The sequence below is a fragment of the Rhineura floridana genome, chromosome 5, assembly GCF_030035675.1.
Source record: "Rhineura floridana isolate rRhiFlo1 chromosome 5, rRhiFlo1.hap2, whole genome shotgun sequence".
Lineage (NCBI taxonomy): Eukaryota > Metazoa > Chordata > Lepidosauria > Squamata > Rhineuridae > Rhineura > Rhineura floridana.
Window position 1 is genome coordinate 111344230 of NC_084484.1, and position 72089 is coordinate 111416318.

A 72089-nucleotide genomic window follows, 5' to 3' on the forward strand; every position below is an offset into this window, starting at 1 on the left:
AATTGCTTTCTACAGTTAGTTTCCAACTACTTAGTTAGTCCTTTATATAGTAACCAGTTTTAAAGTTTCCCTTTGTAGTAGTTTCTTTCTGCCTATGTGGAACTTTTCTGTTCCTTCCTGTCAATTATTTTCCCTAAAGGGTGGTTTATTGTTTTTTGAACCTCACTGCTGACTGACAGCATACTAAGGATTTTTCTCTCTCTCTGTCTCACCTAGCCACAACTCTTTGGAAATGCTAGATTTTCTTTTATTTATTGTTTGTTTTGATTACTGAATTGGAAAACTTGACCCTTTTGTATTTGAAGGATGAGCAGTTGAATAGCAGCTTATGTTGACATACGTGACTTTAGCCACCTGTTACTGTCTTGCTTATACTCAGATTTTAGGGCTCAAGTAGTAGAGATACAGCAACTAGGAGAAAAACATAGTCAGTGAGTCTCTGGCCCTGGAACATAACAAAACCATTTACAGCAGGCATGGCTAACCTGTGGCCCTCTAGATGTCGTGGAACTACAGCCCTCATGATCCTTGATCATCAACCATAGTGGCTGAAGCTGATGGAGATTGTAGTTCACCAACAACTGGAGATTCATAGGTTAGCCACTCCTGATTTAAAATAACAGATTTATTTTTATTTCCACACTGAATGTATTCAGTGATGACCTAATTTTTCACACTGATCACAGTTTGTGAGTGGCTTATATGGTTTTATAGTAGTAGTTCCTCAAATTTGTTAGGTTGCACTTGCCTTGTTGGTTATTTCAGAGGAACTCTTTCTAATTTAGCTGCCTGTCTTTATATCCCGCAGAGACTGTTTTATTGACAACGTAGGTTTACAGTACTTGACTAGGTTAGTGATTTCAAAATTATAGAGAAGTGTCCAGATTTTGTGGCTATTATATTAATCACACCTTTCATAATCTTTAAAAATGCTTCCCGTTACCAGGTGTCAGTAACATGTCCTGTTATAGCCTACAGGTTTGTTTCATAGAACATTTGAGAAAACAAATAAGCATTCATAACTTTCTAACATGCCAGAGTGATATGCTTTGTTATACGACTGGTGTTATGTGTATGATCCAGCATGCTTGCGGCATTTCTTTGACATATAGGGAACTCAAAACTGTTGTTCAATAGAATAACTAACAGATGAATGCAGTGCTTTCTGTGAAGTTGCACTGGTGTGGCTACTGTAATGGTTTCCCTTTGTTCGCAGAAGATATATGTAATGTGGTCAGCATCATATCTAAATGAGAGGGGGGGAAATCCATGTGAAGATGCTAATGGGATGGAAACTGAAATCCTGTGGAATATTCCCATGCCTACACTATTATACCACTCTGGGTGACTTTCTCTGAGTGGGGAACATTACTGGGAATAGTTCCTACATCTGTGATAACCCTATAATATACACTGTGGCAGCCATGCTGAGAACTTGTTGATGTGGTGACCCTATCTCAGATCTTATAATAGTTGCATGGACTCTGCTATGCAGAAGCTATTTGGGATAACAATGCATGTGCCACTGACATACAAACTGGCTCTAATTCTGATATCTTCCTGTTTATGCAGCTTCATTTTATCCTATAGGCTTGTGGAGAACGTTCCTAGGCCAAATTTATCTAGCATCAGGTTCAAGACTGCTAAGTGGTAATTGTAGTTTCTCTAATCTTTTAAGTTGTGCTCCCTAACCTCTTCTTAAATGCATAGCAGGATATCTCCATGTTCTTTACTATTTGATTCTACTTGACTGTTTGCTCCCCTGACGTTAACAAAAATACTGGGCTTTGTAATAATCCTGGGAGTTTTTGCTGATTCTTGTTACATGTCTGAAACATTTAAACAAAGCATAAAAATAAATGCATAACAAGAGGGGTTTTTCATGTTTACTTCCCACATTCTGTTACACTGTAACATAGGAAGTGGGACTGATATCAAGGGCTAACATGGTTGGGAACATGCAGAGGGCCCACACCCCAACAGGGGGCTGACTGACAAGAAACTGATGGACTCCTCCTTCTTTTCACCACTTGTATGGACTCATTTGATCTGATCAAGGTGGATGCTCGTGGACATTGAATGATGCTGAATGTTGAAAGATGCATTACAGACAAAAAAATACTTCTTCACACAACACATAGTTAAACTATGAAATTGACTTCCACAAGAGGCAGCGATGGCCACAACCTTGAATGGATTTTAAAAGAGCATTAGATAAATGCATGGAGGAAAGGCTATCAATGGCTACTGGTTATGCTCTGACTCTATAGGCAGATGTGTTATACTTCCATATATCAGTTTCTGGAAACTGCAGGAGGGGAGAGTCTTTGTGCACTCAGGTCCTCTTTGTAGGTTTCCTTCGGGCAACTGGTTGGCCACAGTGATATCATGACCCTGGTCTAGATAGGACATTGGCCTGATCCAGCAAGCTGTTCTTATGTACTTATGTTGATCATGAGTTTATGACCCAGATCTGATCAATGGTCCACTTCACAACCCACAGTCTGGCAGATTACATTTGGAAGTTGCCAAAGGGTTGCATGTTGCCTCTTCCCCCTCCCATTTTTTCTGTTTTAAATTTCTAAAATATTAGAAATTTCTAAAATTTCTGAACTCACAGCCTGAGCAGGGCTAGCATGCAGGGCTCATTGCGCCCACACCTATGATGCATGTAGAGCAAATTCTTCCAGGAGTTATGGGAGCTGATGACATTCTGTTGCTCCCAGGAGGAATTGCATGGGGAAAAAAACATGGCTGCCCCCATGTAAACACTGGGTACAGCTAGAGCCATGTGTTTTTTTCCTGTCCAATTCCTCCTTGAGTTCTGTTGCCCCATTGCTCCCAGGGGGACTTTCTATCTGTGTACTGAAAGTGTGCTGCAGGAAGGAATCCCATGCATTTAAGTGCTCAGGCTGTGGGTGGTTGGAAACACTATTTTTTGACATTTTAAATGAAAAATGAGGGGGGACAGAGGCAGCACATAACCCTTGGACCACATCGTATATACATTTAAATGTATTTTTTTAAAAATGTGTGTTTCTGGGCAGAATGTTCAGGTTTTCCCATTAAAAATCCAACTGGAAAGGGGACAGGATAGATTTAGTCCCATCCCCTCTGAAAACTGTGATGGACCAAACTATAATGCAGAAAGTGGGGAGTCTTTGGCCCTCCAGATGTTGCTGGACTACAGCTGCCATCATCCCTGATGTCAGCTGGGATTGATGGGAGCTGTAGTTCAGCAACATCTACAGGGCCACAGGGCCACTACCACTGCTTTAATGATGAGACAGAAGAGCAGCAACAGTGCTCAACAATGGCTATGAGGGGGTAGAGCCACTGCAAGAGAAGTGCACATTGAGGACATCTTGTCCAAAGGGCCCCCAAAACATGGATCTAGCACTGACGGAAAAGAATAACCCTATCTCTACCTCTGAGGAAGATACAGCTATTATCATCATCATTTATAGCCTGTCCTTCACCCAAAGTTCCCAGGGCAGGTAACAATAATATTAAAATACAGCATCATTTAAAAACAATTAAAAATAGATCCCTAAAAATAGATGTCTCTGTTGCTAAAGACCAGGATAAAAAGGCGCATCTTGAGCATTTGCCTAAAGCTGTACAGCAAAGTTGTCTGTCACACCTCAGTGGGGAGGGAGTTCCACAACTTAGGGACCACCACAGAAAATGCCCTCTCTTGGGCCATCACCTCCCCAGCTTCCAAGGGTAGCAGAACTACCAAAAGGGCCTCCTCTGCTGATATCAACACCCAAGAGGGACTGAAGGTAAGAAGGCTACTGAGAGGCCCTGGCAATGGCTTGGTCATGCCCATATGTTCTTTAGAGGAAGAAATGTATCTAAATCCTTATGCTCTTTCACATAGAAGGGACATGTCAGAGCATTCTGCATCACTTAAGGATAATGCAGAATGCAGTTTCTAGACCAGTCAGTTGGAAAGGCAAGACTTGTTCTCACTAAGTATGTACATGAAGACAAACTGAGCTGTTTGACTGGCTATGCTGAAGTCATTTATATGCGGGGACACAGATTTTCTGTCTGCTATCAATGTATTCACCTTGCTAACAAGTTTCTAAACTTTCTCCTGGGGTTATAAACATTTAAGCTGGGTTGGATTTTTTATTTCATTACCGGTCAGGTTGGCAATACGAGATGAATCTTGCAATTTAAGGTTTAGAGCCACCTCATAGCTTTGTCCAAGACAAATGTTAAATATAATTTGAAGGTCAGTGAAAGTGATACAATTGTTTCTGGAAAGCATTAATATCACTTTACCCTTAAACAGTCTTCTCTCCAAGCGAAACAGAAAGCAATTTAGGAAATTGATTGCTGAGATAAAGAAAAATAAAACAGAAGAGAAGGCGTAGCATTAAAGTATTGCCAGTCCCCAAAATTGGGTGGGTAGGGGGGTTTCCAGTCAGGTTGACAGCAATAATAATGAGTCTTTTATGAACCCTGACAGGTCTTGAAATAACAACATATTGTTTGGTCTGCTTTTTGTATTTCGATCCTTTCATTTCCAATTACTGTGAGGTTTCAAGTGATAATATAACAAACTCCATTGAAATACAGCTTGATTAAATATATACAGTACGTGAACTTGTTATCCACATCCCATCAGCTAATATGGGGTGGGGATGGTATTTAATGATCTCTCCTCTTTTCGGATTGCACCACAATCTGCTTAACATTTCAAAAGATCTTTCCAGCCACTAATTAGTTACACTGCTATTGTTTTCTCTCCTCTCATTGAACTTACAGTTCATTGCATATATGGAACAAAGGCACTTCCAGACTATCACTATTTCTGATGGGATTAAATCACATACAAGCAAAATCAGGTTGTATAATTACAGTTGATTTGATGCTCTGAGGAACAAACCCACTTTCCCCCAGAATTGGAATTTTTGGGATAAGGAAAGTGACGGGAAATTGCACTGGAAAGTGTGGGATAACAATCGCTTGACACAAAGTCAAATAACCTTCCCGCGAACGAATCAGAATGAATGTCCAATAAGACAAGAATGTTTAACCTTATCACGTGCTTTGTGCAGCTAAATCAGGATCTATTGATAGGTTGTTAGACAGTGACCATTTTTCTTGCATGGCCTCTACTTCCTGGTTTTTGGATATGTTTTCTTTTTAATGGGATAGAGTGCACATTGAGCATCAGTTATGTAACACAGACAGTTTGTTATGAAACATAAAAGCAACTAAGGCCTGTTCCTAGGCCTCAGAAAGATTATCTTGGTTCATACTTATAAAAATGGTGCTGTTCCATCACTGCCATAATTACAAGGGAGAAACGATATCTGAACTAGGGCATCTATATGGATTACCTGTACCTCTTAAAGCCCTGTTCATATGATTTGTCCCCATCAAAAATTGCTGAGTTGGGGCATTGCCATGGTGTAACTTTATAGTTGACAATGAGGACATTGAACTTGTCAAGGATTATCAATACCTTGGCACAGTCATTAACCAAAATGGAGACAATATTCAAGAAATCAGAAGAAGGCTAGGACTGGGGAGGGCAGCTGTGAGAGAGAGAACTAGAAAAGGTCCTCAAATGCAAAGATGTATCACTGAACACTAAAGTCAGGATCATTCAGACCAAGGTATTTCCAATCCCTATGTATGGATGTGAAAGTTGGACAGTGAAAAAAGCGGAAAAGAGAAAAATCAGCTCATTTGAAATGTGTTAGAGGAGAGCTTTGCGGATACCATGGACTGTGAAAAAGACAAATAATTAGGTGTTAGAACAAATTAAACCAGAACTATCACTAGAAGCTAAAATGATGAAACCGAGGTTATCATACTTTGGACACATAATGAGAAGACATGATTCATTAGAAAAGATAATAATGCTGGGGAAAACAGAAGGGAGTAGAAAAAGAGGAAGGGCAAACAAGAGATGGATAGATTCCACAGACCTGAACATACAAGATCTGAACAGGGTGGTTCATGACAGATGCTCTTGGAGGTTGCTGATTCATAGGGTCACCATAAGTCATAGTCGACTTGGAGGCACATAACAACAACAAATCAGTGGTAACAAAAGGAGCCATTTCATGTGTGGATTATTTTAAATGAATAAACCAGGACATGTCCTTTAGTTAGTGTGAAGAAATGAAAGTGTTTCAGCCATTTCGTGTTTTGTTTTAAGGTTGTAAACTGTAGTTCATGTGCTGGTAACCTCATGGCTGGATTACTGCAGTATGCTCTATCTGGAGCTGCCCTTGGCCTACCATCCAGAAGCTCCAGCAGGTGAAGAATGGGGCAGCTAGATTGCTGATGGGAGAACATAGCCACCAACATGTGTGACACTATTGTTAAAACTTCTGCACTGGCTGCCCTTCTGTTACTGAGCCAGGTTCAAAGTCCTTGTATTAATTTACAAAGCCCTGAACAATTAATTAAAATAAAGTCAACAACAATTTATTTATGTATTTTATTAAATTTATTAGTCGCCCATCTGGCTGGCTGTCCAGCCACTGTGGGCAACGTACAAAGTAAAAACATATAAATACATTAAAACATTAAAAATCTCAACAATAATAATAAAACCTAACGCACCCCAAAAGCCTGCCTGAAGAGCCAGGTCTTCAAGGCCCGGCAGAAGCTCATCAAAGAGGGGGCATGGCGGAGATCATTTGGGAGGGAATTCCACAAAGTGGGGGCCACAATTGAAAAAGCCCTCTCCCTAGTTCTCACCAGTCTAGCTGTTTTAACTGGTGGGATAGAGAGAAGGCATTTTGAGGCTGATCTTGTTGAGCGGCATCCCTGATGATGCTCCTTCAGATAGACTGGGCCGAAACCGTATAGGGTTTTAAAGGTCAGAACCAACACCTTGAATTGGGCCCAGAAAACAACCGGTAACCAGTGCAACTCCTTCAGTACTGGAGTGATGTGATCTTGCTGGCGGCTGCCTTTAATCAGGTGAGCCACCACATTCTGTACCAGTTGGAGCTTCCGGACCGTTTTCAAAGGTAACCCCACGTAAAGCGCATTACAGTAGTCTAGGCGAGAGGAGACCAGGGCATGTACTACAGATGGGAGCAGATGGTTGGGAAGGTAGGGGCGCAGCCTCCGTATCAGATGGAGTTGATACAGTGCCGCCCGGCTCACAGCCAAGACCTGAGCCTCCATGGACAGCTGGGTGTCAAGAATGACCCCCAGGCTGCGGACCTGGTCTTTCAGGGGCAATTGTAACCCATTGAGCAACAGGTCAACATTCCCCAACCTTCCCTTGTCTCCCACAAACAGTACCTCGGTTTTGTCAGGGTTCAACTTCAGCTTATTCCTTCCCATCCAGCCACTCACCAACTGCAGGCACTTGGATAGGGTTCTACAGCCAAAGTCAAAATCTGAAAGATCTTGGTCAAGCTGGTATATTTCTAGACAATATCATCTCATTTTGCAGAGGCAATAACTTTATCTTCCCTGTCTGTGCTACTTATGTTAAGCTATGCCAGCCATATTTGTCCTCAGATCATTGTACAGAAAAAATGCTCTGAAAAAGCCAGTGCAATTTACAGTTACGATCAGTGAATCTGTGTTTAAATCCAACAACTGGTAGACTATGTCAGACCTGAAGTAAATAACACTCTTTGTGATGTGCTTGTCTGTCCCAATAAATGTGTTCATTTGAAACTGTCATTGGTAGATGTCATGATTTATTACACCTTGTGCTCCCTAAAAATAGCATTGCCTCAACTATGCAGCAGAACACTTAGGCAAAAGCAATGACTTCTTTCTCTGGCATATTCTTCTTTATTTGTCAAAGGATTTTTCACAATAGACCATCGCTTACTTGTAATAGGGAAGTATTTGTAAATCGCACCGTGCTTAATTCCCTAACCCCCTTCTGTATTTTACTTAATGGAGCCAACTTGATTGCACAACGAACTGCCTGAAACAGAAGGAAAAACTGGAAAGTTCAAACTGAAAATGCTGATCATATTCAATTTTAAAAAAACTGCATTTGGTTTACCTTCCCAGTCCTTCAATATTTTATTAACCCTTGTACTCTTAGCCACTTCAGCTTTTAAAAATATTTTAATTTATTAATAAAAAAAATCAGACCTGATCAAGCTCTGCAGCTGTTCCATCAGATACCTGTCAGTCCCATTACTTTAGCTGTCAACCCAGAATATCTTTCCATGACATTCCATGAATGGATAGCAGTTTCTCTTGTGTTCTTTCTTTGTTAACATCCATAATCCAGATCCAGGAATAAAACCAATTTTCTAGATCCATGTCAGTTAGGGTTTAGACCTCAACAGCCAAAATATATGAAGTTTATTAAGAATAAAAAAGGAAAGGAAGAGAGCAAATGGACAAAGCAGAATATTGAAAATAAAAGGTGCCCTTTAGCTATGAGTAACGAGTAACACAGCATAGATGGTCAGTTGCAAGTTTCTCTGATAATCGGTGTGGGACAAAGAGTGCATCACAGAAGCAGTTTTTAAAGAGTGTCTGGTCCTGGTGGGCCTTAATTGTCCAGTGGACATTGCCAGCCAATCATAAGTCATGTCTTATCCTCAGGTAGAAATTTGACACCTTTGGGGAAAGATGGTTTGTTGTTGTTGTTATGTGCCTTCAAGTCGATTACGACTTATGGCGACCCTATGAATCAGCTACCTCCAATAGCATCTGTTGTGAACCACCCTGTTCAGATCTTGTAAGTTCAGGCCTGTGGCTTCCTTTATGGAATCAATCCATCTCTTGTTTGGCCTTTCTCTTGTTCTACTCCCTTCTGTTTTTCCTAGCATTATTGTCTTTTCTAATGAATCGGGTCTTCTCATGTGTCCGAAGTATGAGATCCAAAGTATGATACATAGAGGTCGGGAATACCATGGTCTGAATGATCCTGACTTTAGTGTTCAGTGATACATCTTTGCATTTGAGGACCTTTTCTAATTCTCTCATAGCTCCCCTGGCAAGTCCTAGCCTTCTTCTGATTTCTTGACTATTGTCTCCACTTTGGTTAAGGAATGTGCCAAGGTATTGATAATCTTTGACAAGTTCAATGTCCTCATTGTCAATGTTAAAGTTACATAAATCTTCTGTTGTCGTTACTTCAGTCTTCTTGACATTCAGCTGTAGTCCTGCTTTTGTGCTTTGCTCTTTATAACTTTTATGCCATAGTTTCCACAATCTTAGGATAGCCTCACAATGCCATTAATAATGTGCCTCATTGAACAATGGGGCCTTCTTATGAATACATGCATAAGATTACACTTTAACTGAGTAAGCCCAACTGAACACAGCAAAATTACTTCTCAGCAAACATGCGTAGGCTTGCATGCATAAGCACTTTTCAAGATGGAGTTTTGTGTATATATCACTTTCTGAAAATCAGGTTAGAAATGCTATTTTAGTTATCTTTGTATTTTATACTATTTTATAGTATAAATAGTATATTTATTGTTGTGCCAGCTTACCAGCCTTACCCTGGGCTGTAGTTAAAATGGCTGAACACCAAAGCCTTGTGGGGATTTTTTCCCCTTGACATCTTTTTTTGTTAACCTGCTAGCAAGCAGTTAAACATTTGGTTCCCCCTCATCACTGTGACTGGGTGATTTTACAACACAGCTGTATCAGCTTACAGTTAGCTTCGCACCTTCTTATCAGCAGAAGGGGCCTGGTTTCGTCAAGGCCGTAAAACTCCTTGCGTTTGTTATGGGAAACCAAGAAGAGGCTCCAGGTGCTATGGGAACATAGTTTTTTCATCCCTTTGATGAAAATGTTAATTGGTTAATTGTCTGCGGCTGGGCGGAAGATTTCTTCCATAAGAAGAAGCTCAGAACTTTGGGTTAGTTGTTCCACTTCGGAGCACCACCTTGTCTGTTTGGTGATGTTCTGTTGTGGCTCCATTTTCCATCCTGACTCGCAATTCCCTGAGGGGAGAAGGCTATCCAGCTAGAGATCCTATGGTCTGTAAGTATAGCTTAGGCCAGAATGCTTTGTTATTTTGATTTGTGCCAAAAACTTACTTTACTGTTTTTCTTACCAAACCTTGCCCTGTTTAAGGGTGTACGGTAACAGGATTCAATTTGCTGCTAAAACTTACTTTTGTGCACCTCCTTGTTCTTTGCAATATTTTTTATGCTTTTCTTATTTTTTCTTTTTAATAAACTTTAATTACTTTAACCAACGTGTGTTCATTCCAGAGAGGGGTCAGTTCCTAAATTCAGTCCTTGCCATTCGACTACAACTACCGTGTGACGAAGGAACGTTTTTACCTGAGACTTTAGAAGGGGCGAGGAGTATATTTAGACTCTTGCCCTGAGAAGCTCTGGTGTTTAACTGGGCTCTGGAGTTCCCTTCGCCCCAGAGTAGGTAGCCAGTCTGAAGGGTGGTGGCAGTTACTACCTTGCAGGGTTGGTGTGAGTGTGCACAACCTTGGCAAACCAGGATTTGCTGGGATCAATTGCCCAAGGCTGGGGATTGACTCCCGGGACAGTGAGAGCAGACGGGGAAGGGTTCCCTGCTTTCACTACATTTATTATACTATAAATAGTATACTATACTACTAATAAATAGTATATGATTTTATAGTATAAATAGTATCATACTATTTTATACTGTATTTTATACTTTGTATTGTATACTATTTTAGTTACCTTGTATAGCTGTTTCCCTTTTATCTCCATTTGCTTTATGTTTGCTTCAACCTGCAAAATAGAGGAATGAGAGAACAAAACAAGGAGCAAAGGCATCAGGCGATGGAGAAAAGGGAGAAAATTATAGAATGCAAGATTGCCCCTGCTCCTCAAGAAGGAAGACACAAAACAATGAATGGGTAAAGTGTCACAGCTTTATAAACTATAACAAAACAAGGATCTGCTGCATCATCAAATGTGGAGGCTTCTGGGAGCTTCTCTTCAGCCTTCCCTGTGGGTGATCCCTCTCTGTCTCTGAGTCTGAACACTAGAGCAGTAACTGGTCTGTGCCCTTCCATGTGTCAAAGTCAACTGATAAAGAACTGCCAAAGGACAGATGTTTATTTAGAAGTAAAAGCAACACATACACTGATGACCATCAGGGAGAGAGTCATGAAAGACAAGATCTCTCTCTCTCTGGACCAGGTTACATGGGTTTATATATGGTTACATATGTCATAGTACATGTCATAGCAAAAGCATAACTCATAGCCACATATGGTCAAACACACACCTACGGGTGGTCTTATCCATGTGCCAGGCCAGGTGGTACCCTCCCACTATCAAGCAGCCGGCTCATGCCAGCTGCATGAGGCTTGACCTTTAAAACCCATAAGCATATTCAGAAATATTTATCTGTCTGACCAAAACTTCCCTTTTCCTCCTGCTAGCTGGCACAGCACAGTACGTCCTCATTTCCACTTGTCAGCACGTTATTTATCTTAAGATGTGACAGAAAGCCTCTTTAGCTCTTATAAGCAGATATAAGCATATTGATTATAGAATGCATATTGATTATCAGAAAGGCAAAAGTCAATGTCCTTTCTCACATGCCTGCTTGCTCAAAGGTAAGCTGAAGAAGCACCTGATTGCTTCCCTTCCCCACAGTCCAGAAATCAAAAGGATGAAGTCTCCAGGGTCCAAAGGATACTCCCCTTCCCAACCCTTCCACCCAGAAACACACATTTTTTAAAAAACAACATTTAAATGTTTGGGACAGTCACTGCCTCTCAGCCTCATGAAAACCCTGGCTGGAGGACATTATATTGTTGCACGCCTCCCCCAATCTCCGAGCGGTGAGATTTCAGAGGGTCCCTGCGCCCATCCAGGGTTTGGTTTCCTTTGGGAAGAAGGTCAGCGGAGACTGCGGTGTCTTTATGAAATATGGTTTATTTATTTACACACATTCCAACCTGAGCTTAGGATGGAGGGGTTCAAGGCATCAGCAGTCTAATATCCAGCTTTTCCATCTAGGTGCAGGGGCATCCTATCGCCACGATGCAGGGAGCCAGCCTCTCCACACGCCTGCAGCCATAGTTCTGTCCCGAACACACACTACCAACCCCAAACACACTTCTCCCCACCCAGGAGTGGGGGGGAGACTCTCCTCCAGTAGAGTTTAAAATGACAAAAGGATCTTCCTAGCCCTTTCACCAGTTGCCAGGGCAACTAAATAGGACCATTAACTACCTAGCCACTCTATTTGATTAACAAAGGAGATTCATCTGGCTAGCAGAGCCAGCCTCCCAGGCATAGGATTCCAAATCAGAGGCTGGAAAGGTGACCCACAGAAATCATCCATTCCACACACCCCCATGCTCATAACAATATCTTATGATGGAAGGTAGGATGTGAGCATGTCCAGCTAGTAAAAGATGCTTCTTAGAATCCATGTTAATTCTTTTTCTCGCTCATTCAGTCTTGTTGGGATGGACAACCTCCTTCTGTATCTTCCTCTCAGGCATTTCTTCTCACGCAAAAGATATCTCTCATCTCCCAGTTCCTCTACAGATATGTAGATTATGGAAACAGAGAAGGTGGAATCAAATTGTCAGATCTGCTGAATAAGCAGGAATGAGTAGTATGATGCCTTCACAGAAAAAAATGAGGAAAATAGAAGCATGAGTTAGGCCCCATCTGAAGTATCTATTTAAAGCAGAATCCTGGGGACTGTAGCCTGTTAAGGGTGCTGACAGTTTTTACGAGACCTCTAATCCTCTCACAAAGCTATTTAACAGTCCACCCCTCTTCTCAGAGAACTCTGTAGGGGAATAAGTTTTTTCATTGTGTCAAATTAAGAAATTAAGAAATGAAGACAATTAAGAAATTAAGAATTTAAGAAATAAACTAAAAAAAAGCAACCAAAGACTTCCAGATTAGAATATGAGAGGGTGAGAACAGCAACTCTAATAAACAGTGAAGAGCATCTTGGTTGGTGTTAATGAGATCTTCCACTAAAAGGACTGAGACATATGCATTTAGAGTTTTTACCAACCAAATTACCAAGTAGAATTTGCTGCTTGGAGGTGCTTGCTGTTTGGAGGCTTCTGCAATGAAACCTGTCAGAATGCATGATCCATGGCACCTGGAATTTGGGGAGGTAGATTATTGCATGGAATTATATAGGTGAATTTTGCCCAACATCTGCCCTTATGTCATATCCTGTGATGGGCTGAATACAGTTCCACTGTTTCTATATTATTCAATGGAATTACTGCAACTTTACATTTATTTATCAAAAGTGAATTTAAATTACATTGTTTTATTCTTTTTACTCTGAGCTGCCTGGGATCTTATGCTGAAGAGTAGCTTATAAAGCCTCTGAATGAATGAATAAAATCATTTTGTCAGTGTGACACTGTAAGAAGAAACTTGATATTTTAATGCCTTAAGCTTTCTCCATAGATATGGGCAATCATTCTGTTTATGACATATTATGCAGGCTGGTATTCAGGTTGCTAGAAATGGAGAAAAACATACTAGTCAAAACAAGAGGCTCTGAAATCCTCTTTTCTGAACCTGATGGTCTTATCATTGGATAGCATAAAAAAACCATTAAGATGTTTATGTTTCACTAAAAAAATCCAAAATGTATGAATTAGTTACTGGAACGAACAATTAACATTGAAATAGAACAAACCACAAAACAGAAAGTTATTCCTGACCCTAAACTAGCTTTGGTCTCAATTTATGATGATTTCACTCAGACATTTTTAGATAAAGTTTTAGGCTGCAAACCAGTACATGTCTACTCAGAGGTAAGCTCCATTAGCTTCAACAGGACTTACTCCCAGGTAAGTGTGTATTTTGGAGGTCTTTGGATGTAGATTTATTAAAGGACTGTCAGGAGCCAATATGGAAACTTGTTCTCATGAGGAAGCTGACATGGCAGTTGAGGATCGGAAGAAGTTAAAACAAATCTGACAAATTTTCAGAAACCTGGTTCGTTTTTATACAACATTCTGTTTCCCATGAATATAGCTACCACTCTCTGCAGCCACAAGAACATCTCTGAAATGACTCTTTTGGGTAATCGTTGATATGATACTTGCTCCTCCCTCCTATGTTACTGCTGTATTTGTAGTCTTTCTTGTTATCTATGGTATAAAACCAACACAAAGTTATTAAACAATAATGAATATTGAGATAAATTTATACCTGGAGCTAAGGTATAAGGACTTTTCTGGGTCAGAAAGACCATAGATTGGACTTAGTTCCCACTGAAATCAGTGCGACTTAAGTCACCATTAACATGTCTCAGTTCCAATGGGAGCTAAGTTCAACTAATTTACAGCACAATCCTAGACAGTGAGGTCCCACAACTCCCTCATACATGAGGGTGGTTGTCTGAACCCCTCTATTTTAAAGAGCATTAGCAACCATGAAACAGTGGTGTACACAGAAGACATCATCATCAAACGGAATTTTAGAACAAACATGGCATCAATGTGATTATTTGTGTTGTATATACATCAGTGAACATGAACCCTGGTTTTGTGGCAGCTGCTTTATGTTTGATAGCACTCAAGTTCCCAGCTCATTATAAGTTGTTGGTATGACATGGTTATCACACAGAGAATCCCAGTTTGCACATTGCTATGCTCACCAATTCTGTACATGATGCCTGCTTCACGTGAAATTGCTAGCTAGAAGCTGCTGCAAATCAGTAAATCACCTGTCATGACTATCCAAAGAATAAGGGCAGCTGAACGTTTCTGAACCCTGTGCTGCAACAGAAGGCAATACACAAGGAAGAAAACAGGGAATTACAAAACAAGATTATTTTTTTAGCTGAGCAAATAAACATGAAGTTGTTGGTCATAGTGTCTAGAAGAGTTTACAGGTGGGCTAACATAACTGACAAATGTTAAGTGAAGGCAATTTTCCTTCTTTCCAGTGACTTTATTGTGGATAACAAGATTTATTTCTTGTCTTCTAGCCTGGAGATAATAATGACAGTGCAGTTCTCTGTGCATGTGTATGATATCACATGAAAGCTTGCTGGTCCTCTGGAATTCCATTTTGTGATTTATTTGTATAGTATTTTATAATAGTACTTGCAACAAGAAATGAATACAGGTGCTACTTAGAGATAGCAGCCCGCTGAGGACATTTTGCATTGGCTACTGTAGTCCAGGAGACCACTATTAAGTATTTTTGGCAACTCTAACACTTTTTTATTTCTAAAAGGCAAGGCTGTAGAAAATAACCTCTCTAATCCCTTCATTGGTCTGGTAATTAATGGATCCATGTTGTCTTGGGGGTGGAGGGTTTGTTTGTTGTTATATTTTGTTATACAGCCAAAAGAGTGGCTGTATACTGTAGCCAGAATGGATTTTTTCACATTCCGCCATGTTAAATTGAAAATAGACCCCATGCCATTCTGCTGCTTCCCATAAATTCCTATCAAAACAAAATCTTACAAAACGTATAGGACAGCCCCAGGTAAAGTCCATTGCATTAATCCAATCTGGAAGCTACTAGAGCATGGAATACTGTGGCCGAGTCATCTCTGTCCAAAAGGAGCCAAAGCTGGTGAACCAGCCAGAGCTGGAAAAAGGTACTCTTAGCCACTGAGACTACCTGAGCCTCCAGTGACAATGTTGGATTTAGGAGTACCCCAAAGCTGCAGGCCTGCTCCTTCAGGGGGAGTGCAATCCCATTGAGAACAGAGCATCTCCCCATCTCCCAGACATGAGAACTCTGGACACATAACACCTCTGTTTTTTCAGGATTTAGCTTCAATTTATTAGCCTACATCCAGCCCATTACCACCTCCACAAGCACCTCAACTGCCTCTCTCGTTTCAGATGGAACAGAGAGATAGATATGGGTGTTATCTGCATGTTGATGACACTTCACTCTAAAACTACTAATAAGAGCTGCCAGCAGCTTCATATAGATGTTAAATATCACAGGGACAAGCATAGAACCTTGCAGGACACTATAGGAAAGCTTCCATGGTGTTGAACAATAGCCTCCCATGACTACTTTCTGGAAATGTCCCTGGACACATAAGCAGAACAACTGAAGTACAGTGCTCTCCAACCCTTACCTCCCCAAGCCACTCCTGAAGGATACCATGGTCAATGATATCAAAAGCTCCCAAGAGATCTTGAAGAACAATCAGGGGTGCACTCCCCACATCTCTCCCAGCAAATGTCATCAACCAGGTTGATCAAGACAGTTTCAGTGCCATGACCAGGCCTGAAGCCTGACTGAAATAGATCCAGATATTCAGTCTCCTTCAAGCATGTTTGGACTGCCACCACCTTCTCAAGTTCCTTGCCCCAAAGGGGATATTTGCCACTGGGTGATAGTTGTTTAACACTCCTCGATCCAGGGAGATCTTTTTAAGGAGGGGATGCACCACTGCTTGCTTCAAAGCAGATGGTACTTTACCCTCCTCCAGTGAAGCATTGATCACTCCCTGGATACAGCAAGTCAACACCCTCTGGCTCACTGTAAGAAGCCAAGATGGGCAAGGGTCAAGGGGGCAGGTCAGTCGCACTTCTTCAAGCAGCTTGTCTGCATCCTCAGGCTGCAATAATGAAAACTGATCTAGTACAGATGGAACAAACAGTGCACTGGATGGCTCCATTGGATTTGCTCTAACTGTGGCATCCAACTCTTTCTGAATCTGAGCGATTTTGCCCATAAATGTCTTGCAAAGTTATTACAGCAGGCCTCCAAAGGTGTCAGAGCAATGCTCTCTTGGCCAGATAAAAGCCCATTAATCACTTGGAAAAGTTTTGCCAGATGGCAGAATCATCTTCAAAGTCAGTCCTATGTATAGTCCAATCTCTATAAGAGTATGGATAGCTGTGGCTGCACTGTCTCTGTCTAGGTTTGCAGTGAAAGGTATTCTGCACAATTGACTTCACTTGGGCCTCCAATGACAGAACTGAATCAAGGAGCACCCCCGGAACTGTGAGCTTGCTCCTTTGGGGGGGGAGTGCAAGACCATCCAGACCAGGTTGAACATCTAAGCTGGAGAAATGAATCCACTCACCAGCCAACACCATCTTATTTGAATTTTGCTTTGATTTATTGGTCTTCATGCAGTCTGTTACTGAGGCCAGACACTTATTCAGCACTTCCACTGCCTCACCTGAATCTGGGGAAAATGAGAAGTTGAATTTGGAGTCATCAACATATCAGTGGGATGTCTCTCCCATCTCTAGCATGTTTTCTATATCTTCCAATTGATTTTACCTTATTTATTTATTTATTTTACCAAAAGTGTAACAATGATATATCAAACATTTTAGACAGCAAAAACGAATACACCTTCCAATGGGGATAAAAGGCTGTTTATAAACAAAAGTATCTTGATCTAGGTATCAAAAGTATATTGATTTGACAAAGGAAACCAGCAGCTTAATCATGATGACGCCTGTTGAAGACTAAATGAAATTCATTTGCATAAACAAAAAAACTTGGTTACCTGCCTTTTTTGAATACTGTTGTTTTTGCTTTCTAACAATGTATGAAGATAATACAAATGCGAGAGACAGAGAGAGTGCAAACATTATATACATTTATTCCATAGTATTCATAGCAGAAAGAGGTCTCACATAAGGAACTAAACAATATGTGAAGTCAGATAGGTGCATTTTATGATACACCTTGAACTCAAAAGACAATGCAGAGTATTGCCAGTGTGATCATTTCCCTCAACTTCAAAAAAGAAAAAAAATGTTTTGTGAATCACTGTACTTTTGACTCTAAACCATCACAAATCAATCATGCACTCACATTTCCAGCCATCTGGGATCTCAGGACTCCCTTCCTCCACACAAGATGTTACATTTATCAGTGATTTAGCACTTTCCTACGCTGCTCTTGGAGCTTCTCCATACAAGGTTTAAATGCTAAACTTTACATATTTTTCACATTAAAATTTTATAAATCAAATATGGGAAGCATCAGCATGAATATTAGTGGTAACACTTGAAGTGCGGTGTAATTTATTACTGCATTCACTATTAACATGGAACAATCCTTGCAAGCATTTTTGCTCAATCTCATGCTGTATGCTGCATTTTATATTGACAGTTTTAATTAGTTTAATTAATCATTTTGGGCTTTATTGTGAAACTTTTATGCATCCCTTGGTGAATGGAAGCTCAGGAAATGAGTTCCCTTGCCCTTAATAGAAACAGAAACTTTGCTAAGTTTGAGAGAGGTATGCATTTATGTCCATTATATTTTAACAAGAAGACATCATTTCCATGCACTTGCATATCCAATACACATCTTGCATGACTCTTCTTAATTACCATGAAATCATTATATTGGAAACCATGCACCAGCTATTCTTGTTTTCTCTTAGGGCCTTTTTTCTTTGACCCACATATTGTACATTTAAATGTTTTTATAGTTCTTCAGAAGAAATAGTTCTAATAGTTCTAATGTTCCAAAGAGGAGAAAGTCCTTGGAGGAAATCAAGATATCTTGATGCTCTTAGTAACCTTCACATACATGCATGTTAGGAATGGTTAGATCCCTACCAAAACAATGACACAAATGAGAGGCTAATTAACATTTGAACAGCCTTGAAATAGAAAAGAAAGAACTACAGAAATGCCAGCTTGCGCCCTAAACCAAGACAAATCCATACCAATCTATCTTTCTACCACAGGACAAGGTGAGTTTTATGAAATAGTTATGCACTGGATGGATATAGAAGAGTGGTGGGAGGGCCTGCTCACAATTTTGTTGGAGTCGGGAACCAGACTAGCTAGGCTTGTAATAAGGATGTTGGAAGAGTGATAGAAAACTGGATTAGAAAATGTACATGACAGAGGGCTGGAATTCTTTCGTTTTATTGTGATATATTAAAATATCACTCTTTTCCCTTTTATATATGCTGAAAGGGAAATGACAACAATCCTGACAGAAATCTGCCTCTGATCTGTGTACACGGGTTCTTCTGTGTATACAATATAGGGATATTTAAAAAGACATTGGGGCTTTGGGTAGAAAAAGCTGCTCAAAGGAAAATTTATGGAGTAAAAACATATGGCTTGCATGCCCATATGGTGCCAGATTGCATCAATCTTCTTAGCTCTGTAGTCTAATTCATCTCCTACAGTTCTGGCCCATTTGTGCCTCTCTGTAAGGCTTTAGAGTAACCTTTGGGGCCCCAGTTGTTGCTGGACTATACTCCTATCAGCCCCAGCCAGCATGGCCAATGCCCAGGAAATATGGGAACTGTAGTCCGGCAACATCTGGGGACCCAAAATTTGGAAAGGCTGCCTTAGAACATGGGTGGGGGACTGCATCTTCCCAGCAGGCCAGATCCTTATCTCCCCGACATCCACAGGCCAACTTTGACAGGTGGGCAAGACCATCTGCCTGTCAATCGCCTGATGTGAAAATAATGTCAGGTGATTGACACCTGTCAAAGTTCAAATGAGGTTGCAATAAATCAGCTGTTATAACAGCCTTGATGTGCTTTCAGTGCAAGTCAGCTGACTGGCACTGGGAGTGTGCTTTCAAAGAGTCTCTAGGTAACTGACAGTCAGCTGATCATCAGTTACAGGGAGCCCCTTGGAAGTTTCTGCAAAGGGGGAAAAGATCCTAAAAATGGAGCATATTCCCCTCTGCAGAGTTTATATTACAGGAAGCAGTTTGAATACAAACTACTTCCCTGGAAAGAAAGAATAAAAATTCTTGGCAGGGCCAGAGATCCTGCCTTAGAAGGATTATACAACACTTTTTTTTTTCTGGTCAGGAAAACATTTTTAAAAATTCCTTTATTCTTTTCTCCTTTATCTTACTGAGCACACAATTCAACCAAAGTTTAGCACATTTACAGAGCAATCCTATACATGTCTACTTAAAAGTAAATCCCATTTAGGTCAAGGGGTGGGGGGCTTACTCCCAGTAAATGGGTATAGGATCACAGCCTTCACTTCCATTAATTTCAGGAACAAGAGTAACAATATCCTATTGGAATCAATGGAACGTAGAAGCGCTAAACTTTGGATTATTCTCTTAGCATCATTACATTTCTTGCTTTATTCTAACAGCAGAAAAATGACCAGTTTTAAGACAACATTGGCATCCAGTTCAAAGTGCTAGACAAAGCCTTAGGTTATTGGACAAATTAATCTCCTACAAGTACTTGAACTGCCCATCTCCTGTGATCATCATTTAAGGCCTTTCTGTATCCCATTACTGGTTATGGGACAGTTGTGTCATTCTAGTTATAGAACTCCCTTGGAGGATTTGGTTGGCTTCTTCTCTTTTGAATTTTGAAGATGACAAAGATCTTTTTTTATTATTCATTTTTCATTATGTGGAAATGACATGTACAGTACAATTCTTAGACTTAACTCCCTCTTTCCCTTAATGTTAGGACATGTGATTTGTTTTCTGACAATTCACTGCCACTTCTGCTTCTTCCAAGTCACAGGGATTGCTGCTCTAATTTTTTAAAAAACCCTTAGAGAGCTTTATAGTAAGGGCCCTTACAAGTGAGCTGTGTCACGGATAAGCACAGTGTCAGGAAATCTATCTACGCTCATACACTGCAGGGAATTAAGCTGCACTGAGATTTAAAAGTGAATGAGGAATCCAATAAAATAGAAACTGCTTCCTAGGGTAAGTTACAAACTCTGGGTTCTGTGAGCATAAATAACCTAAAATGCTCTAAAGAGGAGAGGAGAGTAATTTCTGTGTTGTTCACAGATCTTTCTTTGAAGACCATTTTCCCAATCCAGATCTGAACATTATACTCTGATGTTTGTCATTGTGGTGGCTGAGGAGTGGGACAACCTTGGCAAAGAGAACCATCATAATCACTTCCTATCTATATATTTTACTGGGGTGACATGGTGTGAAGGAATAGCACAATCTGGAATTAGAATTGGACTGATTGTTATATGAAAAAATAAAGTCTGTGTCTGCTGGAATTGCTTTTAATATGTTTTTAAACTTTAAAAAAACATGTTTTTAACCTTTTTTAAAAGATGTCTTGAAAGCTTTTTAAAAATGTTTTAAAGATGTTTTGTTGTAATGTATTTTAAAGTTTGTTTTTATGATGTTTTAAAGTGTTTTTAGTGCTTTTGTTTGCTTCCCTGGGCTCCTGCTGGGAGGAAGGGTAGAATATAAATCAATTAATAAATAAATAAAATTAAATAAAGTCTTGTTTGTTTGGGGTTTGGAGGATTATAGGGTTAATTTGTTGCACCAGCCCTGCCCCTGGGAAGGGGGAAATTCAATGAAGATGTGAAGTTTGGCAATTAGGTAAGCTTGCTGTTGGGGAAAAGACCCCAACCACAAGACCCTGATAATTTGTGGTTTGGGAAGCAAGAGACTCAGGTGGTCCCAGGCTTTAACTGCCAGAGACTGGTTTTGAGTCACATTCAAGGTGGAATCTCAAGAAGGCAGACACATATGGTTGGGGCAAATGGGTGAAGCCTCATGTAAGTTTGTATCTCTAGGAACTGTGTATTGATAGGGAAGAGGATTCTGTTTATCTCATGTTTCCTTTGTTGCTTTGCTCCATTGGTGGATTAAGTTGGGTCTTTCTGTAACTTTTTCCTTGTAAAACTCTCTTCCTAAGAACTCATAATTCTATCATTTTAGTAAACTTTTATCTAGTTTTCATTAAACCTTGTGGTCCCCATTTATACACCACCCATGTCTTAAGCCAAAATCCAACTACTGTGAGTTATCCTTGGGGAGACACAAGGGATGTTTTAGGCTGATTGGTGATAGGCACCCGTACAGTAACCCAATCATCTAGTAGCAGCAAGTCATTAAGTGGGGGGGGGGAGGGGGAGTGGAAGGAAATATGTCCTTCATAAAAATTGTGATGTGTTTTGAAGGCAGTTTAATTAACCTGTTCTCTATTTGTGCCACAGTGTTGGTCTTATGGTTTTACTAGTTAATAGTGGTAACAATTCCAGACAAAAGCAGCACAGTATAGGTTAAGCAAAACAGATGAAGTGGATCCCACAAAAAGACCCACTAACTGTCAAAGGCCAGGGTAAAGAAGTATATCTTCAGCATATGAAAGAAGTTGTACAACAAAAATGTTAGATTCACCTCTGTGGGGATGACGTTCCACAATTTGTGGGCTACCACAGAGAAAGCCCTCTCCCATGCTGTAACTGTCTCCCTGAAGGCAGTACCTTAATCTCCAGTAGTTTATTTAGTGTTACAATTTTGTATGGTGAACACAACTTTTTGGAATTCTCTTTCTATCCTCTGGCTTGTGTCTCCCTATGGGTTCTAGACTAGTGGTCATCTCTTAGTTTTCTCATATTTTTTCATTGCTGGGCTGCATTCAAACCACATTTGAGCATACAGGATGAACATGGAAACCCCATTGCATCATGTTAAATAAATCAGCACGATGGAATTCACATCTGTTTCTGCTACTGCATAAATATGATTGAGATCTCTTGTATGTTCTCATTCACAGACTATGTGAAGCATTTATCAATACTCTGACCATGTAAGCATAATATGAACATATGCTCTGAACTCTGTTTAGTGATTAACATATCCAATTTGACTCACTAGACTCACTAGATTTGCTTCAGTAGAACACTGTTAATGCATAAAACCTACCCCGGGGTGGGTGGTGTACTTTTTATATAAAAGAGAGTTTCTAAAAGGTGATCAGCAGGGAAAAAATAATGTTACATACATTAAAATTAATTGTAAATGCTTGGAAATACAAATATCCTACAAGGCTTAGTCCTAGCCACATTGTAAAGTATCACTCTATTGCAGCTCATTAGTTCTCCTTTATCTCCTTTTAATAGAGACTGTAGTTTGGGTACTGAAGACCTGAAAGAAAATCTTCACTGACAGAGAGATTTCACATCAAATGCATTCTAGCTATATGTTCAAGTATTTGAAGAACAAATGTTGCTAGAGGCTCCCTCCACTGTGTAATCACACCCTCTCTTGTGGATGGCAGAATGTAGAATCAAACTAGATTAAAACTAGCATGTTGAAGTTGAGCATGAATGATTTTAGATTGACAAATACTGCATTTTTTGTGCTACAAACAAGTTTGTGTGTACTCATCCTTAGTATACCTCTGTTCTTACATATGGAACACTTACAGTATACATGATAAGTGGGAGCTTCAAAAGTGTAGAATACTCCTGTTCAGGGTTCCTATCAGCCAGCAATTCCTTCTTTCAGGATAGTCCATTCCATTCTCCCATCCCCTGGTTTCTCTCTTCGAGAAGTCAGTAAATATTCTGTGCCATATGAGCATTTCTCATTGGGCTGTTTTTGTACACCCTCCCTCACCTTAGGTTTTTATCCTAAATATGTTGTCCTTCTGCAAATCTTTGGGTTCTTCCAAGCCTGCAGATATCTCCCTTGGGCTTTTGTGGAACCATTTCAGCTACATACGGATCCACACTTGGAAAACTGAGTCCTCTGTTAGTGTATAGGATATATAATACTGATAGCTTCTGTTGCTTGACTTGGGTAGATTTTCTGTTGGTCTGGCATATGCCGTACAAGCCTAGGAACCATTAGACCAAAGGTGGGTGATGTGCAGCCCCCATCCTAATTTTACACAACTAGCATGGAGAAGAAAAAATTAGGGGAAAGTAGGTGTCAGATAGAGAATGAAAAAATGGGGTGGCAGAGAGAGAAAAGGGTGATCACCTTTGACACTGGTTCCACCAACTTTTGCCCTCAGTCCTGTCCACATGTGACTCCAGTCCTGCCCTCCACCAGTGTGTGGCCCCTGACAGGTTACTTCCCAAAGAATGCATTATTCTCATGCATTGCATATTTGGGTACAGCCTGTGATACAGAGCAAGGAGCTGACTTTATGTTTTTTGGGGGGATGCCATGATGCACATGCTAAAGTCCTAGTGAGTGCTTAAGGCTGAAATCTGAATACTGGGTGAGATTTGTTGTCAAGTAAGCAAACACAGGACTGTGTTGCCTAATGCTCTTCAAGTTGTAGTTGAAGGCTGCAGTCCTAATCATGACTTACTTGGAAGGAGGATTCATTGAAATAAATGAGACTCACTACCCAGTATATCAGGTTAAGACTGGGGAGATAGTTCTATGTATTCATAAGCTGACTCCCAGCTTCTGCGTCGGTGTCAGTTTAAGGCACCAAATATGGAATTAATAGGCCAAATCTTTATTAAGCTGCAATAGCAGATGCAACAGCCACAAAAAAAGACCAGTGTGAGGGGACGATTTTCACATCTTAACACAAGAGAAGTTGTATGGCTGATCCTACCGCAGTGTTCCTCTCACCCTCATTGCTTAATCATGAGCCCTTAATTAGTGGATAGTCTGGTTTTCCATACAACTGATCCTATGCTAAGGTAGGAACATGCCTTATATAAGGGTGTTTCCTGCCTCCTGAAGTTTCTGTGAGAACCAGCCTAAGGTGATCCATTCAAGGACTAAAGCGATACATTCAAAGACTCCAGCCCAGCTCAGACCTCTCAGGCCTAGCAACAATGTGCATTGGAGTCCAGATATTTTTAGTATGATCCTCCTGGTTTGTACTTTTCTGAATTTTGTGATATAGTTCTCAGCTCAAGAAACATTCCCAAATGAATAAATCATGTTTTTTTTATTTATTTATTTATTTTCATTATTTATTTATTACTTTTGTACCCCACCTTTCTTCCAAGGAGGTCAAGGTGGCTTACATGGTTCTCCTCCCCCTCCATTTTATTCTCACAACAATCCTGTGAGGTAGGTTAGACTGAGAGACCATGACTGGCCCAAGGTCGCCTAACAAGTTTCATGGATGAGTGGGGATTTGAATCCTGGTATCTCAGGTCCTAGTCCAAACACTGTAACCACTACACCACACTGGCTGTAACATTTCATACATTTCTAATCACATGTTAGGATACAATGCATTTAGAAATGTGTTTACAGTTTGGACTGCCTTCAAGTCAATTCCGACTTATAGCGACCCTACAAATAGGGTTTTCATGGTAAACGGTATTCAGAGGTGGTTTCACCATTGCCTTCCTCTGAGGCTGAGATGCACTGACTGGCCCAAGACCTCCAAGTAAGCTTCATGGCTGTGTGAGGATTCGAACCCTGGTCTCCCAGGTCATAGTCCACACTGAAATAAATATATATATATATTTATGTTGTGAAAAGATGTGTATTTAAGTATGTGTTCAAATATGGATTTTCATACAGATTTTTTTAAAATGTGGAATGAGCTAAAATTGACATGAATAAACATACAAAACTGACACAGACCAGAAATAGATTGATCTGTCCACTGATTATTATTCTCATATTTTTTTTACCCATCCTTTCACCATAAGGTTCCAAGGCAGGTTACAATACCGTAGGAAGATGAATACACCCTCCCATCATTCAGCTTCATTAGATGACCCCCAGATTCTAGTATTATGAGACAGGAAGAGAAACATTTCTGTATCCACTTTCTTCACTCTATGCATATGTGTATATACATTCACCATGTTTCCTGCCTTTACTTGCTTTTTTTCCTAAGCTAAAAAAGCCCCAGTTATTGTAACATTTTCTCAGAGGGAACTGGCCTCAGCCCCTGGACTATTTTGGCTTCCCTTTTTTGCATCTTTTCCAGCTTTACAATAGAAATTTTAAGTGCAGTGACCGGAACTGTATACCAGAGCTTGGAAGATTACTTTTAAAAAGTAATAAATTACAGTTACAATTACTTGGCCCAAAAAGTAGTAATTACCGTTACAATTGCAATTGCTCTGAAAGTAACTGATTACTTTACTTTTTCTCAAAAGTAATCACTACAATTACATTTCAGTTACTTTTTTTAAAAAACTCCTACAAGGGGCTGGCCTTGGCTGCTGCACATCTAAGAAGCCTAAAACAATATTAAAAATACACACACACAGGGGGTAGTAGAATAAAAAATTTTATCCATAAGATTAACATAATGGCATAACAGAATCTCACATCCCCCCAAGCAAGGAAGATACCCCAACTCTTGAAATCAAATTTTACACTTGAAATGCTTTTTTAATATGTTTCTGTTATGTCTCAAAAGAACAAGATGCTCAAAGAGCATGTCAGACAAGGAATGTCTTTTTACTGTCATTACGTTGCCACCAGTACTGAACAGGCGTTCTACTGCGGCGCTTGAAGGCATGCCTGTGTTGTGCTGCAAAAAACACCGCAGCACACGTGGAAAGCCATGGAGTGATGACACTTCCCTGCTGGGAGACCTCAGGTACCTCACCAGTTCCTCCTCAGCCGTGTCCACTGCTGACTTCTTGCCCTGGGGCAGAAAGTTAAAGAAGTCATCTTCTAAGTCATCTCCTTCCTGGTCTTTATCTGAAGACTGATCACTCCTCATTAAGTACACCCATCTTTATTTCAGCTTTCAACAAGGCTTCCATTGTGTATCTAAGAAAGAGAGAGGATATGTTAACACATATATGTTAGGAAACCATCATCTGCTCTTCATTTCCTGATGCTTGCCATGTCCCCTGGTTCAGGGTCCAGCCTGAGCCTGTGGATGATGACATGGAAGGTAGGAAGGTGACCAAGTCACCACACTCATGGGGCAGCACAGCAGACCCTTAAGGATTACCTGCAGCAACCCAAGGTTGTGATGAGGAGCCCCAGGAAGAAAAGGCCCAGTCCCTGCCTACCACCTTAAGCCCTCTGATGCCTCCCTTGAGACAACATTTCCCTTGGAGTAATCCACCCAAAGGGCTTCCCTAATGTTCTTACTTGTTGGTATGGGTGGGGGCCTGACACGATTCTAGCCAATCTAGTTTGAAGCGAGGGTGTAGGCAGGCTGCCAGAAGAAGCCTCTTGTCCTCCCAGATAGCTGCAAACCGCTTTCTTAGGGCTTTGCGCACACCTCTCAGCAGCTGAAAACAGTATGTGTACCTCTCAGGTTTGTTTTCCAGTCCTTCTAACTTGCGGTCCAGATTGCAGAGTGTTGGTAGCAAATACCCCATGAACATGCCGTTCTCCTGTTGCAGGATATCTAGGGACTGGGCTAGTGGCTCCATAATCTCTGTGTATTCCTGTACCACTTCAATCTCAGCAGCTGTGATCCTGGACAAGGAGCAGCGGTCCATTATGGCATGCATTTTTAGTGGCACAGTTGACAGGAGCTCATGTAGTTGCTTCAACGCATCAAAGGTGGAATTCTACCTGGTCTTATTCGGTACCTTCAGATACATACCACATTGCGCACGGATATACTCCGCAATCTGGGCTGACTGGTTCTGCTTGGACCACAACTTGCTGCACTTTCCCATCAAGGAACGAAACTGTTTCTTGAAAGGACCAAGAAGACTACTTTTGGAGTTGTCAGAAAGCATGGCCTCTATGTATTGTGTTGCCACAAGGTTGAGGGTGTGGCTAGCACATCTCTGGTGTGGTGGTAAAACAAAATCCTCTCCTGAGTCTGCAGCTTCTTCCTCTGCCTCAGGTCCTGTGTCCAGGATCTCACAGATAGGCACAAACTCCACCTCAGCCTCCTCCTCCTCCTGGTTATCGCCATCATCGTCACTGGTGCCTGCAGCTTCCACTGGTTCTTTGGCCATGAAAACTCTGAACGCTTTCACAAAGTTGGAGCCATTGTCTGTAGTAGTGCACATAACTTTGTTGTGGATCCTGTACTGCACATGTACATCATGCAGTGCTTTTGAAAGGACATCGTATGTATGGCGCCCCTTCAGACGCTTACAAGCAAAGGCCCCGACCTGACGTTTCAGGGTAGTTGGGTTGATCCAGTGGGCTGTTACCCCAAAGTAACTCTTCTTGCCATTGGTCCAACAATCTGCAGTGGTTGCTATATATGCCACAGCACCCATTCGGTTTGCAAGAGTTTCTCTCATGTGGCATGCTCTCTTCTCAATTCTGTCTCTCAGAGTCTTGGCACATATGATGGTGAGATCTTTGGGGAGTCCAATGCAAACCAGATTAATGAATGATGGTTTGTCCACAGTCTGAAGTGGTAATGTCTCCTCTACAATGAAATCAATGATTCTCCTGTTGAGATTGCTCTGGGTGACAGGCTCCCTGCCAGATCCCCCTCTCAAGGGTTGTCTGCTGCTACTTCAGCATTTTGGGAGGAGGGGTGTCATGCATTGGCTCAGGAAGGCCACATCTCCTTGCCTTTATTGCTTCTTCAATTGCTCTCAGCTTCTCAGGGTGTGCCCTCTGAGGAAGAAGAACAAAGCATGAATCCAAGAAAAAATGGAAGAGGAACTTCACAATTTAAACATAAATAGACAATGGACACTCTTTGAGGACCAGCATGACAAAGGCTTACCTCAAAATGTTTCTTCACATTGGATGAGGAGGAAACAGCTGATCTCAGATTTTTGATCCTTGGAAGGCAGTAATTGCATCGTACAACAACATTTTTCCCACTCTGGCTCACAAATGTACAAGCTTTCTCAAAGCCAAACCATGGTACTTGCTGTTCTGCAGATGTGGCTGTGGGCAACTGGCACTGCTTCATGCCCTCCTCCTCCTCATGCACAGGGCCTCCTTTCTGAACCTCACTTTCTAGTTTTGCCTCCTCAGGATCAACAAGCTGTGACTCAAGTGGCTGCACTAACTGACTGCTGCTCTCAGCAGCAAAACCTGCAACAGGCGCCTCTGTAATAAAGAGATAATGCTCCTATATGGGTGAACTTCAGCTGTGATGTGCCCCCATCTCTTCCCCATGCTGCAAGATGCCCCAGTCAGAGTGGAAGTAAGCAGGTCGATAGCACAATTAAAAGAGATCCTATTTGCATCATTTTTGCTCACTGAATAACCGTGCCTGGGCCAGTCTAACCTACTATCTCACAGGGTTGTTGTGAGAACAAAATGAGACTAGGGTTCAAATCCCCACATAGCCATGAAGCTCACTGGGTGACTTGGGCCAGTCACTGCCTCTCAGCCTCATGAAAACCCTATTCATAGGGTCACCATAAGTTGGAATCAACTTGAAGGTGGTACATATTTTTTTTTATTTTGAATATGATGATTATGATAATAAATATGCAGCATTTCAAATTAATTCTGTATGAGAAGCATTCCATGCCAAGCTTGGAAAACCAAGAATGAGGTATAAAATGTAGACAAAAATACTTTTGACAAAATGCCGTTTATCTTTTATATCTATATCTATAATTAGCAATACAGCTGAATGATGTATGTAAAGTATTTTTTCTTTCCCTTTTCTTTTTTATTAATATTTTAGTACTACTGCTAAAGTTCTGATGAAAGAATAAAGCATTCATTAGCCAAATTCAATGATTAGAACACATCACATAAATTCCACTGAAGTTGGAGTTTTTGCCATAGAAAATGAAAAAAACATATAACCTATGATAGCCCAATAGACAATCAGAACTAATATAAAACCCTATTGCTTCTCATTTGCAAATCTTGCAAGATCTAAGGTAACTCTAGATCATGTGAGTTCAGGTGATGCATGTTATGTACATTTGTATAGATATTAGCAGAGATTGTCAACAGTCTCTCTCTGGGACTGGGAATCTCTCTCTTTCTCACAGAACATGAGTTTGAGAGCTGGGGGACTGAGAGGAGGAGCTGCAAGGACCCTACTTCTCACCTCATCTCTGCCAAGAACAAAAAAATCAGCCTTAAGCCATTTATTATACGCCTAATGATTTATTTTATTATTATTATTATTATTATTATTATTATTATTATTATTATTATTATTACTGAGACAGTTTTTGTCCCACATACAATTCAGTCTTGTGATTAAACAGGACAAAAATACAAATAAAAAGAAAGATGGAGTTCAAATAAATATACAATAAAAAGCTAGCCAACATTTTAAAAGGCAGGAGTGCTCTGTCTGGATAAATACAGCACACAGCTATGCATGGGAACAAGGGGGAGAGTTCAAAAAGGGGGGGAAGGAAGAGAAGTAGGCCAGAGCTTGGAAGAGTTACTTTTTTGAACTACAGCTCCCATCAGCCTAATCCAGTGGCCATGTTGCCTAGGGCTGATGGGAGTTGTAGTTCAAAAAAGTAACTTTTCCAAGCTCTGATAGGCCGAAGTTTCAAAAGTGCCTTGTGATTGATGGAGGGGGCGGCAACGAGGCAAGGAGAGGCAGTGGGGGGGGCAGAAGGGGCCACAGGGGCACACACACACACACACACACACACAAAAATCATCATCACTCACCTCCACAGCTCTTCGCCATTCTGCTGCTGCCTTCTCCTCCGTTGTCCTTGCCCTGGCTTTTTCCTCCAGCATCCATTTTTTCCTCTCAGATGCTAGCAGGCCCTGCCTATTCACCTCTTCCCTTGTGCCTCCTAACACAGATCACGAGGGAACAGACAGTCTGCGCAGAGGTCCAATCAGTGTGAGGCACATGTCTTGTGTTAACCAATCACAGCCAGGAGCTGACTTCCCCTTGTTCCCGCCCCCAAGTAACGTCCAACCTAACGTGGAAACGTTAAAGTTGCAGCTGAAAAGTAGGGAAATTACTAGTCGTTCCATTACTTGCCAAATGTAATGGAATTACCCACTCGTTATTTAAAATTGTAACGAATTACAAGTAACTCGTTAAAAATAACGAGTTACTTCTAAGCTCTGCTGTATACAATATTACAATTACCATCATGCCATAGAGTTGTCAAAAGGCATGATGATATCTGTCGTTTTATTTTCAATTATTTTCATAATGATCCCTAATTAATTGTTGTTGTTGTTATTGTTATATTTCTTACCCAGCTTTCATCATAAGGTGACAGGTTACAACACTTTAAAATTCAATGTTAAAAACAGTTTAAAACCAATTACAATCACAGGAATAGGGTGCAATTCATCATTTTCACAGCAGCAGCACTGGTCAACATTTTCCTTGAGCTATGCACAATGACCCAATAACCTTTCCTGGTCAATCACTGGCAGCATATATGTGAAGTTGGGATTTATTATTGTTGTTGTTGTTGTTGTGATTATTATTAGTAGTAGTAGTATTGGCTTAATATGACAACCTCTTTACATTTGACTGGATTGACTCATAGGTAGCATTTCAATGCACATTCCCCCACTTTGGAGGTATTCTTTTTCAGGTCTTCATTTTTGACCACCCTAAATACTTTGATGTCATCAGCGACCTTGGGAAGCCCTTGGGCATCCAAGAAAGCTCATTGTAATAGTCATTTCCTCTCTGACCTCCTGTCATGACTCTTCTGTCATCCTCTGTTCTGCATCTGAGCTTCAAAGCGGTGTCCTGTCTCTACTTCCTACAGGTCAGCCTTTCCCTTGAATTAAGGTCTGCAGTTCTTAAAAATGTTTCTGGAAGATATTAGAAAAATAATGAGTTTAGACCAGGGTCTTGGACCTTTCACAGCCCAAGGGCCACATTCCCTTCTGGGCAGCCTTTCAGGCACCACATGCCAGTCATGGGCAGGGCTAGAAGCAAAAGCAAGTGGAACAATGGATACAAATTTTACCTTTGTACAGTAGGCTGCTTTCTACATACACTCAGCCATCCCTCTCTAGTCTCCATCCAGGCAAGCAAGAGGCATTGCCAGTCTTCAAAGATAGATTCCAGCCAGGCAAAAGCACACAAGGAGGGAGTGGAGCTGGGGAGGAGCTATGGCCTGGGGAGAGTCCTGAGGGTGATAGAGAGAGGCTTGGAGGGTCACATTTGGCCCCTAGGCCTGAGGTTATTCAAAGGCATTAGAATCAACTTTGAGCATTTTATTTATGTATCAGTCAGTACATTCACAAATGGATCTTGGCTGGGATTTGAAGTTATCTCTTCCTATTACAAGCTACAAAGAAGCTTGGTTTTTGACTCCAGGGGAAATAAAATATTTACTTCAGTTGAGAACAAAGCCTCCCCATTATGAAAAGAACTTTGCTGTGACTATTGCGGCTAAAAGAACACTACACTGATAATTGAATACTTAAATCATCAATTTTATGGCCAGTCTATCAAAGTAAATGGTCCATTTCTAAACAAATTTAAGTATGGGTATCTGGGATCATATCTCCATACGTTATCCATGGATGAGTTTTTAATAAAACACGTGTTGGTTTCTTCTAACTAAAGTGCGAGTCAGAATCTCAAAGAGTTCACCTTTCCAAGATGAAATTAAATCAGATTTTATGTAGACGTTTTCTTTACACTTAAGGTTGAATACAAGTTTAATTTAGTAAAGGCTCACTGAGGATTATCCCAGTAACATATTTTCAATGTCATAGCTCAGAAATGTAACATCTGTAGTAATGTGTAAAAATAAAGGAGACAGAAAAAGAGATTGTCACAATCAGCTGTTAGTCCTGGAAGAAGGAGGACAGCAAGTGGAGTCATTATTGTACTCCTTGGTGAAGTAATTGGGCTGAAGACTGAGGAACTGAATGTGAGGAACAAGCTAGAAAAGAGCAAGTGGACAACAGTGAATGATTACAGGAACTGATATTAACAAGTACAAAATCAGGCAAGAGCTAGAAGGTGACTCGTATGTATTTATGGATAGCCAGGATCATTAGGAGCCAATAATTAGAGAACAGGTGGTGCTGAAGGTCATTAGAAAGTAGATGAAAGGACATTCTGAAAATATTTTTCCAAGCTGAGGATGAGGTACAATAGACAGGAAAAGTCTAGTTTGGAGGTTCAAGAATGGGGAGCCCTAATGTGAGTCCATCCTTATATGCAAATATAATAAGCATTAAATATTATACAGCCATGAGAGTGGCTGTATACTATAGTCAGCATGGATTTTTCACATTCCACAATGTTAAATTGAAAATACCTCCCCATGCCATTCAGATGCTTCCCATAAGCTCATTTCAAAATAAAACTTTACAAAACGTATAGTCCTGAACTCAGAAATGTTTGCTTAACAACCGTCTAAATGTTCATGGTGGTACACAAAACAGAGAGAGAATCGGGAGTTCAAAATGTAAAAAGAGGGGGGGAAACAGACCCTTTTTGGACTTCTTTCTGTCAGAGTTCTCATAATTTGTTGAAATTAATTAAAAGTCAGCCATGTTCACAGAGTACCTGTAATCCTAATATGGAACTTACCCCATACTCTTACCATCTTCTGCAGTTTAAAAGTTTTTTAAAAAATGGTTGGCTGATTTTTAATTAATTTAAGAAATTTAGCATTGAACTCAATGATAAGGCTGGGCATGCTCAATAAGAACCAACTGTCAGTGTTCTAAAAGCCAGACTCACAGCTGCTGGGCTTGCCTAATCAGGGGGCCACACCCATGCCTAACCTTTATGTCACTTTAGACAGTCATGACTTCCCCCAAAGAATCCTGGGGAGTGTAGTTTGTGAAGGGTGCTGAAAGATTCCTATTCTCCTGACAGAGCTCCAGTGGCCAGAGTGGTTTAACTGTCAGCCATTTTGACTGAAGCTCTGTGAGGGGAACAGGGCATCTCCTAGCAACTCTCAACACCCTTCACTAACTACACTTCCCAGGATTCTTTGGGAGAAGCCATGACTGTCTAAAGTGAAACAGCGGTCTGGTGTGGATGTGGCCAGGAACAGCTTTGGTTTAAATCTGGGTGGGAGGCTGCATGTGCCTGCTGTAGAATAAAAAGGTGGGGAAAACCCTAAGAAGAATTTTACTGTTCACAATGTTTTCCTTTTGGAAAGAAAAGGGGCTTTCCCTCTGCCCAGTGCCCACCCATCCAATCTCCTCCCCCTCCCCTCCCTCCCTCCCCCTCCCCTTCCTGTCCTCCTCCTCACCTCCCTGCCCCTCCCCCAGGTCAGTTTCACCTATCCTAAACATGATTGCACAGGATTAAATCCCACTGAACTCAAAAAGCATGCAAATGATCAAACCTGTCCTCCCCTCCTCCTCACTCCTTTCCCCTTCCTCTTGCCTCAGGAGACTGAAAATGAGTCCCCAGAAGAACCTCTTATATCTGTAAAGCCAGAGCCCAAATCCTCATGGACACCTTATCCTGAGGCACCAAGTGCCTCCCACAGGACCCCACTTGTCCAGCAGGACAGGCTGTGCACCAGGTAGGATGTTAGGGAATGGAGAAGGAGAGCCCATCTTCAGACCAAAAGGTTGACCTTTTAAGAAGCTAAATTTAGCCACAAGGACATGGACACTGAGGGGGCGGAGAAGCTTTTAAAAAAACATTCTGCTTTGTTGGAGCAAGTTGCTCACTGTGAGCTATCTGTTTTCCTGAAATTCCTGAACCACCTTGCTGCCTTCTTTGTGGGATCCAACATCACACTTGAACATGACACAGAAGATGATGTGGAAGCTTCATGTAGTGCAGAATGTGGCTGCCAGGTTATAAACCAATTCATCTGGATGGAATTGCATGACACTGATGCAGAAGCCTTGGCTGCCTATGTGTTTCCAGCCAAATTTCTGGTGACCAAGTATAAAGTCTAAAATGGCTTGGGACCCAAATACTGAATGAGTGCTTCTCCCTTCATCAGCCTGGATGTGTTATAAGACCTTCAGAGGATATTTTTTCTGTATTCTACTGCCAAGAGGTAAGCTGTGTGATGACATAGAAAAAGGCCTTCTCAGTGGTGGTGTCCATCATGTGGCATGCCCTGCCTTTGTAAGCATGCTTTGAAGTATGGATTCATGATGATCCAGATATAACTCTGGATATTATGTATGGAAGGAGTTGTGAGTTCAGGGTGGTCCAAGACTAGTTGGGGGTGCTTACCTGACTTCCCATCACCACTGTTGCTGAGACTTACTGGGAAGGAGAGAGGTAGTTGCAAGGAAATGGAGAGGGTGGTACAAATGCACCAGTGGAGCCAAACTGGCACTGCTGGTGTATTTGCACAATGTTGACCTTACTGCTGCCTCACCTTCACCTCCCAGTAAGCTGTAGTAGTGCTGGTCATGAGAACAGATAAGCACAGCTGCATTGCGCCCCTGACCGCTCCTGGGGTGGCCCTATTTTCCACAAGACAGTTCTCTGTCCTGTCAGAGGATAGTCCTCTGAAGTTCTATCTGGTCCAAGTCCAGTTTAAAGTTAAAGAACCATAAGATGGGACAGCAGGGGCCTTGAAGATGCCCACCAACATTTAGCACCTTGACAACAAACTGGAAAGGTATCTCTATTTAAATGAGTATAACTTTGCATTTCCTTTCTGCACATGCAATATGCATCAGTCTGGGAAAGGTGACACCCCCTCTAGCTAAAAAAAGGACAGGAATGTGTTTGTGTTGAGGTGACAATTTAAGGACTGCTGGAAAAGGCAGAGACACAGAATTAGGGACAAAAGCAGAGAGGGAGCTGAGGGCCGGTTGTGAGCTCTAGAAGCAGGAAGCAGGTACTGCCTTCCTCTCTTTGAGAATGTGATGCCAGACAGCAGATTTGCTTCATACTAGCAGTGTTTATGCAGTTTGCCCCCACCTACACTTTACTTGTATATCTGTAAATAAACCATCTATTAAAAATAAGTTATCTTTTTTCCAAACCAAGCCAAACCAGGAAAGCATTGCCCTGATAAGTCTCACTGTTTGAGACACGAACTATAAAGAAAAACCACATGAAAAATCCAGCCCAAGAAAGCTTTTGTGCCAATGAATAAATTGAAAACTAGGTTGAGAATCTTATGTACATGCACTACATACATGCAAGTGGATTTTAAAAGAGCCAAAATAAAAAGACTTTTATGTCCCGCTATGGAGATGATTGTATGACATGAGTAGTGTATGGGAAAAAATGTGCAATGGATCTTCTTGTTATATGAAAAATGTAAAATGGTGCTTCATACTATATTTGAGATTTATGGGTAGAGTTGTTCTTGTGGCCCCTTTGCAGAGGGTTATTGCAGAATGGAATAGGCCGTTTGCACTTGGGCCCTGACTTTGCCGCCCTTGGCCAAATGTAAGGAATATTTTTTTCTGGGCCCAATTTTATCTGAATTTAGATGATGGTGAAAAGGTTTTGTCATATTTTCAACAGGTACTTGGGGATTGACAATGGCTGCTAGGGCTGTATATGCTCCTCCCATCCACCCTGTGGCACCAAACCAGAAGGGGGCAATCAGGCCAACCCACCCTGGGTTGATCTGTGGACTGCCCACCTTTGGTCAGAGCCACTCCTGAATAAGCTTGGGGGTGTGGCTCATGTTTAATTAGGGTAAAAAATCCTAATTAAATGTATGGAGGGAAATGAGAATAGGGCCAATTTACCCTGTGCAATGCTGTCTTGAAAAGTGCTTTCCTACAGGAAAGCCCTTGCAAAACAGCATCCCCCAGGATCTCTGTCTCAGCTCATAAGCTGTTTGCAAAGAGCTGTTTTGCAAAGAGCTTTCCTACAGGAAACCCCCTTGCAAAACAGTACCACTCCCCCAGAGGATCAATGCCTCTGCTCATCAGGCAAGAAAAAGAGACACAGCTGCCTCTTCTTCTTGCCTGATGCACCACACCCTGACAGCCCCAGGTCGTGACAGGTAGAGTGTCAGTTGGAAATGATAGTTGAAAAAGAGTGTGTGGCTGGGAGAAACAGAGAGAAATAAGGAATGAAATGAGAGAGAGAGAATGAAAGCATACATAAAAGAGTTAGCAGAGTTGTTAAAGAGAAGAGTGAACCATGTTATTAATTTTTTTTGCAAATTCTCAATACAATATAATACAATATAATTCTATCCAATTGCTAAAGTATTAGTTCTAAATACAGTTTTATCTAATAAAAGATTACATCATCAATTATATCATCAATCCATAAACACAATTTAATATACAATAATCATTTTGTCTATCATATCGTCAATCATATCATCAATGAATCAAAGTGTTGGTATTAACCTATAAAGCCTTATACGGCGCGGGACCACGATACCTGTTGGATCGCCTCTCCCGATATGAACCCGCCCATACATTACGGTCTACTACAAAGGCCCTCCTCCGGGTTCCGACTCATAGGGAGGCCCGGAGGGTGGCGACAAGATCTAGGGCCTTCTCAGTTGTGGCCCCCAAACTGTGGAATAGTCTCCCTGAGGAGGTGTGCTTGGCGCCGACATTATTATCTTTCCGGCGCCAAGTTAAAACCTTCCTCTTCTCCGAGGCATTTTAATTTAAGTTAATTTAATTTTAATTTTAAATGTGTTGTAATCTGATTTTAGATTTTGTACTTTTTATATGCTCTGTTGTATTACTGTGTAATTTTATTGTATTTTTTGTTGTTCACCGCCCAGAGAGCTATTGCTAGTCGGGCGGTATATAAGTTTAATAAATAATAAATAATAAATAATAAAATACTCATTAACTGAAGTTTAATAATCCTACATTCCCAAGAGAAAAGAACTCAACAATAATCCTCCTCCAGCTCATTTACTCTTCTTTTCTCTCTACCCATATCTCTTAAATTTCTTCCAATTAAAAAAATGGATTTGCTGAATCTTGTACCTTGTTATTCCAGTGTGAAATAAACAAACTCCATTTCTCTATAAAAGTGTTCTCTCATTGTCTACATAGGTAGCCATGTTATGATAGCATATTAGAACTATAAGAATTCTGCATAAAATGTTAGTTCTGCTCTGAGTCTCCTCCCCCCATTATGGTGGGAGCTGGTGTCTTATGTTTAAATGTTGATGGCTGTTGTTTTTAACAGTTGTGTATAATTGTATATAATTGATTGCAAGTTGCCTAGAGACTGCCCTATGTTAGGCAACTTAGAGTGCAATACAGGCCCTGGTTGCTAACCGGCAGTACAGCACAGTACACAGAACTGTACAGAGTGGTGGGGCCACCACTGCATCCACAGCTATGCCACACACAGCATCCAGGGTTGGGGAGAAGATTGTTGTGCTGCATGATGGCACTGCATGATGATAGTGAAAATGGCTTGGGATCCAATGGATCCCAGGTTGGATTAGCCCGTCCCACCCCCAGACCTCCCCATTTCAGGGCTTTCTGCTGGCTGCTGCCAGTGGGAATCCTACTCGTGGAACTTGGCCTGCCCACATGTTTGGCAGGTGTTGTCATCGGCTGGCATGAGACCAGCTGAATCCAACCTTCCCTCCCCCCACCAGCATCGTGCAAGGGGGCTTTGGATTGCTCTGCCACAAATTAACTTCTTGCTATTACTATTACTATTACTTAAATGTATCTGTTATGGTCTGGGTGGATTCTAGGGTGAATAAATATATCTAACCCGCCACATGTGTGGTGTAGATATACTCATGCTAAATTATAAAGGGAGATTTCTACTGATCTCTTTAGTTGGTAGTAGCAGGTATTTTATGGAAAGTTTGGACTCAGTAGAATAATTGAGGAGCTGACCCTAGTGACAATCTGGGGTAGGGCCTTATACAGAACCACAGGAATGTCACAAACATATTTCTAATGTGGAAAAATGTGCATAGGCACATAGCTGGTTGCTAACAGTACATACCCATACATGCCTACTCAGAAGTAAGGCCCATTGCATACAATGGGATGTAATCCCAGGTAAGTATGTCTAGGATTGCTGCCTTACATGCTGGCTTGCATGTGGCTCTTCAATGTGTCTAATGTTTTCATAGTAAGTTTTTAAGGCCAGTCTACATCTTATCTTTCATCATGCTTCCTATAGTGTAGGAAATATGACCAATTACATATTATGCTGGCATTGACAAAAGTAGCATTTAAACTGACTAAGATAAATGGATGGGATTCCAAGGTCAAAAATGGAAAGAGGGAAAACTATACCATCTGCTTCATTTTTGCATCCTTTTGCTTCATCCTAATGCTTGCTCACAAAATGCATTTATCAACAGGACTTTGAATGTGGAGCTGGACTGGGGTTGAAAGAATATAAATGCTGCACTCATCTGCATAGATTAAACATTATGGATTTCCCTTTGCAAACTCTTTCCAGTAAGTACAGAGAGGTGTAATGGAAGTGTAATTAGTTGAAATCGTATATATTAACTTGTACCCATATTTAACAATAATGGAGTGCATTAGGCTGCTCTCAATGTATTTCTACTTAATAATTATAAATAAAATGAAACATCTATAACAAAATGAGGACACTTGAAATTAGAATAAATTGTTACTGTTGAAATGACCTCCTGCTGCAAAGATGAATAGGTACAAAGGGACAGGTTAATACATTTGCATCTACTTGGTTGTAGAGGATATAATCTCAGCACTAATATGCTTTTTCACAATAGTGATGGAGGATGCTCATTCTCAGCATTTTGAGACTAAGGATGTTAGAAGGCAATAATTTCTGTTCCAAGCTGTTTTTGTCTCAATCAGCTCTGTTTTCATTCCACTGCAATTCAGTTTCCACCTAATACTAGGTTATTCATCTCATTGTCTGCTGTTTTACATAAGTTACATAACTATTAATGTAACTTAGGTAACTTACATTCAATTCAATGTAAAGGAAACATCAAAACAATGTAAAAACGTCATTAGTTACATGCCATTGCAGCCTTAACAAAGAGCAAACCAACAATGATGTGAAGAAATACCACTCACATTTGCTTGATGGATTTCCATTTCTGATCCCAAGTGAACACACAGACTGCAGCAATTTCCACATCTTTTTCCACTTTTGTTAAAATTCTCCAACATCCCTTCTTGAGGCAGTCCATAATTTGCCCATCACAAAAACAAAAAACAACAGCAAAAATATAAGATGGAGACATTGTTACCTGTGGTGTGTACACTTGTCAAACAGTTTTCAGTACTGCTTCAGAAACTTGCAAAATCTGTTTAATCAGATACAGTGTTAGGACAAAACACATGAGTGTGTTCATCATGGGGTATAGAAAGAGATAGGAGGGCTGGAAACAAAAAAGGAAACTGAAATGTTATGATGGAGGTTGCAGCCCATAGTCTACATTAAGAATAGGGCAGAAATTTGATTTAGTTCACATTTAAAAGTGAACCTATCTAATCCACACTTTTCTTAACAATACCCCTACCTGAGGTACCAATGAAGGCCTTTGCAGGCACCGTGCCACCTGTGAGTACCAGGTTGGCAGCCCCCAATGTACATTGTAATGTGTTTGATGGAGGAAGTCTTTGGTCTGCTCAGGTGAAAGTTGGCTTAACTGTCAGTGGAGTACCTTAACTGATAGCTTTGGATGAGTTGGAGATTGAACTCTCAGTATGCAAAATGATAGAGTATATGTATATTCTGATTGGTGTTTGCAGGTTTAGAATTCTTAGTTACACAGCATGATTGGCTGGAACTAGACTAGGGGGCAAGAAGAAGTGAATATATGATTGGGTTGTAGTCAGTCAGGGTCAGTCTGAATTGGCTGGCCAGAGAGTTTATGTTGCTTGGTGCTTGTGGTGGACAGCCAGAAGAAGGAGACAGCAGAAGAAGAGAATCAAGAAAGAAGAAAGAAAACCTGAGAAGAAGACAGTGTGGCTTGGTGGCCAAAGACTTGCTGGGAAAGCCAAATCACTTGGCTTAGGCTGAAGAGGGGAGAACCTATCTACAGCATCGAAGGAGAAGTGAGAGACAGCTTGGAATGCTAGGCTCTGATAAGAGAGCCAGAGAAAGACTCCAGCACAGTGCAGGGGAAAAGACCTGCCTTTGATAGGTCAGCAGGGGTTTAAAAAGGCATCAACAAAAGTCCTCAGTTATAGCGTTGGTGAGGCTTAACTGAGATGGAGTATATTATTATTATTATTATTATCGTTGTTGTTGTTGTTGTTGTTGAAATGGACTGCCTTCAAGTCGATCCTGACTTATGACTACCCTATGAATAGGGTTTTCATGGTAAGCGGTATTCAGAGGGGGTTTACCATTGCCTCCCTCTGAGGCTAGTCCTCCCCAGCTGGCTAGGGCCTGCTCAGCTTGCCACAGCTGCACAAGCCAGCCCCTTCCTTGTCCTCAACTGCCAGCTGGGGGACAACTGGGCTGCTTGGGACTATGGAGCTTGCTCACGGCTGCACAGGTGGCAGGGCATGTAACACCTGAGCCATGCACTGTGGGGGTGATCTTTAGCTGGCCCTTGACACCCAGGAGACACGAGCGGGGATTTGCACTCACAGACTCTGGACTCCCAGCCAGGCTGTCCTCCCCACTGTGCTGTACCAGCTATATTGTTGTTGTTGTTGTATCCCTCCCTTCCTCCTAGTAGGAGCCCAGCAGCACAATACAAGGACAATCTGGGAAAAGTGTTTTGACAGGGTAACTAACTGGTTCCTCAAAGTTGTCTTGGGCTGTGGGCTCACTAGTTGCTTCAAAAACAGCAAGAATGTTTTTTCTGGCTGAGTTTTGAAATGATCCTGCCCTCTGCTGGACACACCTCCCTTCCCCACTGCTGATTTCTGACTTTTCAGGACTGCTGAAAGAAAAGTGTTGGGCCAATCACTGTCCCTGTCTGAACCTATAGCAAAGTCCATTGGCCACGCCTGGAAGGCAAAGGGGTTGATCTACCTATCAGTTTAGAAATCTGTCTAAAGCTGAATTTTTTTAAAAAAATGCACTTGAGCTGATCTGACCAGGTTTTAGAGTAAAAAGGGGCAGAGCTTGACTAGTGTCGTGTGCCCCAGTTTTCAGAAAACAAAGGTGGAGATGCACTGGACCTGGCACAACAATAAGTATATGTCTACCCTTGGTTTAGTAGTAGTAGTATAAAATAAGCTTTTGGTTTCTCAAGTGCCTGTAACAAGTCAACAAAGTGTATACCCATTTAAAGGGACAGCACTATATTAAAGTAACCATATAAGTATGTGCATTACTAATATTTAATGAATAAAGATTACTATGTTGAATATTTGCTATTATATTTTACTAGCTTTGTATCACACTTATATCCCACAGTTGCCAGAGTTATTGGTAAGTAAAGGGTTCAAAGGGCATAAATGATATTAAATGGTGGCAGCAGTATGGGTTTATGAAAACCATTGAAGTGAAAGTTGGTTTTGTTAATAGAATAAGAAAATACCCCCCTTCCCTCCACAAGCTGTGATGAGAGATCAAAAGCTTTCACTTTGGTTCAATTAACCACAGTTTAGACATGTTGCCCACATCATGGCTTGAAGCTGGTTTTGTTTCATACAAACCATAGTTAAGACTAGCCACAGTTTGCAAATTCAGAGGGTACTACAAGGCATGGTGGAGGGGAAATGGAAGCACATGAGCACAAGGCTTGCTGAGGCTTGTACTCATCACACTAAACTATGTTTTTTTAGGCACTGATGTGCAGGAGACTGTACCTCTTTTTTGGAACTAGAATATTTACAGCACCCTAATTTCACTGTTGCTGTTTGTTTTTATTTATTTTATTTTGGGGGGGGGAATCACACCACATGTTTCTCTATAAACTTGAGGTGGCTTATAAATCAAATTAAACTGAATCAATTACACCATCAGTTACAAAATCAGAAAATAAAGCAATCACAAAGCCAAAGCAGAAAAAAACCTAACAGTAGCCAGGCACATAGAATGAATTAATACCCAGAAACAGCCTCAGCCAGGAACAAAAGCTAAGTTTTATTCCTAATTACTGTGCCTTTGCAAAGATGATGGGAGGAGGGAGAGATGCTGTCGAAGTATATGAACGTGTTTGTAACTTACCTCACTATAATTATCTTGACAGACACCAGGATTATGATATTTTAATTGTATTCTCAAAGACTTCAGTACTCACAAGGATAAGTGGAAATGATTTCTTAACAATTGTCCCTCCAAGACCTGCCTTACTTTTGTTTAATGAGGAGGTTCTTGGAGTAGTCTTCAGTGGGTTAACTGGTATCCTTTTAGAGGCAAAAGGAGGAGGTGGAGTCAATGAAGCCCTTCCATTCAAACATAGACATGCTGCTACTCTCATAAGAAAGATACTAGCTCTCCACTGAAGCTTCACTACCAAAGACAACAGAATGAACTTCAAAGAAAAAACACAATAGCTCATTTTCCTTTCAGTGAGGAGTATGGACTCCCTCCATAGAACACATTGCAATAATCAAGTCCATTTACATAGAACGGAAGAGTTAACTGGCTTAGAGGGACAAGGAGGGACAAAAGCTGCCCCAAATCTTTTGCCAACAATTTAATACTTGAATCCAAGTTCTGGAATACAATGTTAATAAAGCTGATTTTTAGTACTGATAAATTTTCCAAACTCTAAACTGAAAACACAGGAACAGCCAATGAAGCAAATCGTATATAAGAGGGTAGATTGCTTGAATTGTTTTGAACTCATCAGATGCAAAAACTTAGCTAGGGAGTATATTAACACTAGAAAATTGAATAAGACAAATGAATTGCTAATGTACTGTATGGATAATGTTCTCACTTGGCTATATGACAGACTTAAGAGAATTAATTTGTAGAATCTCAGCTGTTCATCTTTTATGAAGTCTGATATGATCTATTATGTCTTCTCTTACAGCTATTAAGCAGTACAAAGATGTCAGGATGAAAGTTTCAGATTGAGCCACCGTTTTCCTTCCTTTAATTTTCATCTCTGTGTATCTTTCTTTTTTTTAAAAAAAAAATAAATCTTATTTTCCAGTCAGGGTTATCATTTGCCATTTCTTTGGGTGAAAACAAAGATCTATAAGTGCAGCACTGCCAACCCCCTTCTGTGACCACTTCACAAAGCCAACAGTTAATTTTCTTAAGGAAATACAGTAAGACCTTACTGTCTGAGCTTCCTTTTACTTCAAAGCAGAATCTTGGCTAAACTGGGATAGAACCTTAGAGTTTTTAGCATCTGCAATATTTTAGCTGTGCTAGCTTACTTTTACAAAGTTTTTTTATTTACCTAAACCTTTAAGCTAAGGTGGGTTTTGCATTGAAATGAATAGAAGAATTAATATAATATAATATAAATGCAATATAAATGTTAATCAGAGATCTCTTCCCTATTCCATCTTTTTCCAGTTCTGGCTGAATCTTTTCATTGTACCTTAAACTTCTGGAGTTTTGATGCCGGTTCACGTTCCTACCAAAGTGGATATTTAACCTTGCGATATCAAGCAATTTTATTTTCTGACCCAAAATGAATCACATAACAACAACAAAAAGGTAGTGAAGGCAAGCAACCCATTTCAGTGCAGGTTTCTTGACATACTCCCCAAATCAGAGCCTAAATCTATATTAAGATTCAAATTCAAAAACTGCCTCATTGGTTGGCATTGCTCCATTGCTCATTTCAATTTTTGTACCTCCGATGGCCATTGCTGATAGCCTTATGGGCAGACAAGGCTAACAAAACTGGATTTAGCAAGTGGACGCAAGTGTGCTATCTGCCTTTTCCATTTTCCAATTGTTGGTACATTCACATAGCCATTTGCTGTTTTTGAAAACTTTTAGATAATGTGCTCAAGTGGAAACCGCTCGCCTGCGTTGTTGAGGGAAGTTATCTTCCTTAGCCAGGCAGGCTGCTCTTCCAAAGTGCACAGGCAGCGTGTTTCTAGCTGTGATAGAATGGCTGCAGTGACCAAATATTTTTTAATGTCACACTGAAATATCTTTAATTATCCTTGCTATCATAAAGAGTGCTAGGACAGAGTCCTCATGGTTGCATTAACCATTTTTATGGCTTACTCCATGAATCTGTCATTGTTTGGTGAGTGATAACTGAGTACAAGACTTGTGGGTTAAGCAGTACACTGTTTACTGCTGTAAATATTTAATCTTTACAAAGTTCCCACAGGAGAATAGCCATCAGTATTTGTTGAGTAGCTCCAGATTGCTTTAAGCAAGGAGTTGCTTCTTCAATTCCAAATATCCTAAGGGGTTATTATATCAGTCAGAGTGAGTTCTTTAAATGTGATGGCATGCACAGGCAATAGTAAAGTCAGAAGTGGGCAATATAAAGTTGCTTGTGATATAAACCAGGGACCACTAACCTGTACCCCTCCAGATGTTGTTGACTCCCAGTTCCCATCATCCCCAACCAGCATGACTGGAGTTATAGTCCAGTAACATCTGGGGGGCCACAAGTTAGCCACCCCTGTTATAAACATGAGTCCTTATATGTGTAACTGTTATAGGGTGTTTGTTTTTTTTAAGATTAAGTACTGTACTATCAAAAGGGGGTGACTGTGTGCCAGAGCTTGGAAAAGTTACTTTTTTGAACTACAACGCCCATCAGCCCAATCCAGTGGCCATGCTGGCTGGGGCTGATGGGAGTTGTAGTTCAAAAAAGTAACTTTTCCAAGCTCTGCTGTGTACCCATACAAACTGTGTCACCCAGGTTTGGACAGTCTTGATTGAAATGGATCCTTTGCAGTCTTTTCCTCCACAAGTGGACACGTTGACCCCCTCCCCTCCCCCGCCTAGCAAACCACAGGCTGAAATCACTCTAATGGAAATCAGTGGGACTTACAATTGAAGTGATACCAGATTGTGCCCTTAGATTCTGCATACAATGCTATCATTGTTACTCATAATCACTTCTTTTTGAAAATGTATTATTCAGCACTTTGAAGGAGCATTGTCTGGCATTAGACATACTAAAATTTGAACCATATGCTCTGTCTTCACTTGTGCTCTTTACATTTCATCCCAAGGCATGCATCATTCACAAAATTTTAATTTTCCCATACCATTTTCTTTTCCTCAGGCAGTATCTTTCTGTTCTTTTGCCTCTGTTGTTTTAGTAAAAGCTCCTCGAATCCTTTACTCTATACATTGTGCCAGGGGGCTTCCAGACTATTGCTATTTTTGAGCAGGATTCAGCCCCATACCACAATTAAAACTGATTTAGAGCTCTTGCACAACAAAACCACTTCACCAAAATATTAGATTTTTTTTACAATAAGGAAAATGATGGGGAAATCACTGGGAACAACACTTGCTTGATGCAACTGTTGCAGCGGCGTATTGCTAGCGTGTGCCAGCCCTGTGCCCAGTAAGAATAGAACCAGCCGAAAGATATCCACACACAGACCGTTACTTGTTAAGAGTCTTTACTGACAGGATTTCTCTCACAGATGCAGACACGAATACTTTCCTAGCTCTTCTAACACCCGACACCCCCACACCTTGTAGTTTCTCTTTCAAGGCTTTATAGATGTTCTGTTTCATGCCAGCTGCAGTCTCTGACCTTGAGCTGCTGCACAGTGTTAACCCATTACACGTCTTCTCATTTCTGTCTTTCTGGAAAACCAGACACATAGACTTATCAGCAGCCTACAGCAACATAGTCTAATATTCCCACAAACAGATCAAGATGAATGCTCAGTAAATAGTCAGTGTCATCTAATCTCCCTGCAAACAAATCAGAATAAATGCTCAATAAACAGGACATCTGGAAGCATCCCCAGTCTACTATACTTGTATCCCAAAAGACAATTGTGAAACCACAGTGTAAAATCAAGTAATGTGAGTTTATAACTTTTCTAGGCAACTCACATCAAATGATCATATATAGAAATAAAGGAATTTCTGCTGTTCTGTTCCTCTTTTGTTCCTGTTTGCCCTGCCTTGTGTTCCACTTCTCTTGAATTCTGGTTTAACTAGGAAAATTTCTAAAATTAATAATTGGATTGAACTGCATGCATTTCCCAAAGTCCCTTCAGTTCATCTTCCAGGCCCTACATCTGTACATTTTTCCCCACCACTATCAATGATAGTGCATTTATCACTAAAACAGCAACCTTGATGTGATCATCTGCACAATTCACATCAAGATTGTGTGCAGTTTACTGATGTGCAAATTCATACCTGCACTTTGTTCAAAAGCCATGCGAAAAGAACAAATCTGAATTGTGTTCCTGCATGTGCGGGCACACACATACACACTGGCCATGCAGACAGAGGGCTGTAGCTCAAGATGCTTCCAGATGATCTCTTAAGCATTCATCCTGATTTGTTTGCAGGGAGATTAGATGATGGTGGCTAGTTAATAAGCGATCATTCTGATTTGTTGGGGAGGGGGAGGTAGATGTTGTTGCATCAAAACAGGTTGTTATCCCAGTTTCCAGGGCATATTTCCATCACTTTCCATATCGCAAAAAGTTTGATCTTTGGGAAGAGGCCTCCCAATCAACTGTAATTGCACAATCTGAATTTGCCAGTATCTGATTGAATCCACCTCAAAATACTGACAGTCTGGAAGCATCACCAGTAGTAGAGTGCATGCTTTGCATGCAAATATTGCAGGTTCTATCCCTGGCATCTCTTGGTAAGGCTGAGAAAGATTCCCATCTGAGACCTTGGAAAGCTCTACCTGTTAAGACAAATCTGAGCTAGATGGACCAATGGTTTGACTCAGTTTGATGCAACTTCTGATATATGTTCCTATACATAAAATAACAATGAACTGAAGGCTGCAACTATACACTGCAATACTCTGCACAAAATTCAGAAATAAAAAATGGAACAATTAAGAATTCCTAATTCACTCAGTACACTTCAAAATAAATAAGACCAGTTAATAAGGAAATACAAAATCCAGCAGACATTTTACATGAATATAAAGAATGTTGACATCCTAATCAGACCTTACTGGCAGTGGTAGCATACAAGATGTGTGGGTAAATGCATTACTCTATTCAGTCACTGTTGAGTCATACGAAGCTCCGCTCGCCGCGCAGCTGACGAGCGGGGCATGATTGCAGGTGGGGGTGAAGATGCTGCCCCATCTGTTAATGGGGCAACGTCGCGCGTCGCGCCCGTGATGTCAGCGCAACGTGCAGTGTAAGGGGCGGGGTCTATAGGACTATTTGAGTCCAGCCGCCCCTTCCACCTTCCTCTTCTGCTGCTCGACGCACGTGGGCCTCCAGAGGCTTTCTGAGGCCAGGCTGACTGTGCGGCGGCGAGCCCCCCCCAGCCTCATCGGGAGACAGGGAGGCAGCGGCGGCGAGGTGGCGCATAGCGAGGCTTGGTGGCTGGCACCAAGGCCTACGCGGCAAGGCTCCTGGCGTTGGGAGGCCCTGCGGCGGCAGCGGCAGTGCAGTCACTACGAGGCGGCAGTGCAGGATCGGAGCCAGCAGCTGCAAGGACCACAGGCGAGACGGCCTTTGGCGGGCAATTTTTAAATTTAAATTTTAATTTTAATTAACACGGGGGTAGGTGGTGCACGACCCCAACCATCAATCCTTGCCGCGTGCAGGCCAATTAGGCTCCCCCCCTGGATAATTGGGTGCTGGGAGGGGGTATAGAATAAGCAGGCAGGCCCCTTCACAATGTTTTGAAATCACGTCGTTTTGTAAGCGGGGCCCCAATCTCCCTCTCTAGACAGGGTTGGGCCAGGGAGACCCAAATCAGCTAGATATGCCACCCAAGAAAGGACAAGGGGGGCCAAAAGGGAAAGGAAAGGCCCCCAAAGCGGGGGGGAGATGCCCACCCCCAGCGGCGGTGGGGGCAAGGAGCGGGGAGGGGCCACCATGGGCGGCCATAAGTAGAGAGTGGCAGAGGCGCCATCCACGGCGACAGAGTGGGTATAACAGGAGCCCTGCTGGATCAGGCCAGAGGCCTACCTAGTCCAGGGCTCTGTTCTCAAAATGGCCAACCAAATGCCCAGTATGGGAAGCTCGCAAGCAGGTTGTGAGCCATGGGCGTCCCCAACGGAGAGGCCAAGGGGGCACTTGTTCCTTCCTGGGTGAATAATGCTCCCAGCTTTCATTTAAAAAATAAAAATAAAAATAGTACGTTTCTAGCATTTGTAGAACCTGAGACAAAACGTACAAGGGAAAACAAGTGAACAGGCAGAGGCTGATCTCTGGCAGCAGCATAGGGCCTAGTCCTCAGCATGTGCTGTCTGGGGTTATACTCTTTTCCCCTGCCTCCTTTCTCTCTAGATGCCCCTTTGTTCCAAGTTCTCTTTGCCATGCCAACTGGGGGGGGGCAGAGGCAAGAGCAGTTGCCACCTCCTCTTCCTCATTTGCATTGTCTCCCGTGGCAGTTCAGTGCTCCTTATCCTTGCTGTTACACAGCCAGGCCTAGAGCAAGAGGGCAGGCGTGGCACTGGAGGCAGTGGCAACTGCTCCTTGCAACACTACTCACTTTCTGAGGCGCGAGAGCAGCAATCGCCCTGTGCCACCGGACTTCTGAGAAGGAGGTGTTGCTGTGCATGGCACAAAGTGGGGGGGAGGCATAGCAGACACCCACCCACCCACGCAATGGGGCTTGTAACTCCAAGGAGCTGCTGCTCCCAAGTAGTGTCTGTGAGTTTACCTGAGGCAGTGAGATCTTAGCAGCTGCCTTACAGTGCCAATCCCTGGGAAAAAAGGGTTGATGCTAGCACCATAGAATCATAGAGTGGGAAGGGGCCTTATAGGCCATCGAGTCCAACCCCCTGCTCACAGCAGGAAATCCACAGCTAGAGCATCTCCCGCAGATAGCTGTCCAGCCTCTGCTTGAAGACATCCAGCGAAGGGGATCCCACCACCTCCCTAGGCAGTCGGTTCCATTGCCGAACTGCCTTTACTGTCATGAAGTTCCTTCTACTGTCCAATCTGAAGCTACGCTCCTGCAACTTAAAACCATTAGACCTAGCCCTACCCTCTGGGGCAGCAGAGAACAAATCTGTACCCTCCTCTGTGTGACAGCCCTTCGGGTACTTGGGGGGTGCAATCATGTCACCCCTCAGCCTTCTATTCACCAGACTGAACATGCCAAGTTCCTTCAACCTTTCCTCATAAGACTTGTTCTCCATACCAGCTATCATCCTCGTTGCCCTCTTCTGAGCCCGCTCTAACTTGTCTATATCTTTCTTAAAGTGAGGCGCCCAGAGCTGAGCGCAGTATTCCACATGAGGCCTGACTAATGCAGAATATAGTGGGACTATTACTTCCCTCGACCTGGAAACTATGGCTCTGTTTATGCAGCCCAAAACCGCGTTTGCGCTTTTTGCTGCAGCATCACACTGCTGGGTCATGTTCAACGGATATGTGCAACAGGGAGATAGGAGGCAAGAGTCCTTCAAAAGGGTAAGAAGGAGCCACCGGCTGCTTAGGGACAGGTGTCCCTTCCCCAGTTAGACTCCGGGTACTATGAACTTGGTTAGCAGGCTACCCGGTTTAAGGGGAGGTTTGTTATGTTATGGTGTTTGCCTTTTGTTTCCCAGTCTCATACACCAACTCCTGGCTGGCCTTCATGGCCTCCAACTCACGGCTGGCCCTCATGGCCTACAATCTTCACCCCGTTTAGTCATGGCTATAACGGCTGTGGTCAGAATGTACAGAAGTACACTTGGTCACGCCAGTCTTATTCAAAGGGGCAGGCAGTGAGGGGTCCACACTAGTTAGTCTAGGATCAGTGAGCTGCACTCCATCATCATAGTGCGCGCATATGCCTTATGCATTTGTAGTGGCAGAACATTACCTACGGAATGCTATAATTCTCGCATGGAGTGCTTCAGAGCCTTCCGTGAGGGGGCAGTCAGGAGACAAGTGGGCTCCTAAGCAGTGGGGCACTATCTGTCTGAGTGGATGTTCATAGGTATGGCAGCTTGTGGGAGGCATGTTAGCACCTGAGGTTTCAGCTTATAGCATGAAGGATCCTGCCCCAGTGTTCACGTTTCTGTAACAAGATTGACTCTTGCCCAGGACTGAAAGCTGCACAGGGGTAAGCTTGAACCGTCCCAGATGAGATCCTGGATTGGGACCATGAAGTGTTTCCTTTCGGCCCTCTTGATGTTAGGGGTCTTTTAATGGGGTTATTATGCTATGATGGGGCTTGAACACCCATACTACGAATTCAGGGTTATGGCTGCCTTATGCACCGACCTGGCCGTGTGGTTCCCTTTCCTGCGGTTGCAAGCCTGGATTCGGGAAGGGGTTTTAACTATGAATGTTACCTTTCATTAACTCTTTTCCGGGGTTGGAAGGCGACTTTTGGACAGAAGAGCTCATGGCCTGGGGTCGGGTCTCATAACTCTCTTATAATTAGGAACACTAGAATTCATGGCCCTTGCCTGTCCCGTTGTTCTGGGAGAAGTTTATGCAGGGAGTCAGAGAAGGCCATAAGCCTATCTATTGCCCTAGCATGATCACCAGCTATCAGAATGCAGAATAGGGCAGCAGGGGCAGTGTGAAGGGGGGCTAATCCCGTGAGCTGCGCGCTGGAATTCCCTTGGATTCAATGGGTTACATTGCCCCCAGCATGCTCGCCAGCTTCCAGAAACAGGTATTCAGGAATTCTGGGCCGGCAAGGGCTATATGCCAGAGTGGCCTTTCCGGTGACTCACCTGCTGATATTCCTGATAGACGGCACGGCAGGAGAAGGGCATGGCAGTGGGAACACTTAGAGGTAAGCTTTCTTAGCCAGGCTGGCGGTTTTTTCCCTATCCCCATCGACCCTTCTCGCTGGACATTTTATGGGTGTAGTGGACCAGTGGGAAATGGTCTGTTCCTTCAGTGAAGACCCAAGCTATTCCAGGCAGTGGCTCATACACTGTTTTGAGGCTTTCAGGAGAAAAGAGGTGGTGGCTGGCTCTACGTGAGACCTCTCTCGACATGCCCTTCAGTTTTGATTTTTCCAGGGAGGGGGGGTTATGCTTGCTCAACGTGGAAGGTCTAGAACGGACCAGAGGTGTAAGGGAAGGCACGTACGGTTGACCTTGCCTCAGCGCCCAACCTCTGCCAAAGGATATTTATTCACCCAGGCTAATCTGGACCCCCTAGCTATAGGCCATATATGCCTGTCTGGGTCAACAATACCAGTTTTGGCGTTAACAAAACAAGCATTGCAGGGGCTGGGGTATGACCCCTTCCAGTCTGGAACCTATTCAATTAAAATGGGAGCTGCTTCTATGGCAGCAGGTTTTTGGTTTCCTCCCGGCACTGGTACAGGACGTGGGACTTTGGGCCTCTGATGCATATAATGGCTATATTCCCCCCTTTTAGAGGGCAGGGGGATGCGGCAGCCTCACAAACGAGCATTGTAGGGGCTGGGGTACGACACCTTACAGTTGGAACCTATTCATCTCGAATTGGGGCTGCTTTTACAGCAGCAGGTTTTAGTTTCCCACAGGCACTGGTACAGGGCGTGGGACTTTGGTCCTCTGATGCGTACAAGGGCTATATTCCCCACTTTTAGAGGGCAAGGGAATGTAGTGGCCTCACAATCTTCATTGTTTTGACAGGTTGCTGGACAGGGATAGAGCAGATGCACATCCTAATATGCGGCCACAGCATGGTCTTCCGGGCACCCTGGAGGGCAGCGAATTTGAGCATGGGCTCGCAGTTGGGCCTCAGTAGAGGGGCTGTTGTGCAGTGGCTGGACCGGCAAGGAATGCACGGGGAGTGGCTCCTACCCGCTCTGTTCCAGCAAGGTGTGGTGCAGATATTTCTGCAGGCAATGGTCATCCACCTCGGTGGTAATGACCGCGGCGTGAAGCAGGGCAAGGCCCTCAGCGTACAGGCATGTAAGGACATGCAAGTGATAAGGCAGCGTTGGCCTTTGGTGCGTCTGATGTGGTCAGACATGGCACGGCATATGGGATCCAGCTGGAATTGATCATGCATGGAAGAAGGTCAACCGGCAAATTCGGTGGGCTCTTCTTGGGCAGGGGGGGTTGGCCATTCCGCATCCCCACATTCAGCACTGGAAGGGTGAACCGTACAGGGCCGATGGCGTTCACCTGTCTCATGCAGGTAACGACTTATTTTGGGCGACCTGCAGGGGTGTCTGCGAGAGATGTTTCTCGGCAGTGGGGTAAAGGGGGACTAAATAGAGATTTGTCCCCCTTTTGTGGCGGGAAGGTGCAGGAAGGGAAATAGGTAAGGACAGCTAGGTGGCCCCCTTAGGCACCTTTGGAGGTGATTGGCGGTTCCAGAGGCCTGTCTCTCAGGGCTTTACGGCTCGAGGGCAGGATATGGGCTGCTTCTGGGGCCAACTTATCCTCATCTACCCAGGGGTTATACGGCCCTGGGTGGGGATGATGTGGGAAGGCCCCCCTACTCACCTGCAGGGTGTGGCTGGGGTAAAGGGTAAGCAGATGGGCTTGCCCTTGCCCCAGCAGGGGCTGGTCGCCCGAGAGCTGTATGGCAAGCTACTTGCTTATAGACAGTTCCCACACCTAGGTTTCCCTCTGCAGGTCACTTTAAATTGGGTTTTGTTCTATAATTTAAATAAAGTGGCCCTTGTTCAACCCAAGCTGACGTCTCTGTGTTTTATTTCACCCCTCAACTGCAAACGAAGCTCCGCTCGCCGCGCAGCTGACGAGCAGGGCATGATTGCAGGTGGGGGTGAAGACGCTGCCCTCATCTGTTAATGGGGCAACGTCGCGCGTCGCGCCCGTGATGTCAGCGCGACGTGCAGTGTAAGGGGTGGGGTCTATAGGACTATTTGAGTCCAGCCGCCCCTTCCACCTTCCTCTTCTGCTGCTCGACGCCCACCCCGCCCTCCCTCTTTTATGGTGTGCCTATGGGGTTGCTTCAGGACTGAGTAGGAATTTTTATCCTGCCCACCCTCGTTGGCGGGCAGCTTTTTTGCCTGCTCCACACTATAGGACTGGGAGGGAATCGGGTTAGGGGGTGTTGTTTTCAATAGGCAGATTTGGCTCATTTGGCTAATTGAAGTATTTGCAGGTCATGCCTCACAGGACAATGGATTCAGCACTGGTGCGGGAAGGTGCGGGAAGGGAAATAGGTAAGGACAGCTAGGTGCCCCCCTTAGGCACCTTTGGAGGTGATTGGCGGTTCCAGAGGCCTGTCTCTCAGGGCTTTACGGCTCGAGGGCAGGATATGGGCTGCTTCTGGGGCCAACTTATCCTCATCTACCCAGTGGTTATATGGCCCTGGGTGGGGATGATGTGGGAAGGTCCCCCTACTCACCTGCAGGGTGTGGCTGGGGTAAAGGGTAAGCAGATGGGCTTGCCCTTGCCCCAGCAGGGGCTGGTCGCCTGAGAGCTGTATGGCAAGCTACTTGCTTATAGACAGTTCCCGCACCTAGGTTTCCCTCTGCAGGTCACTTTAAATTGGGTTTTGTTCTATAATTTAAATAAAGTGGCCCTTGTTCAACCCAAGCTGACGTCTCTGTGTTTTATTTCACCCCTCAACTGCAAGCTTGAGGAGTAGAGACACTCCTGCTGTAACTGGAGACATCACTTTGTGACAGTAGGTGATGCAGAGTCGGGGTGTGTGTGTGTGTGTGTGTGTGCACGTGCCAGGGTTTCATGATGAAGACACTGTACCTGGAGAGTAACTAGCAGCATCCCAAATGGGCAGATGATATTAGTGGTTCAGCAGTAAATTTTATAAAAATGTGCTAATTTCAAATCTCAACAATTTCTATGGCTTCCCCAAATGCCATAAAACATCTATCTGATGAAGTTTAGAAGAGGAGTATTTAATATGACTCTCTAAATCAAGTTAAAAGTGAAATCAAGCATGGAATGTAGTGAAGCTGAACTGAGAGTCTATCATAGAGAGGTTGACAAACTGTGAAACAAGTCCTGAATTTGTTGTATTATCAATCTTCTCCACTGAGAGTTGTATTGGTATAGTTCCAGATCTCATTAATGAAAGCAAACATGCTTCTCAGCAGTTATACCAGATCATCTTCCTGGATGTAACCCAATCATGCAATATGGTGTTACATCGAGCAAAAGGCCCACTTAAAATTCCCAATGGCTCCATATAGTGTGAGAATTGTATTTTTGGTGAATTGGAAACAAATGGTCACAGCTGTTAAATTCCATAGGACAGCTTACATGCTGAGAGTTAGGTTGCTTGAATTCACCCATTCCCTCCCAGCCTTCAGAATGGGGAGGCAACATTTCATCTGTCATTGGGGAAGAAGTGGGTTGTGTAGTAGGCCAAAAGTGCCTTCTTGCATTGTGGACCCAGTTGGAATTATGTCTCCATGGACCAAGATTGGCTGCAAGATGAGTTTGAGGGTGAAGCTCTGAAATTGGAAGTGTCTTCTACTCATGGAGACTCCCATCCATAATCAAGGTTCTAATTTGCACAAGGAGATACCATGAGCAGAGGAGGCTTCCTGGATCAGACCTTTGTCAATTCATCCTCCAACTCATGGAGGGCTTTAAACTTGATTAAAGTGATGTGACAGAGGAGGTGGGGCATGGTGGTGCACTCTTGCTCCCCCTCAAATGTTTGTTTACACACAAGTAAAAAGAACACTCAAATAATATGATTGTATTGGGATTTGGGTTGCCAGGTCAGAAGCATCCCAAACCCTGAGATTTCAGGAGTGGGCCCTAGTGATATCATGGGATGGGTCCTAGTGATGTTACAGGGTGGGTCCTTGAAGCCAGCTGTATTCCATCAGGGGAGAGGAGAAATTTTCTCCATTCCCCTCAGTGGGATGCAGCCAGTTCCGAAGCCAGGGGGAGTGCGACAACATGCCTAAATCTCCCGGGGAAGGGAGATTTGGGCCCATTGATGCACCCCCCTCAGCTTCAAAGCCAGCTGTATTCAATCAGGGGAGCAAGGAGGAACTACCAGTCTGTCGGGAAGTGGGAGTAGGCCTATGATCAAGTAGATCTTGATCCTATATGTACTTACCAAATGATGTATTATCTATTTTTTTATTAAGTACCTCTCATTCATTCATATTTCATTGACAATCACCCGTGGCTGAGTAAGTTGTCTTCCAAGATAAGGTGTTCAACAGTGGGTCTGTAAGTGACTGGAGGCCAATTCTGGACCCACACAACCTCCCACAATGAAGGCATAGGTTTCCAGATGGAAGATGGTCGCAATGAGGATTTGTTTGATGTGCCTTCCACTTAGCTCTACCTCTACCTCTTGTACAATGCTACCTCTACAATTACAATTAGAAATTACAATTAGTAATTACAATTAGTAAAAAGTACAATTAATACCTCTAGTACAATGCTAATCCCATCATCTTTTAAAGCACCTTTTCTCCTCATCATTTTTAAAAATGAAAGACTATGAACTGTGTCCCAATATGCTCACTGCTAGCTGTCTCACTCTTCCTTCTGTTTAATAATAAAATAATATTTATTAAGCATATAACAGAAAATTTGGGCCTGTTGTGCCCCTGGCCTTGTAGCTGGCTGCGTTTGATCAGTGGGGGTGGGAGGAGTTCCTCTTCATCCTGCGAATCGAATGCAGTCAGCCCTGAAGTCAGGGGGTTGGGAAGAGAGATCATGCATCAACAGGCCTAAATCTCCCCAGGGAAGGGTGATTTGGGCCCATTATTATGGCCCTAGTCTCGGTGAGGGGGAGGAAATCCCTGCTTGTCCTGCTGAGCAAATGCAGCCAGCTATGAAGCTGGGATGTGTGTGCATCAACGGGCCCAAATCTCCCTTCCCCAGAGTCTTCCCAATCCCTGGACTCAGGGATTGCTTGTGGCCATGGTGGTGGTTGTAGTTGACGGTGGATGGTGGCACATGCATGGCCTGAACACACATGTACAGCCAGGCAGTTGACCAGAAATCCACAGATTGGGGTACTCGCCCAGAGACCCACAGAGGACCTCAAAAACCCAGAATCTCTGAGTGAGACCAGAGACCTGGCAATGCTAATTGGGATAAAGGTGAGATGTGTCCCTAAAAACTGTTAGAATACAACTTCTGAAAAACAAATAGTCATCTCTTTTTTTAGACACTATCATTCCCTATTATAAAAATAACCCCCTAGTCTTTCTGCTGTGCTGTATGGGTAAAAGCTTAGTTACGTACATAGCTTCAGCTATAAAGAATGTAAGCTTCTCTTTCACTCATAAGTCCAACCCCCACCCTCAGTTCAGACAGAAGTTGTCATCAGACATGAACATTTTGAGTTGATTTCATATGTGAAGGCTGGGGATGAATATGCTATCTCCTCTTTCCATTGCCTTTCACAAGTTGGTGGTGACCCGCTTTAGTCATATAGGATCCCCGCATTGTTTCAGGACCCTGATTTTCCAGGATCGCAAGACATGCAAGAAGCCTTCATGAATACAGAAGGTTCTCTACTCTCCTTCCAACTAGTGGAGGACAGGACAGTCACCCTCCAACTGGTGGAGGGCACTATGATGATGTGGTAGAACTAATGCACTGGTCCACACAGCCCCTATCACATGTTAAATTAACCCATAATTTGCATGCCAGAAAAGGGGTAGCAATGTTTGGCAGGAATGAAATCTCCATCTTACCCTCAGAGCTGTGTCCAGAGAATATCACTGGATGAGTGTTCCTCAGCCCCCTAACACTTGGTTGTGTGGTTCCAAAGGGTACTATTCTCTCCCCAGTTCTATTTAACATCCATATGAAGCCATTGGGACCAGTCATTAGGAACTTTGGAGCAAGGTGACAGCAATATACTGATGGCATGCAGCTCTATTTCTCCATAACATCTGAATCAGGAGAAACTGTGAACCCTCTGGATTGGTGTATGTATGCTGTAGTGGACTGGATGAGGGCCAATAAACTGTGCTTGAATTATGGGAAGATGGAGTCTTTTTGGATAAGTGGTTCCTATGTCCAGGAGAAAGGCAAGTTATCTGTTCTGAATGTGGTCATGCTTCCTCTGAAGGAGCAGGGCCATAGCTTAGGGGTATTTCTGGATAAGAACATTAGGAGAGGCTGCTGGATCAGGCCAATAGCCCATCTAGTCCAGCATCCTGTTCTCACAGTGGCCAACCAGTTTGTCACAGTGGCCTACCAGTTTATCTTTCCCACTAGAGGCCCAGGTATCCTCTATGGCTAGGAGTGCCTTTCAGCAGCTTTGTCTGGTGCATCTGCTATGGCTGTTCCTGGAGAGGGATATCTTGACCTCTGTAGTTCATGCCTTGTCGACCTCAAGGCTGGATTACTGCAATGCATTCTATATGGGGTTACCCTTGACCCTGATTTGGAAGCTTCATCTGGTGAAAAATGCGGTGGCCAAACTGCTGATGGAGGCACATGGCCAACAATATGTGATACCACTCTTAAAACATCTGCACTGGCTGCCCATTCACTACTGAGCTAGATTCAAGGTCTCTGTATTAATTTACAAAGTCCTGAACAAGTTAGGTCCAGGGTATCTGAACCCTCATATCCCAGCTTGATCACTGAGATCATCTACAGGAGATGCATTGGTTGTCTCCCGATTCGAGGCTCATTTAACATTGACAAAATTGAGCCTTCAGTGTCACTGGACCAGTTCTCTGAAATGCTCTGCCAACAGACATTCAGCAGGCACCTTCTGCTTCAACTTTTAAGCACCTGCTGAAAACCTTTCAGTTCTGCCAAGCTTAAGCAGGCAATTAAGAAGATGTCTTTTTGCAATAGTTGACCTCTGTTTTTACTGTATTTTTAATGGTTTTTACTGTACAGGGTTTTTTAAACTTCTTGTAAACCACTTTTATGTTTTTAAATGAAATAGTGGCATATATATTTATAAATAAATGTTTATAATCTCAAGCAGACAGCCAAAGCAGGACTCTTTTGAATCCCTTAAAGTAATGGCACATGAGGTAGGGCACTGCAGAGTTGTTGAGGCTTACCTGGACAGGGTGGTGAAAATGCTGGGGCCACACAGTTGGACCATTGGGGATGCTGCCAATCTGGTGCTCCTGACAGTGTAAATGGTTGGCAACAGCCTCCCTACAGTCCCACCCCAGCACCGTTCAGTTAAGGAGTTACAATATGGTGTTGGGAGTGTGGCTGTGACCCACCACACCCATTGCTACTGACCCCATTTGAACCAGCATATATGGGGGGGTATTTAGCTTTCAGTGTCATACATTGTGCATGCCTGCTGTATGGACTATGAATCCCTTTAGGATCAAACCAGGCCTCATGTGCATTTTCTGTGCTTTCTCCCTTTTTCAAACTGGTGGCAGCATCACACTGCCTAGAAGCTGCTTCTGAATTTCTTGAAAGTTACAGCGCCAGCTTGTTTGGTGGTTTAGGGATTGCCTTTAGCATGAGGAGGAGGTGGTTCAGAAGTCCTGTTGAGAACATGGAGGTCATGCTCCGCCATTTGAATTGGGGCCATGGCCTTTATGTAACAGGAATGGAATGGATATCACATTAATTTTAATGTTCTGTAAAAGAGACATAGCAGGTGCATCCCACAATGCCCTCATTGTGAAATGGGCCAACAAAGTCACCTGTAACAAGTGGCTTGCAGACGGTGACCCAAGCCATTTTCCTGGTCAGCATGCACACTGTAAGTGAAGCTACAATGACTTTGTGCAATTGAATGACTCATAAGTTCAGCTCAACTTTTAGATTGTTTAATACTGAATAACCTCATGAGTACAGTTTTTCCAGATGGCTTAGCCTCTTCCTTGAATCTTATATAAACTCTGATAACTCACAAAACTGTGGAGTTTGCATCCTTAGGGACCATTAGCTAAGCCTACAGTATGTCGTGCATTAGCATCTAATATATGAATGAGGATAATGATGTGTGCATTTTGTTAAAGATTCACTGGATTCATCATAAGGAGCAAGCAGTGTGTATGAAATATTTTCAGCATATCATTTTTTTAAGAAAAAAAATGTTAAGCAAGTCCTGTCCTTTTCTTGAAGATACATAGGAGACAATTGTCCTTGATTGTGACAGGAGACAATCCAGTGTCAAGCAGTTTTGAAAAGTGAATGTAGCAGACACAAGACAAATTGTGGTCTAAAGTTTATTAAAACTAATCAATATGTTATGTCCAGGGCAGCTTTGTACAAATGGAAAGCACTTCTGCTTGCACAAGGCAGGGCACCCACCAGCAGTTCTCTACTCCACATCTGTTTCCAGAGGGTTATTCACATTTCTCAGGAGCAGGTTCAGAGCCTATTGTAAGCATGGAGAATGGGGATCAGCAAAAATATGGTGCCCTGCCTGTCATGAAGGGAAATGCTTTTCACCAGCACAGAGTAGCAGTATGACAACCCAGTGAAATTAACTTATCCCACACACTACACTGCTGGGAAGTTTAATGCACTGGTGAAAGCATCAGATTGGTGGCAGAGATCCTGCAGGTACAACTGCATGGTTCAGACCTTGCTGTTGCCCCACCTCAGCCCAATCCAGGTAAGTAGCAGTGATGCCAGCATTGGGAGGGTGACTCTGCCCCACCACACATGCTGATACTGAAAAAAAGGATGGTATAGATAGGACAATAATCTGACACTTGGATGAGAAGGAGGTTGCCAACCAGATCCAGGTTTTCTTGGAGGAGACAGGTTTTCTAGATCTATGTCAATCAGGATTCAGCTCTGATTTTGGTACAGAAACTGCCTTGGTTGTCCTGCATGATGACCTGTGTTGGGAGAGAGACAGGGCAAATGTGACTTTGTTGATTCTCTTGGATCATTCAACAGCTTTTGATACCATCAACCATGGTATTCTCCTGGGGCAACTTTCTGAGTTGGGTATTGGGGGCATCACATTGTAGTGGTTCTGTTCCTACTTAGATGGCTACCTCCAGAAGGTGGTTCTTGGGAGCACTGATTGGCTCCTGGGAAGTTTTAGCCCATGAGCGTCCCAATTGGAGGTCAGCTATTATCAAAGGTGCTACGGACTTCGAAGCATGAGTACAGGGCGAAAGGGACAAATGAGCTAAGTGGAAGGCACATCAAGCAAATCCTCATTGCAACTGTCTTCCATTGAGAAACCTGTGTCCTTACTGTGGGAGGCTGTGTGGATCTAGGATTGGCTTCCACAGTCACTTACAGACCCACCGTTAAAGACCTTATCTTGGAAGACAATCTTATTTGGTCACGAGTGATCGCCACTGAATGAATGCATGAATACTTAGCTCTGTGGGTTCTCCAAAATGAGATTCCACTTGTTTTTTTAACATCCACATGAAACCACTGAGTGGGGTTATACAGAATTTTGGAGTGTGTTATCATCAGTATGCTGATGACATGCAGCTCTATTTCTCCATTTCTTCTTCTGTAGGTGAGACAGTGGATATACTGAATCAGTGCTTGGACTGGATGAGGGCCAATAAGCTGAAGCTAACTCCATACAAGACTGAGATGCTGTTTGTGGGTGGTTCCTGTGACCGGCTGAGTAGTGTGCAGCTTGCTCTAGATGGGGATCACACTTCCTCTGAAGGAGCAGTTTCGTAGTGTGGGGGTCTTCCTGGATCCATTGCTGTTTGAGGTAGAGGTGGCCTCAGTGGTGTGGAGTGCCTTCCATCATTTTAGGCTGGTGTCCCAACTGCAACCCTGTTTGGACAGGGATAACCTGGCTACAGTAATCTATGCTCTGGTAACCTCAAAGCTGGATTATTGCAATGTGATGTTTGTGGGGCTGACTTTGAAAATGATTTGGAAGCTTCAGTTAGTGCAGAATGCAGCTGCCTGGTTGTTGATGGGTTCAAGGTGAACAAATAATATAACTCCAGTTCTGTTCCAATTACTCAGGCTTCCTGTATGCTTCTAAGCCTAATTTAAAATGCTGGGTTTGACATATAAAGCTCTTTATGGCTTAGGACGCCAATGTCTTCTGGAATGCCTCTCCCAGTATGAACTCACCCAGACCCTTAGATCTTCTTCTGATGCCTTTCTCCAGCCCCCCCCCGAGGGAGGCTCAGAGGTTGGTGACGAGGGAGACAGTCTTTTCAGTTGTGGCTTCCCATCTGTGGAATACTTTCCCCAGTGAGGTCCACCTGGCACCTTCATTGACATTTTTCCAGTATCATGTAAGGACTTGTCTATTTTCCCCAGGCATTTCATTGAGATGATGTTGTTTGTATTAGTGTGCTGCCAAAGCTTTCTGTGGCTGTGGGGGGGTAGCTGTTGTTTTATTATTTTGTTTTATGGTATGGTGTATTTCCTTTTGTTTTTAACAATGTTGTAAGCCTCTTGGAGACCTTTGGGTAACAAGCGACTAATAAATTCAATAAATAATCATAATCATAATGGATCAATTTACTGAAGAGATCATAGGAATTACCCACCAGTGCCAGTCATGTTCATTCTCTTCCCTGTTTGTATCTCACCCCCAGAGCAGCTAGGAAATAGCCCTTCGGGGAGGGTGCCTGGATTGCTGCTAGGCTGTTGCGGAGGTGGAGAGAAACCTTACTAGCTCTTGCCTTATTTTTTCTTTCTTCAGCATTCCACCGAGTCTGCTCATGGCCAGTCCCCTGTAAAGGTCATCAAATGGGCATAGGCACCACCACTTTCTACTGTGGGTGCAATGCTGCCGCCACCTCTGCCCCAACCATGCTGATGTGTGTTCTCAACTGATGAGCTCAAAGCAGTGCCACTTGGCCAGAGCAGCCACATCAGCATAGCACTTCAGGAAATTCCTCAGGCTTGGATTTTGCAAGATGTTCAAGGAAAAAGAATTAACAACAACTGTAAAATTAAATATATCACTTATGATCTCTCCTGGTGATTTCAATTATGTTGCAAGTCAGCTGTTTAGAGTTTGTTTCCAGTGCCTGGATGAGATCATTTAGAAAAAGAAAAAGAAAGAAAGAGAGAAGGAGGCAAACAAGAACCTAGTGCAAGCAAGTTGCACTTGACTTCAGAGCTGGTCAGCTGTGAAGAGAAGCTCTTTTAAGGTTTGGCACTTCATAAACATAACCCATTTAGCATCTGTTGTATAAATGACCTTTGTTTGCATCGTTGCAGGCAACCTGATGACATGGCATTTATTTTATTCATAGATTTAATAGAGCTTATTAAACCTGGATTTCAGGGTCATAGCATTTGTCACAATTTATATTTAATCTGGATTGATCTTCTAAGCTGTTTTATTTAGAATTTAGTATCTGGATGTAGAGCTTTCAGAAACTTTTTCCTGCCCATAACTTTTAATTGTCATACTGTATGAAAAATTGCACAATCTGCAGAAACTTCCCATATACATTTCTTAAAATAGAATACTTATACAAATACAAAAACTGAAAAGGCACTAGTGCAAGATTTGTTAAGCTGTACTCTGAATGACTAATCAAATAGAAGAAATGTCAAATCAGTTGGTGGTGTAAAACATTTCCTTTACAAATGTCGTAAGGAAACTTTTTCAGTCTGAGGACTACATTCCCACATGCCAGTGGTGGGCAGAGTCAGTGGCAACAATAAGTAGGTTCAGTGTCAAAAAGTGGATGGACCAGGAGCAAAAATGGGCTGACCAACAAATGTGACTCTTACCTTTGCATTTATAGGATAATCGGGGCTGTGTCCCCGCTTACTTCACTTGCCACCCCTGCACACCCCTACCAACGTCCCCTTGTGAAGCCCTCCCTTTATCCCTTGCCAAAGCCACACCCCTTACAGATCACCAAAGCCACCCTCCCCCCTTTTTGCAGGTTGCCAAAGCTACCCTCCCCCTTTCTTTACACCTGCCTGCCTCCATCTCTGCTGGCTCTGCAACTCTCAGAACTCTGTTGTCATGCTGTTGTCTGCAGTGCAACCTGCTGGAAACCAAACAAACTGTTATGTGACAATAGCCTTACCATTTTATTATGTACTAGGGGCTGTGCCTCTGTTCGCTTTGCTCACCAGCCCCACCTAACTGACTAGTTTCTGGCTTTGATATTGGACTGGATGAAAGGCAATCAACTGAACTTCATTCCAGATAAGACTGAGGCACTGTTAGTGGTCCCTAGACTGACTGTTCCAGAAAGGGTTGCACTCCCTCTAAAGGAGCAGCACACAGCTTGGGGGTACTTCTGGATCCACATCTGTGATCCTGGAAGTGCAAGTGGCCTCAGTGCATGGAGTGCCTTCAATCAGCTTTGGCTGGTAGCCCAGATGCATCCCTATCTGGACACCCTAGGTTCATTGTCTATGCTGCGGTAAATTTTAGATTAGATTACTGAAATACATTATATGTGGAGGTGCCTTTGAAGACAATTTAGAAATTATAGCTAGGAGAGAATTCAATGGCCAGGTTATTGACTGCGACCAGAAGATCTGAACATATTATACTGATGCTGGCCTGACTACACTGACTAGCAATTAGTTTTTGGGCTCAATTGAAAGATCTGGTTTTGATTTTTAAAACCCTATACAGCTCAGGACCACAATACCTCAAGGACCACCTCTACCCATATGAACTAGCCCGGTCCTCACAGTCTTTGTTAGAGGTCCTTCACTGTGTGCTTCATCCAAGGGAGGTGCAAAGGGTGTCCACATGAGAATGGGCTTGAACAGTGCCTCACGTCTCTATAATGTTCTCCCCAGGAATATGTACCCGGCACTGTCCTTGTTTGTTTTTAGGCACCAAGCTAAGAACTTTTTTTTTACCATGCCATTGTATGCTGGTGTTCATCTTTTAGTGAGGTGGGTAGGAGGTGTCCTTATTGCTGGATTAGCATATTATGTATCATGTATTGGTCATTGTTTTATTTTTATCTCAGTTTTTTTTAGTTGATTTTATCTTGTCAAGTCACGTTGAAACTTTTTATTATATAAAGTGACTGATAAATGTAATTAATAACAATAACATTAACATACATGACTACTCAGAAGTAAGCTCCATTGTTTTCAATGATGTTAACTTCCAGATATGTGTGCATAAGATTTGCATCTTAAATATGCTTTAGTTAATTTCTAAACAATGCTTTACTATATCAAATTAAATCAGCTTCTTCCTGCATAATTAGAGAAAGGTAACAGGGCATTCAAAAATCTTGAAACTGGATTACCTTTCTGAACGGAAAAAAGAATTTCACATATAACTATTCTAACCTGTGCAGAAAAAAGAACAGTACATTGAAATTCAAATGGCCTCATATAATAAGTTATAATAGTACAATCACATGAAATACTAAATATTTTTAGCATGCCAAACCACTCACCCAATCTCCAGTAGAGTAGTTTAGTATGATACTAAGCAGCCATAATCTCCAGTCCATATTTTACTAAATTCCAGCTGCTAGCACAGTTTTAAGAACTTATATTCCATTACTATCTAATGATCTGAAACTCAATTGCAATAATGGAAACCAATTGGGGACCTTTGACACTAAGATTCACACATTCAGACTTCATATTAGAAATTCATTTTCTGCACTATCCTTTCCATAAAATGAGAGACGGAATTTTGCACAAAATAGTATCAAACAACTTTTGCCACAAAAGCATCAGTTAATTTTCATAAGATTTGACTAGATGGTTATTGGGCATAATTGAAAATAAAATGTCAATTGTAGTCATATATACTCTGAGAAATAGGCTGTAAACTGTAGTAAATTAAATCAAGTTCATCAGTCCAATTACCCTGCTTTCAATTACTAGGTTCAAAATAGCAAGCTTATTCTGGATCATTCCTCAAATATCACTCATAGAGTTTTGATGGACATTTACCAAATCGAAAAAGGAAAGAGAAACAACAACATACCCAAACCAATTTAAAGTAGCTTTGATGTGAGCAGGTCATATATTAAGTCAGTTTACCAGAAAACAAATCAAAGCAAATGTGACAAAATTAATCAAAAAGAAGTTGTTGTGGGGTCTGTGATGTTCCCCAAAAAACAGAAACTCCTTGAATGACCCATCCCTTCTGCTGTTTCAAGCTTCACAAATTAGTAAGGTGTTGTGACATTCCCATGTGGGATTACCACCGCCTGATTCCCAAACAGCTGGATCAGATATGCCCTCTGAACCACAAGCTTCAGCCCCACCACCTTTCCCCCAAAAGGGAAATCTGGTGTAATCTGTCTGTAAAATTGGTATAGGTATAGGTACAGAATAGGACTGTAGTATGATAGCGCTCTTGACCAAGCTGACACATGGGATTTTGAATCAAACAAACTGTATTATATACAAGAGGTTAAATGGGATAGTAAATGAATTAAGTTGTTCTTGTCCCTACCCTACCTACTTATCCTACCCCACTAATCCCAATAAAATCCTCCCCCAAACCCACAGCCTTTTAAACTAATGCTCTCTTCTTGATCTCTAATCCTATCTCTCTAACTGTGAAACCCCAACAGCTTTTCTCTTCAGAATTTCTTCCTCAGAATTCTCACTTACGCACCCTCCCTCCTGTCAGTCATACCTCATCTGCACCTACTAACATTCTATTAACACTTTCTTACCTGAACACAATTTCAAAACAGTTTTAAACATATAAATAATTCTGATTTCATTATTTTGATTTCAAAAAGTAGAAGATTTGGCAAGGTCTTTAGTATTTTTATTATTTATTTATTTATTTATTTGATTTATATCCCGCCCTTCTTCCCAGCAGGAGCCCAGGGTGGCAAACAGAAGTTCTAAGAACACTTTAAAACATCATAAAAACAGACCTTAAAAAACATTAAAACAAAACACTGTTAAAAACGTTTTTTAAAAAATAATGTCATGTAGTAATATAGATGTTAATTCTAATCATGGAATCCTGAAGTTGGAAGGGGCCTATAAGGCCATCGAGTCCAACCCCCTGCTCAATACAGGCATCCAAATTGAAGCATACCCAACAGGTGGCTGTCCAGGTGCCTCTTGAGTGCCTCCTGTGTTGGAGGGCCCACCACCTCCCTAGGTAATTGGTTCCATTGTCATACCACTCTAACAGTTAGGAAGTTTTTCCTGATGTTCAGTCAAAATCTGGCTTCTTGCCACTTGAGCCCATTATTCTGTGTCCTGCACTCTGGGACAATTGAGAAGAGATCCCGGCCCTCCTCTGTGTGGCAACCTTTAAAGTACTTGAACAGTGCTATCATATCTCCCCTCAGTCTTCTCTTCTCCAGGCTAAACATGCCCATTTCTTTCAGTCTCTCCTCGTAAGGCTTTGTTTCTAGTCACCTGATCATCCTTGTTGCCCTCCTCTGAACTTATTCCAGTTTGTCTGCATCCTTCTTAAAGTGTGGTGTTCAGAACTGGATGCAGTACTCAAGATAAGGCCTAACCAGTGCTGAACAGAGGGGAACCAATACTTCACACAATTTGGAAAATATACTTCTGTTGATGCAGCCTAATTAGCATTTGCCTTTTTTGCAGCCACATCACACTGTTGGCTCATATTCAGCTTGTGATCAACAACAATACCAAGATCCTTCTCATGTATAGTATTGCTGAGCCAAGTATCCTCCATCTTATAACTGTGCATTTGGTTTCTTTTTCCTAGGTTTAGTACTTTGCACTTATCCTTATTAAATTTCATTCTCCTGTTTTCAGTCCAATGCTCTAGCCTTTCAATACCCCTTTGAATTTTGTTTCTGTCTTCCAAGGTATTAGCTATCCCTCCCAGTTTTGTATCATCTGCAAATTCGATAAGCATTCCCTACACCTTATCAAATTTTCAGATTATAGAAAATTGGGAGGGTTAGCTAATACCTTGGAAGACAGAAACAAAATTCAAAGGGATCTTAGAGTCTATTTCATCTCTATTTATATGGTCTCAGCAGATATCTCTCAGGAATTCAGGCTTTTGAACCATTTTTCTTTTCATTTGAAGTTTTAAAAATATGTTTATTGAAAGGCAACTGATGCCCTAATGCAGGGCTTACTAGCCTTTTCAGACCAGTGAGCACAGTTGGAATGTTGAGGAAGTGCCATGGGCAAATCACAAAATGGCTGCCACATCTTAAGGAGCAGAAAAAGAGACAGTGCCACAAAATGGTGCTGGGATGCCTCCAACATCAATTCCCCCATCAATGGAAAAAAGGCATCTACACCAGCCACCAATGTGCTTGTCCACAGGGAGAAGCTCTTTTCCCCCTTCTCTGTTCAAAATAGGAGGAAGAGTGCCCAATTAGGCAACCTAATCTAGCCATGATGTAAGATATTTTGTTTCCGTAGTCATAACCAACACTTTCCAGAAAATTTTCTCAATTAAATTAGGCTAAGTGAAGTACTAATTGATCCATGACATCCCATGATGAAGCAACTGTAGACCAAAGGATTCATCAAATGCAATATTGTAACTTTCTGTGCCTTTCAATCTCCTTTTTCCTTTTCTGAAGCTTTGAAAAGAAAGCTTTATTATCTCAAAGTTTTGATGCACACTGGAGGGAAAAGTTGATCCTTTAGTCAAAATTGCTTTGAACTATTGCCTGAAATTAATTCAAACTATATCCATGCAGCTATAATAAAAATAATTGAAACTTTTATGGATAATAAAAAGATACATTCAAAGTTAAAAGCTAGCTTTTGAATAAGCTACGGTCTTTTTGCTCAGATATGTGGCATTCTAAAACTAAAAAAAAGTATTTTATACTGATTCTGTTTCATACTTTGTAGATCTAATGAATACATATAGTTGAAAGAGCAGCACATTATAGATATACTCTGTGACTTCATTTTAATGGTAGTTTGATTATAGGATGCAATATCACAAAAGGTCAGATATACAGTAGATGCAGATTACATGTTAGTAGCAACTGTGACAAAATGAACTAGAATTCACTACCAAGTTTGAAGCACCACTTTAATGTCAAGCACAATGCCAGAGAACAAGTAATATTAATTTAATTATGGTTCTAAATGCATTGGAATTTTGTAGTAAACAGCAATATTTTCTATGTGTGGTTTTTAAAGCTGGAAATACTAAGCCTTCTTCATTAATTAATAAATGTTCCATATGTTGTGCTTCTGTAGAGGTGTTGGCGAATGAAATGTTTTGTTTATGAAGGGATAAATTGTTTTATATTGGTTTGCCTCTACAAGAACACATAGAAAATGCATCACTTTGTGACTCATCATTGTTCCTATTTATTTTCCTTCTAGGATGCACACCATAACGTGGTGAGTGGGTTTGAGAATATCAAAGAAGCTGAGAGTAATGCCACCAGGAGTCTAGACCAAGAAGCTAGACTCCTAGAGACTGTAAGCAAGCTGTGGAGTTTCACAGACATTTTTTCTGTACATTAATGTAGCATGAATTTTTAAGCCTATTGATGAACTTAGCAAAATGAACATCTAAAACTTATTTTGGATATTTGAATTAGCCACAGCTTAACCTGAAATGCCCATCTGAGACTGAACTATTTATTTGACAATAAACATAATAGCAATGTCTTCCAAACATTATGAAACCCATGAATTAAATCATAATACATGTGCACTGTTGAAAATTTTACTTGTGAGTACTTAACTGGAAGAGACAATAGTGTTAAGAACAACTGGGAGCAGCCATAGTACTAACACTAGGCATATCAACACTACAAATTTAAACTGATTTAACAATTGTTCCTGATATAAAAGTTATACTCTTGTAGTAGTGTTTAATTGCTCAGACAAATATTTGTTTTGGGATACTGAGATTTGAATAAAATGATATATGAAGGGGGCTGGTTCAGATACACCGTAAGAGTTTAATACCATACTTCTCCCAAACAACAGACAATCTGAAACATTGCTATGGACAACTCCCAAGTATGGATGTTAATTATTCTTTAATATAGTTCTAGGAATGAGCTACCAGTGAAATAATGTGCTTGTATATGCAGCAGAAAAGTCATTTAATTTTATCAAACTTACGTAGTATACATTAATAACAAATTAATATAGTTCAACATTAATGACAAGTCTCCAGTGTGATAAAAATGCCTAAATGCGATCACAGTGTTTTCACAGATTTGACTCTAGACTTCTACAAGTGGGATTTGCAACAGAACACAGTCAGTATTTCAGTTCAGTGACCAGCATTTCAAGCAGCCAGATATGTCATCTTTCAGGATACTCCATTCCATGTCTGCCCCTCTGCCCTAGAGATACTCAGCATTCCATGGCCAAAGCATGATCCGTCCTCACTGGACTGTTTCTGAAGGAGAGTTTCCCCCTTTTCCTAATTTGTTTTGTTCTGCAATCTTGGGGTCCCCCTGAGCATGCTAATACTTCCCTCTTCTTGCACAGTAGCCTATTTTCGTTATAAAGCTGTCTTAAATAACTGAGCATCTAAATTGTGTGTGTGTAGATTTCCATCCAGCATCTCCTAACTATAAGAACATTGTGTATAGCTTAGCTCTGAGAATCAAACTTATTTGCAACACTGAAGATAAATACCAGAGAAGGATCAGTGAACTTAAAGAACACCTTCTTCGAAGAGGATATTCACCTATTATGAATTGCAACATCCATCGAGCCTCCATTCTGTCCAGAGAAAACCTCCTCCATCATACTGAGGTGTCAAAGAGCAGAGAGCAACGGATTCCATTTTTGGTAGATTTCCATCCACCATCTCCTAACTATCACCGAGCAAGTAAGGAGAGCTACCCATTGCTGGCAAACTCTGAACATCTTACCAGAGCCATCAGCAGGCCTCCTGTTGTCGCACTTCGCCAACCTCCTAATTTGCGCAGACTGTTGGTGAGAGCTGTGCTTAAGCCAGCTATCACCAATCCAGGGTCTCATCCTTGTCACTCCAAACGCTGTATCACCTGTGTGTACCTCAGGGAGACAGCCACTTTTACAAGCACTAGGACAGGCAGGACATATTACATCAAACAGAACATCACCTGCAGGTCCTGCAATATAGTTTACGTCATCGAGTGCAAAAGACCAGGATGTCATATCCAATACGTAGGAAAGACCACAACTGACCTACACAAGCGCTTCAGGAACCACAAGTCGGCAATTTTGACAAAAAAAAGTGGAGCAACCAGTTGCAAAGCATTTTAACATCGAGGGTCACAGCCTGTTGGACTTTTCCATTACAGCGATAGAGATGCCAGCAGATCCAGCAGCATTGACCAAAAGGGAGAACTTTTGGATTTACTCTCTGGACACATTGGCACCACATGGCCTGAACCTGGAGGACAGTACCACCACTACTTAGCTTCTGCAAATGAAGCCCCTCTGAGCATTCCATCCTCAAAGCTCTATAACTGCCACCTTGGTAACAGCATTTGTATGTTGGCAGCTGATGAAGGCGGAAGCTGAAACGTTTTGTTAATATAATAAAAACCTCTGGTTGGTTAATCACAATTTCATTCATATATATATATACTGAATGGGACAAAGGCTCACTTAAGCATCAAGGGAACACACCCATGATATTTAAAGGATCTGGAGTTGAGAGAATTGGCTTCTTTTTTGAAATAGTTTTTATTGAATTTTCAAATAACTAGATATATAATTAGATACAGAAGTAAATACAGAAACAACAAACACATGCGTCAAACATGAATTGCAGTTGTCAACAAAGTACAATCTGAGGGAACAGAATAGTGCTGTTACAAAGAACCATAGGGAAGGCTGTGAGAGGTAAAACAACCAAACATAATCTAATAGAGTCTCTTCAGAAGGAGCTCTGAGTGGCTGGAGGGCAAACTTCATCAGGAAACAAGTTGATAATAGAAAGGAAGGAGAACCAAATCTCCTCAAAAGCCATAGGTTTAGACTGACATTTTCGTACCTTCAAGTTCTGTGTTAGTTTTACTAAGAGGGCTAAATACATCTATACCAGTTACTTAGTGAGAAGTCCGCAGAAGTCTTCCAACCCCCTGATAATATGGGCAGTAACCAACAACAGAATGATAAAGTCTCCGGTGAGACAGTCTGGGGTTGACTATCCCAGGAGAGCTACCACGAACCGACTCACATCCTAGAAATGTGATTGAAGACAGCATCCCACAAAGCAGACGCATGAGGGCAGATCCACCACATATGCATGAAAAAGCCTGACTCATAGAATTGGCTTCTTGAGATCCGTGCCATGATCCTCAGAGCCCAATCCCTTCCACAGATTCATTAAGGTCAAATTAGCTTTGAGAGATATTTCTTCTGAGCCTATTGTCTCCCCTTACACCAGTGAAATGTTTGCAGATACTAGTTTTGTTGTTGCTGTTTTAAAAACTGTTCCAACTTATTGTTTATGGTCAAATGATCATGCCTTATTATTTGCAATGTCTACACTCTGCCAAAAATTCTACTTCATTATATTGGTGTTAAAAGGTTTGTAATGCAATGCTATTTATTTCACCCCACTTTTCAAGCCTTGGCTATGTAATTACTTCATGTCAATATTAATGTCTGAGTTGTTTCCTTTTTGATTTTGTAATTTGCTCTCTGCTACTTTCCTGAGGTAAGGGTCTGCCATTTCAGGTGCTTATGTGCCAGTTATTTCTTATAACACCTGGCTACTCTGTTATTGCCAGATGGATGTGATGGTGCAGAACAAGAGCATCAAAGCATGAAATAAACATGTTTTTAGAAATATTATTAGTCAAGCATTTTGTTGAATCCTCCTTAACTTTAAGTGGTATATATCCATATCGCCAACCAATCTGTCAGGTACTATCAGAGTACATCTTGCTGAAAATGGCTCGTCTTAACATTATAGTTAGCATTTGCCTCAGAACTGAGTGAGAATCATTACTTTGAATGGCGCTTTTTTCATGTACAGGAATGACTGAATCATGCATTCATCACAACCTATAAATATCCTCAACATTCTGAGTTTATTGTATTAAACTAATAAGAACCTCTTTTGCTTTAAGAGGCTTAAAGTTACTGCCTTTCATTCTCCATTATC